The sequence below is a fragment of the Ambystoma mexicanum genome, chromosome 8, assembly GCF_040938575.1.
Source record: "Ambystoma mexicanum isolate Mex_15411 chromosome 8, UKY_AmexF1_1, whole genome shotgun sequence".
Taxonomy (NCBI): Eukaryota; Metazoa; Chordata; class Amphibia; order Caudata; family Ambystomatidae; genus Ambystoma; species Ambystoma mexicanum.
The window spans coordinates 1,728,358,240-1,728,430,328 of record NC_090929.1 but is presented as its reverse complement, the minus strand read 5'-3'; positions in this window follow the sequence as shown (position 1 = coordinate 1,728,430,328).

Genomic DNA, 72,089 nt, shown 5'->3' with positions numbered 1-72,089 from the left:
AGTGGAATGCTCTGTGTTAAGTGCCATAAGAACACGTCACTTGGTCGTGGAATGCCCGGTGTTAGGTGCCATAAGAACACGTCACCTGCCAGTGGATGCCCTGTGTTAGGTGCCAAAAGAACACGTCACTTGCTAGTGGAATGCTCTGTGTTAGGTGCCATGAGGACACGTCACTTGGTAGTGGAATACCCTGTGTTAGGTGCCATCAGAACACGTCACTTGCTAGTGGAATGCTCTGTGTTAGGTGCCATAAGAACACGTCACTTGGTAGTGGAATGCCCTGTGTTAGGTGCCATAACAACACGTCACCTGCCAGTGGAATGCCCTGTGTTAGGTGCCATAAGAGCACGTCGCCTGCCAGTGCAATGCCCTGTGTTAGGTGCCATAAGAACACGTCACTTGGTTGTGGAATGCCCTTTGCTAAGTGCCATAAGAACACGTCACTTGCCAGTGGAATGCCCTATGCTAAGTGCCATAAGAACACGTCACTTGCTAGTGGAATGCTCTGTGTTAAGTGCCATAAGAACATGTCACTTGGTAGTGGAATGCCCTGTGTTAGGTGCCATAAGAACACGTCACCTGCCAGTGGAATGCCCTGTGTTAGGTGCCATAAGAACACGTCACTTGGTAGTGGAATGCCCTGTGTTAAGTGCCATAAGAACACGTCACTTGCTAGTGGAATGCCCTGTGTTAGGTGCCATAAGAACACGTCACTTGCTAGTGGAATGCTCTGTGTTAGGTGCCATAAGAACACGTCACTTGGTGGTGGAATGCCCTATACTAAGTGCCATAAGAACACGTCACTTGCTAGTGGAATGCCCTATGCTAAGTGCCATAAGAACACGTCACTTGCTAGTGGAATGCTCTGTGTTAAGTGCCATAAGAACACGTCACTTGGTAGTGGAATGCCCTGTGTTAGGTGCCATAAGAACACGTCACTTGGTAGTGGAATGCCCTGTGTTAGGTGCCATAAGAACAAGTCACCTGCCAGTGGAATGCCCTGTGTTAGGTGCCATCAGAACACGTCACCTGCCAGTGCAAATCCCTATGCTAAGTGCCATAAGAACAAGTCACTTGCTGGTGGAATGCCCTGTGTTAAGTGCCATAAGAACACGTCACTTGCTAATGGAATGCCCTGTGTTAGGTGCCATAAGAACACGTCACCTGCCAGTGGAATGCCCTGTGTTAGGTGCCATAAGAACACGTCACTTGGTAGTGGAATGCCCTATGCTAAGTGCCATAAGAACACATCACTTGCCAGTGGAATGCCCTATGCTAAGTGCCACAAGAACACGTTGCTTGGTAGTGGAATGCCCTGTGTTAGGTGGCATAAGAACATGTCACTTGGTGGTGGAATGCCCTATGCTAAGTGCCGTAAGAACACATCACTTGCGAGTGGAATGCCCTATGCTAAGTGCCACAAGAACACGTTGCTTGGTAGTGGAATGCCCTGTGTTAGGTGCCATAAGAACACGTCACCTGCCAGTGGAATGCCCTGTGTTAGGTGCCATAAGAACACGTCACTTGGTAGTGGAATGCCCTGTGTTAGGTGCCATAAGAACACGTCACTTGGTAGTGGAATGCCCTATGCTAAGTGCCATAAAAACACGTCACTTGCTAGTGGAATGCTCTGTGTTATGTGCCATAAGAACATGTCACTTGGTAGTGGAATGCCCTGTGTTAGGTGCCATAAGAACACGTCACCTGCCAGTGGAATGCCCTGTGTTAGGTGCCATAAGAACACGTCACTTGGTAGTGGAATGCCCTATGCTAAGTGCCATAAGAACACGCCACTTGCCAGTGGAATGACCTATGCTAAGTCCCACAAGAACACGTCGCTTGGTAGTGGAATGCCCTGTGTTAGGTGCCATAAGAACACGTCACTTGGTAGTGGAATGCCCTGTGTTAGGTGCCATAAGAACACGTCACTTGGTAGTGGAATGCCCTGTGTTAGGTGCCATAAGAACAAGTCACTTGGTAGTGGAATGCCCTATGCTAAGTGCCATAAAACACGTTACTTGCCAGTGGAATGCCCTATGCTAAGTGCCATAAGAACACGTCACTTGCTAGTGGAATGCCCTGTGTTAGGTGCCATAAGAACACGTCACTTGGTAGTGGAATGCCCTGTGTTAGGTGCCATAAGAACACGTCACTTGGTAGTGGAATGCCCTATGCTAAGTGCCACAAGAACACGTTGCTTGGTAGTGGAATGCCCTGTGTTAGGTGCCATTAGAACACGTCACTTGGTAGTGGAATGCCCTATGCTAAGTGCCAAAAGAACACATCACTGGCCAGTGGAATGCCCTATGCTAAGTGCCACAAGCACACATCGCTTGCTAGTGGAATGCCCTGTGTTAGGTGCCATAAGAACACGTCACCTGCCAGTGGAATGCCCTGTATTAGGTGCCATCAGAACACGTCACCTGCCAGTGGACTGCCCTATGCTAAGTGCCATAAGAACACGTTACTTGCCAGTGGAATGCCCTATGCTAAGTGCCATAAGAACACGTCACTTGCTAGTGGAATGCCCTGTGTTAGGTGCCATAAGAACACGTCACTTGGTAGTGGAATGCCCTGTGTTAGGTGCCATAAGAACACGTCACTTGGTAGTGGAATGCCCTATGCTAAGTGCCACAAGAACACGTTGCTTGGTAGTGGAATGCCCTGTGTTAGGTGTCATTAGAACACGTCACTTGGTAGTGGAATGCCCTATGCTAAGTGCCAAAAGAACACATCACTGGCCAGTGGAATGCCCTATGCTAAGTGCCACAAGCACACATCGCTTGGTAGTGGAATGCCCTGTGTTAGGTGCCATAAGAACACGTCACCTGCCAGTGGAATGCCCTGTATTAGGTGCCATCAGAACACGTCACCTGCCAGTGGACTGCCCTATGCTAAGTGCCATAAGAACACGTCACTTGCCAGTGGAATGCCCTGTGTTAGGTGCCATAAGAACACATCACCTGTCAGTGGAATGCCCTGTATTAGGTGCCATAAGAACACGTCACCTGCCAGTGGAATGCCCTATGCTAAGTGCCATAAGAACACGTCACTTGTCACTTGGTAGTGGAATGACCTGTGTTAGGTGCCATAAAAACACGTCACTTGGTAGTGGAATGCCCTGTGTTAGGTGCCATAAGAACACGTCACCTGCCAGTGGAATGCCCTGTATTCGGTGCCATAAGAACACGTCACCTGCCAGTGGAATGCCCTATGCTACGTGCCATAAGAACAAGTCACTTGCTAGTGGAATACTCTGTGTTAAGTGCCATAAGAACACGTCACTTGGTAGTGGAATGACCTGTGTTAGGTGCCATAAAAACACGTCACTTTGTAGTGGAATGCCCTATGCTAAGTGCCATAAGAACACGTTACTTGCCAGTGGAATGCCCTATGCTAAGTGCCATAAGAACACGTCACTTGCTAGTGGAATGCTATGTGTTAGGTGCCATAAGAACACGTCACTTGCTGGTGGAATGCCCTGTGTTAGGTGCCATAAGAACACATCACTTGGTAGTGGAATGCCCTGTGTTAGGTGCCATAAGAACATGTCACTTGGTAGTGGAATGCCCTATGCTAAGTGCCATAAGAACACGTCACTTACCAGTGGAATGCCCTATGCTAAGTGCCATAAGAACACGTCACTTGGTAGTGGAATGCCCTGTGTTAGGTGCCATAAGAACATGTCACTTGGTAGTGGAATGGCCTGTGTTAGGTGCCATAAGAACATGTCACCTGCCAGTGGAATGCCCTGTGTTAGGTGCCATAAGAACACGTCACCTGCCAGTGGAATGCCCTATGCTAAGTGCCATAAGAACAAGTCACTTGCTTGTGGAATGCCCTGTGTTAAGTGCCATAAGAACACGTCACTTGCTAGTGGAATGCCCTGTGTTAGGTGCCATAAGAACACGTCACCTGCCAGTGGAATGCCCTATGCTAAGTGTCATAAAGACACGTCACTTGCTAATGGAATGCTCTGTGTTAAGTGCCATAAGAACACGTCACTTGCTAGTGGAATGCTCTGTGTTAGGTTCCATAAGAACACGTCACCTGCCAGTGGAATGCTCTGTGTTAGGTGCCATAAGAACACGTCACTTGGTAGTGGAATGCCCTATGCTAAGTTCCATAAGACCACGTCACTTGACAGTGGAATGCCCTATGCTAACTGCCATAAGAACATGTCACTTGCTAGTGGAATGCTCTGTGTTAAGTGCCATAAGAACACGTCACTTGGTAGTGGAATGCCCTGTGTTAGGTGACATAAGAACACGTCACCTGCCAGTGGAATGCCCTGTGTTAGGTGCCATAAGAACACGTCACTTGGTAGCGGAATGCCCTGTGTTAAGTGCCATAAGAGCACGTCACTTATTAGTGGAATGCCCTGTGTTAGGTGCCATAAGAACACGTCACTTGGTAGTGGAATGCCCTATGCTAAGTGCCATAAGAACACGTCACTTGCCAGTGGAATGCCCTATTCTAAGTGCCATAAGAACACGTCACTTGCTAGTGGAATGCTCTGTGTTAAGTGCCATAAGAACACGTCACTTGGTCGTGGAATGCCCGGTGTTAGGTGCCATAAGAACACGTCACCTGCCAGTGGAATGCCCTGTGTTAGGTGCCAAAAGAACACGTCACTTGCTAGTGGAATGCTCTGTGTTAGGTGCCATGAGGACACGTCACTTGGTAGTGGAATACCCTGTGTTAGGTGCCATCAGAACACGTCACTTGCTAGTGGAATGCTCTGTGTTAGGTGCCATAAGAACACGTCACTTGGTAGTGGAATGCCCTGTGTTAGTTGCCATAACAACACGTCACCTGCCAGTGGAATGCCCTGTGTTAGGTGCCATAAGAGCACGTCGCCTGCCAGTGCAATGCCCTGTGTTAGGTGCCATAAGAACACGTCACTTGGTAGTGGAATGCCCTTTGCTAAGTGCCATAAGAACACGTCACTTGCCAGTGGAATGCCCTATGCTAAGTGCCATAAGAACACGTCACTTGCTAGTGGAATGCTCTGTGTTAAGTGCCATAAGAACATGTCACTTGGTAGTGGAATGCCCTGTGTTAGGTGCCATAAGAACACGTCACCTGCCAGTGGAATGGCCTGTGTTAGGTGCCATAAGAACACGTCACTTGGTAGTGGAATGCCCTGTGTTAAGTGCCATAAGAACACGTCACTTGCTAGTGGAATGCCCTGTGTTAGGTGCCATAAGAACACATCACTTGCTAGTGGAATGCTCTGTGTTAGGTGCCATAAGAACACGTCACTTGGTAGTGGAATGCCCTATACTAAGTGCCATAAGAACACGTCACTTGCTAGTGGAATGCCCTATGCTAAGTGCCATAAGAACACGTCACTTGCTAGTGGAATGCTCTGTGTTAAGTGCCATAAGAACACGTCACTTGGTAGTGGAATGCCCTGTGTTAGGTGCCATAAGAACACGTCACTTGGTAGTGGAATGCCCTGTGTTAGGTGCCATAAGAACAAGTCACCTGCCAGTGGAATGCCCTGTGTTAGGTGCCATAAGAACAAGTCACCTGCCAGTGGAATGCCCTGTGTTAGGTGCCATCAGAACACGTCACCTGCCAGTGGAAATCCCTATGCTAAGTGCCATAAGAACAAGTCACTTGCTGGTGGAATGCCCTGTGTTAAGTGCCATAAGAACACGTCACTTGCTAGTGGAATGCCCTGTGTTAGGTGCCATAAGAACACGTCACCTGCCAGTGGAATGCCCTATGCTAAGTGCCATAAGAACAAGTCATTTGCTAGTGGAATGCCCTGTGTTAAGTGCCATGAGAACACGTCGCTTGGTAGTGGAATGCCCTGTGTTAGGTGCCATAAGAACACGTCACTTGGTGGTGGAATGCCCTATGCTAAGTGCCGTAAGAACACATCACTTGCGAGTGGAATGCCCTATGCTAAGTGCCACAAGAACACGTTGCTTGGTAGTGGAATGCCCTGTGTTAGGTGCCATAAGAACACGTCACCTGCCAGTGGAATGCCCTGTGTTAGGTGCCATAAGAACACGTCACTTGCTAGTGGAATGCTCTGTGTTAAGTGCCATAAGAACACGTCACTTGGTAGTGGAATGCCCTGTGTTAGGTGCCATAAGAACACGTCACTTGGTAGTGGAATGCCCTATGCTAAGTGCCATAAGAACACGTCACTTGCTAGTGGAATGCTCTGTGTTATGTGCCATAAGAACATGTCACTTGGTAGTGGAATGCCCTGTGTTAGGTGCCATAAGAACACGTAACATGGTAGTGGAATGCCCTGTGTTAGGTGCCATAAGAACACGTCGCTTGGTAGTGGAATGCCCTGTGTTAGGTGCCTTAAGAACACGTCACTTGCCAGTGGAATGCCCTATGCTAAGTGCCGTAAGAACACGTCACTTGGTAGTTGAATGCCCTGTGTTAGGTGCCATAAGAACACGTCACCTGCCAGTGGAATGCCCTGTATTAGGTGTCATAAGAACACGTCACCTGCCAGTGGAATGCCCTATGCTAAGTGCCATAAGAACACGTCGCTTGCCAGTGGAATGCCCTATGCTAAGTGCCACAAGAACACGTCGCTTGGTAGTGGAATGCCCTATGCTAAGTGCCATAAAAACACGTTACTTGCCAGTGGAATGCCCTGTGTTAGGTGCCATAAGAACACGTCGATTGGTAGTGGAATGCCCTGTGTTAGGTGCCATAAGAACCCGTCACATGCCAGTGGAATCGCTTGGTAGTGGAATGCCCTATGCTAAGTGCCATAAGAACACGTCACTTGGTAGTGGAAAGCCCTATGCTAAGTGCCATAGGAACACGTCACTTGCCAGTGGAATGCCCTTTGCTAAGTGCCACAAGAACACGTCGCTTGGTAGTGGAATGCCCTGTGTTAGGAGCCATAAGAACACGTCACCTGCCAGTGGAATGCCCTGTGTTAGGTGCCATAAGAACACGTCACTTGCTAGTGCAATGCTCTGTGTTAAGTGCCATAAGAACACGTCACTTGGTAGTGGAATGCCCTGTGTTAGGTGCCATAAGAACACGTCACCTGCCAGTGGAATGCCCTATGCTAAGTGCCATAAGAACACGTCGCTTGCCAGTGGAATGCCCTATGCTAAGTGCCACAACAACACGTCGCTTGGTAGTGGAATGCCCTGTGTTAGGTGCCATAAGAACACGTCACCTGCCAGTGGAATGCCCTGTGTTAGGTGCCATAAGAACACGTCACTTGGTAGTGGAATGCCCTATGCTAAGTGCCATAAGAACACGCCACTTGCCAGTGGAATGCCCTATGCTAAGTCCCACAAGAACACGTCGCTTGGTAGTGGAATGCCCTGTGTTAGGTGCCATAAGAACACATCACCTGCCAGTGGAATGCCCTGTGTTAGGTGCCATAAGAACACGTCACTTGGTAGCGGAATGCCCTGTGTTAAGTGCCATAAGAACACGTCACTTATTAGTGGAATGCCCTGTGTTAGGTGCCATAAGAACACGTCACTTGGTAGTGGAATGCCCTATGCTAAGTGCCATAAGAACACGTCACTTGCCAGTGGAATGCCCTATTCTAAGTGCCATAAGAACACGTCACTTGCTAGTGGAATGCTCTGTGTTAAGTGCCATAAGAACACGTCACTTGGTCGTGGAATGCCCGGTGTTAGGTGCCATAAGAACACGTCACCTGCCAGTGGAATGCCCTGTGTTAGGTGCCAAAAGAACACGTCACTTGCTAGTGGAATGCTCTGTGTTAGGTGCCATGAGGACACGTCACTTGGTAGTGGAATACGCTGTGTTAGGTGCCATCAGAACACGTCACTTGCTAGTGGAATGCTCTGTGTTAGGTGCCATAAGAACACGTCACTTGGTAGTGGAATGCCCTGTGTTAGGTGCCATAACAACACGTCACCTGCCAGTGGAATGCCCTGTGTTAGGTGCCATAAGAGCACGTCGCCTGCCAGTGCAATGCCCTGTGTTAGGTGCCATAAGAACACGTCACTTGGTAGTGGAATGCCCTGTGTTAGGTGCCATAAGAACACATCACCTGCCAGTGGAATGCCCTATGCTAAGTGCCATAAGAACACGTCGCTTGCCAGTGGAATGCCCTATGCTAAGTGCCACAAGAACACGTCGCTTGGTAGTGGAATGCCCTATGTTAGGTGCCATAAGAACACGTCACCTGCCAGTGGAATGCCCTGTGTTAGGTGCCATAAGAACACGTCACTTGGTAGTGGAATGCCCTATGCTAAGTGCCATAAGAACACGCCACTTGCCAGTGGAATGCCCTATGCTAAGTCCCACAAGAACACGTCGCTTGGTAGTGGAATGCCCTGTGTTAGGTGCCATAAGAACACATCACCTGCCAGTGGAATGCCCGGTGTTAGGTGCCATAGGAACACGTCACTTGCTAGTGGAATGCTCTGTGTTAAGTGCCATAAGAACACGTCACTTGGTAGTGGAATGCCCTGTGTTAGGTGCCATTAGAACACGTCACTTGGTAGTGGAATGCCCTATGCTAAGTGCCATAAGAACACGTCACTTGCTAGTGGAATGCCCTGTGTTAGGTGCCATAAGAACACGTCACTTGGTAGTGGAATGCCCTGTGATAGGTGCCATAAGAACATGTCTCTTGGTAGTGGAATGCCATATGCTAAGTGCCATAAGAACACGTCACTTGCCAGTGGAATGCCCTATGCTAAGTGCCATAAGAACATGTCACTTGGTAGTGGAATGCCCTGTGTTAGGTGCCATAAGAACACGTCACTTGGTAGTGGAATGCCCTGTGTTAGGTGCCATAAGAACACGTCACTTGGTAGTGGAATGCCCTGTGTTAGGTGCCATAAGAACAAGTCACTTGGTAGTGGAATGCCCTATGCTAAGTGCCATAAAAACACGTTACTTGCCAGTGGAATGCCCTATGCTAAGTGCCATAAGAACACGTCACTTGCTAGTGGAATGCTCTGTGTTAGGAGCCATAAGAACACGTCACTTGCTAGTGGAATGCCCTGTGTTAGGTGCCATAAGAACACGTCACTTGGTAGTGGAATGCCCTGCGTTAGGTGCCATAAGAACACGTCACTTGGTAGTGGAATGCCCTATGCTAAGTGCCACAAGAACACGTCGCTTGGTAGTGGAATGCCCTGTGTTAGGTGCCATTAGAACACGTCACTTGGTAGTGGAATGCCCTATGCTAAGTGCCAAAAGAACACATCACTGGCCAGTGGAATGCCCTATGCTAAGTGCCACAAGAACACATCGCTTGGTAGTGGAATGCCCTGTGTTAGGTGCCATAGGAACACGTCACCTGCCAGTGGAATGCCCTGTATTAGGTGCCATAACAACACGTCACCTGCCAGTGGAATGCCCTATGCTAAGTGCCATAAGAACACATCACTTGCCAGTGGAATGCCCTGTGTTAGGTGCCATAAGAACACATCACCTGCCAGTGGAATGCCCTGTGTTAGGTGCCATAAGAACACGTCACCTGCCAGTGGAATGCCCTGTATTAGGTGTCATAAGAACACGTCACCTGCCAGTGGAATGCCCTACGCTAAGTGCCATAAGAACACGTCGCTTGCCAGTGGAATGCCCTATGCTAAGTGCCACAAGAACACGTCGCTTGGTAGTGGAATGCCCTATGCTAAGTGCCATAAAAACACGTTACTTGCCAGTGGAATGCCCTGTGTTAGGTGCCATAAGAACACGTCGATTGGTAGTGGAATGCCCTGTGTTAGGTGCCATAAGAACCCGTCACATGCCAGTGGAATCGCTTGGTAGTGGAATGCCCTATGCTAAGTGCCATAAGAACACGTCACTTGGTAGTGGAAAGCCCTATGCTAAGTGCCATAGGAACACGTCACTTGCCAGTGGAATGCCCTTTGCTAAGTGCCACAAGAACACGTCGCTTGGTAGTGGAATGCCCTGTGTTAGGAGCCATAAGAACACGTCACCTGCCAGTGCAATGCCCTGTGTTAGGTGCCATAAGAACACGTCACTTGCTAGTGCAATGCTCTGTGTTAAGTGCCATAAGAACACGTCACTTGGTAGTGGAATGCCCTGTGTTAGGTGCCATAAGAACACGTCACCTGCCAGTGGAATGCCCTATGCTAAGTGCCATAAGAACACGTCGCTTGCCAGTGGAATGCCCTATGCTAAGTGCCACAACAACACGTCGCTTGGTAGTGGAATGCCCTGTGTTAGGTGCCATAAGAACACGTCACCTGCCAGTGGAATGCCCTGTGTTAGGTGCCATAAGAACACGTCACTTGGTAGTGGAATGCCCTATGCTAAGTGCCATAAGAACACGCCACTTGCCAGTGGAATGCCCTATGCTAAGTCCCACAAGAACACGTCGCTTGGTAGTGGAATGCCCTGTGTTAGGTGCCATAAGAACACATCACCTGCCAGTGGAATGCCCTGTGTTAGGTGCCATAAGAACACGTCACTTGCCAGTGGAATGCCCTATGCTAAGTGCCATAAGAACACGTCACTTGCTAGTGGAATGGTCTGTGTTAAGTGCCATAAGAACATGTCACTTGGTAGTGGAATGCCCTGTGTTAGGTGCCATAAGAACACGTCACCTGCCAGTGGAATGCCCTGTGTTAGGTGCCATAAGAACACGTCACTTGGTAGTGGAATGACCTGTGTTAAGTGCCATAAGAACACGTCACTTGCTAGTGGAATGCCCTGTGTTAGGTGCCATAAGAACACGTCACTTGCTAGTGGAATGCTCTGTGTTAGGTGCCATAAGAACACGTCACTTGGTAGTGGAATGCCCTATACTAAGTGCCATAAGAACACGTCACTTGCTAGTGGAATGCCCTATGCTAAGTGCCATAAGAACACGTCACTTGCTAGTGGAATGCTCTGTGTTAAGTGCCATAAGAACACGTCACTTGGTAGTGGAATGCCCTGTGTTAGGTGCCATAAGAACACGTCACTTGGTAGTGGAATGCCCTGTGTTAGGTGCCATAAGAACAAGTCACCTGCCAGTGGAATGCCCTGTGTTAGGTGCCATCAGAACACGTCACCTGCCAGTGCAAATCCCTATGCTAAGTGCCATAAGAACAAGTCACTTGCTGGTGGAATGCCCTGTGTTAAGTGCCATAAGAACACGTCACTTGCTAATGGAATGCCCTGTGTTAGGTGCCATAAGAACACGTCACCTGCCAGTGGAATGCCCTGTGTTAGGTGCCATAAGAACACGTCACTTGGTAGTGGAATGCCCTATGCTAAGTGCCATAAGAACACATCACTTGCCAGTGGAATGCCCTATGCTAAGTGCCACAAGAACACGTCGCTTGGTAGTGGAATGCCCTGTGTTAGGTGCCATAAGAACACGTCACTTGGTGGTGGAATGCCCTATGCTAAGTGCCGTAAGAACACATCACTTGCGAGTGGAATGCCCTATGCTAAGTGCCACAAGAACACGTTGCTTGGTAGTGGAATGCCCTGTGTTAGGTGCCATAAGAACACGTCACCTGCCAGTGGAATGCCCTGTGTTAGGTGCCATAAGAACACGTCACTTGCTAGTGGAATGCTCTGTGTTAAGTGCCATAAGAACACGTCACTTGGTAGTGGAATGCCCTGTGTTAGGTGCCATAAGAACACGTCACTTGGTAGTGGAATGCCCTATGCTAAGTGCCATAAAAACACGTCACTTGCTAGTGGAATGCTCTGTGTTATGTGCCATAAGAACATGTCACTTGGTAGTGGAATGCCCTGTGTTAGGTGCCATAAGAACACGTCACCTGCCAGTGGAATGCCCTGTGTTAGGTGCCATAAGAACACGTCACTTGGTAGTGGAATGCCCTATGCTAAGTGCCATAAGAACACGCCACTTGCCAGTGGAATGACCTATGCTAAGTCCCACAAGAACACGTCGCTTGATAGTGGAATGCCCTGTGTTAGGTGCCATAAGAACACGTCACTTGGTAGTGGAATGCCCTGTGTTAGGTGCCATAAGAACACGTCACTTGGTAGTGGAATGCCCTGTGTTAGGTGCCATAAGAACAAGTCACTTGGTAGTGGAATGCCCTATGCTAAGTGCCATAAAACACGTTACTTGCCAGTGGAATGCCCTATGCTAAGTGCCATAAGAACACGTCACTTGCTAGTGGAATGCCCTGTGTTAGGTGCCATAAGAACACGTCACTTGGTAGTGGAATGCCCTATGCTAAGTGCCACAAGAACACGTTGCTTGGTAGTGGAATGCCCTGTGTTAGGTGCCATTAGAACACGTCACTTGGTAGTGGAATGCCCTATGCTAAGTGCCAAAAGAACACATCACTGGCCAGTGGAATGCCCTATGCTAAGTGCCACAAGCACACATCGCTTGGTAGTGGAATGCCCTGTGTTAGGTGCCATAAGAACACGTCACCTGCCAGTGGAATGCCCTGTATTAGGTGCCATCAGAACACGTCACCTGCCAGTGGACTGCCCTATGCTAAGTGCCATAAGAACACGTTACTTGCCAGTGGAATGCCCTATGCTAAGTGCCATAAGAACACGTCACTTGCTAGTGGAATGCCCTGTGTTAGGTGCCATAAGAACACGTCACTTGGTAGTGGAATGCCCTGTGTTAGGTGCCATAAGAACACGTCACTTGGTAGTGGAATGCCCTATGCTAAATGCCACAAGAACACGTTGCTTGGTAGTGGAATGCCCTGTGTTAGGTGTCATTAGAACACGTCACTTGGTAGTGGAATGCCCTATGCTAAGTGCCAAAAGAACACATCACTGGCCAGTGGAATGCCCTATGCTAAGTGCCACAAGCACACATCGCTTGGTAGTGGAATGCCCTGTGTTAGGTGCCATAAGAACACGTCACCTGCCAGTGGAATGCCCTGTATTAGGTGCCATCAGAACACGTCACCTGCCAGTGGACTGCCCTATGCTAAGTGCCATAAGAACACGTCACTTGCCAGTGGAATGCCCTGTGTTAGGTGCCATAAGAACACGTCACCTGTCAGTGGAATGCCCTGTATTAGGTGCCATAAGAACACGTCACCTGCCAGTGGAATGCCCTATGCTAAGTGCCATAAGAACACGTCACTTGTCACTTGGTAGTGGAATGACCTGTGTTAGGTGCCATAAAAACACGTCACTTGGTAGTGGAATGCCCTGTGTTAGGTGCCATAAGAACACGTCACCTGCCAGTGGAATGCCCTGTATTCGGTGCCATAAGAACACGTCACCTGCCAGTGGAATGCCCTATGCTACGTGCCATAAGAACACGTCACTTGCTAGTGGAATACTCTGTGTTAAGTGCCATAAGAACACGTCACTTGGTAGTGGAATGACCTGTGTTAGGTGCCATAAAAACACGTCACTTTGTAGTGGAATGCCCTATGCTAAGTGCCATAAGAACACGTTACTTGCCAGTGGAATGCCCTATGCTAAGTGCCATAAGAACACGTCTTTTGCTAGTGGAATGCTATGTGTTAGGTGCCATAAGAACACGTCACTTGCTGGTGGAATGCCCTGTGTTAGGTGCCATAAGAACACATCACTTGGTAGTGGAATGCCCTGTGTTAGGTGCCATAAGAACATGTCACTTGGTAGTGGAATGCCCTATGCTAAGTGCCATAAGAACACGTCACTTACCAGTGGAATGCCCTATGCTAAGTGCCATAAGAACACGTCGCTTGCCAGTGGAATGCCCTATGCTAAGTGCCACAAGAACACGTCGCTTGGTAGTGGAATGCCCTGTGTTAGGTGCCATAAGAACACGTCACCTGCCAGTGGAATGCCCTGTGTTAGGTGCCATAAGAACACGTCACTTGGTAGTGGAATGCCCTATGCTAAGTGCCATAAGAACACGCCACTTGCCAGTGGAATGCCCTATGCTAAGTCCCACAAGAACACGTCGCTTGGTAGTGGAATGCCCTGTGTTAGGTGCCATAAGAACACATCACCTGCCAGTGGAATGCCCTGTGTTAGGTGCCATAAGAACACGTCACTTGGTAGCGGAATGCCCTGTGTTAGGTGCCATAAGAACACGTCACTTGGTAGTGGAATGCCCTATGCTAAGTGCCATAAGAACACGTCACTTGCCAGTGGAATGCCCTATTCTAAGTGCCATAAGAACACGTCACTTGCTAGTGGAATGCTCTGTGTTAAGTGCCATAAGAACACGTCACTTGGTCGTGGAATGCCCGGTGTTAGGTGCCATAAGAACACGTCACCTGCCAGTGGATGCCCTGTGTTAGGTGCCAAAAGAACACGTCACTTGCTAGTGGAATGCTCTGTGTTAGGTGCCATGAGGACACGTCACTTGGTAGTGGAATACCCTGTGTTAGGTGCCATCAGAACACGTCACTTGCTAGTGGAATGCTCTGTGTTAGGTGCCATAAGAACACGTCACTTGGTAGTGGAATGCCCTGTGTTAGGTGCCATAACAACACGTCACCTGCCAGTGGAATGCCCTGTGTTAGGTGCCATAAGAGCACGTCGCCTGCCAGTGCAATGCCCTGTGTTAGGTGCCATAAGAACACGTCACTTGGTTGTGGAATGCCCTTTGCTAAGTGCCATAAGAACACGTCACTTGCCAGTGGAATGCCCTATGCTAAGTGCCATAAGAACACGTCACTTGCTAGTGGAATGCTCTGTGTTAAGTGCCATAAGAACATGTCACTTGGTAGTGGAATGCCCTGTGTTAGGTGCCATAAGAACACGTCACCTGCCAGTGGAATGCCCTGTGTTAGGTGCCATAAGAACACGTCACTTGGTAGTGGAATGCCCTGTGTTAAGTGCCATAAGAACACGTCACTTGCTAGTGGAATGCCCTGTGTTAGGTGCCATAAGAACACGTCACTTGCTAGTGGAATGCTCTGTGTTAGGTGCCATAAGAACACGTCACTTGGTGGTGGAATGCCCTATACTAAGTGCCATAAGAACACGTCACTTGCTAGTGGAATGCCCTATGCTAAGTGCCATAAGAACACGTCACTTGCTAGTGGAATGCTCTGTGTTAAGTGCCATAAGAACACGTCACTTGGTAGTGGAATGCCCTGTGTTAGGTGCCATAAGAACACGTCACTTGGTAGTGGAATGCCCTGTGTTAGGTGCCATAAGAACAAGTCACCTGCCAGTGGAATGCCCTGTGTTAGGTGCCATCAGAACACGTCACCTGCCAGTGCAAATCCCTATGCTAAGTGCCATAAGAACAAGTCACTTGCTGGTGGAATGCCCTGTGTTAAGTGCCATAAGAACACGTCACTTGCTAATGGAATGCCCTGTGTTAGGTGCCATAAGAACACGTCACCTGCCAGTGGAATGCCCTGTGTTAGGTGCCATAAGAACACGTCACTTGGTAGTGGAATGCCCTATGCTAAGTGCCATAAGAACACATCACTTGCCAGTGGAATGCCCTATGCTAAGTGCCACAAGAACACGTTGCTTGGTAGTGGAATGCCCTGTGTTAGGTGGCATAAGAACATGTCACTTGGTGGTGGAATGCCCTATGCTAAGTGCCGTAAGAACACATCACTTGCGAGTGGAATGCCCTATGCTAAGTGCCACAAGAACACGTTGCTTGGTAGTGGAATGCCCTGTGTTAGGTGCCATAAGAACACGTCACCTGCCAGTGGAATGCCCTGTGTTAGGTGCCATAAGAACACGTCACTTGGTAGTGGAATGCCCTGTGTTAGGTGCCATAAGAACACGTCACTTGGTAGTGGAATGCCCTATGCTAAGTGCCATAAAAACACGTCACTTGCTAGTGGAATGCTCTGTGTTATGTGCCATAAGAACATGTCACTTGGTAGTGGAATGCCCTGTGTTAGGTGCCATAAGAACACGTCACCTGCCAGTGGAATGCCCTGTGTTAGGTGCCATAAGAACACGTCACTTGGTAGTGGAATGCCCTATGCTAAGTGCCATAAGAACACGCCACTTGCCAGTGGAATGACCTATGCTAAGTCCCACAAGAACACGTCGCTTGGTAGTGGAATGCCCTGTGTTAGGTGCCATAAGAACACGTCACTTGGTAGTGGAATGCCCTGTGTTAGGTGCCATAAGAACACGTCACTTGGTAGTGGAATGCCCTGTGTTAGGTGCCATAAGAACAAGTCACTTGGTAGTGGAATGCCCTATGCTAAGTGCCATAAAACACGTTACTTGCCAGTGGAATGCCCTATGCTAAGTGCCATAAGAACACGTCACTTGCTAGTGGAATGCCCTGTGTTAGGTGCCATAAGAACACGTCACTTGGTAGTGGAATGCCCTGTGTTAGGTGCCATAAGAACACGTCACTTGGTAGTGGAATGCCCTATGCTAAGTGCCACAAGAACACGTTGCTTGGTAGTGGAATGCCCTGTGTTAGGTGCCATTAGAACACGTCACTTGGTAGTGGAATGCCCTATGCTAAGTGCCAAAAGAACACATCACTGGCCAGTGGAATGCCCTATGCTAAGTGCCACAAGCACACATCGCTTGCTAGTGGAATGCCCTGTGTTAGGTGCCATAAGAACACGTCACCTGCCAGTGGAATGCCCTGTATTAGGTGCCATCAGAACACGTCACCTGCCAGTGGACTGCCCTATGCTAAGTGCCATAAGAACACGTTACTTGCCAGTGGAATGCCCTATGCTAAGTGCCATAAGAACACGTCACTTGCTAGTGGAATGCCCTGTGTTAGGTGCCATAAGAACACGTCACTTGGTAGTGGAATGCCCTGTGTTAGGTGCCATAAGAACACGTCACTTGGTAGTGGAATGCCCTATGCTAAGTGCCACAAGAACACGTTGCTTGGTAGTGGAATGCCCTGTGTTAGGTGTCATTAGAACACGTCACTTGGTAGTGGAATGCCCTATGCTAAGTGCCAAAAGAACACATCACTGGCCAGTGGAATGCCCTATGCTAAGTGCCACAAGCACACATCGCTTGGTAGTGGAATGCCCTGTGTTAGGTGCCATAAGAACACGTCACCTGCCAGTGGAATGCCCTGTATTAGGTGCCATCAGAACACGTCACCTGCCAGTGGACTGCCCTATGCTAAGTGCCATAAGAACACGTCACTTGCCAGTGGAATGCCCTGTGTTAGGTGCCATAAGAACACATCACCTGTCAGTGGAATGCCCTGTATTAGGTGCCATAAGAACACGTCACCTGCCAGTGGAATGCCCTATGCTAAGTGCCATAAGAACACGTCACTTGTCACTTGGTAGTGGAATGACCTGTGTTAGGTGCCATAAAAACACGTCACTTGGTAGTGGAATGCCCTGTGTTAGGTGCCATAAGAACACGTCACCTGCCAGTGGAATGCCCTGTATTCGGTGCCATAAGAACACGTCACCTGCCAGTGGAATGCCCTATGCTACGTGCCATAAGAACAAGTCACTTGCTAGTGGAATACTCTGTGTTAAGTGCCATAAGAACACGTCACTTGGTAGTGGAATGACCTGTGTTAGGTGCCATAAAAACACGTCACTTTGTAGTGGAATGCCCTATGCTAAGTGCCATAAGAACACGTTACTTGCCAGTGGAATGCCCTATGCTAAGTGCCATAAGAACACGTCACTTGCTAGTGGAATGCTATGTGTTAGGTGCCATAAGAACACGTCACTTGCTGGTGGAATGCCCTGTGTTAGGTGCCATAAGAACACATCACTTGGTAGTGGAATGCCCTGTGTTAGGTGCCATAAGAACATGTCACTTGGTAGTGGAATGCCCTATGCTAAGTGCCATAAGAACACGTCACTTACCAGTGGAATGCCCTATGCTAAGTGCCATAAGAACACGTCACTTGGTAGTGGAATGCCCTGTGTTAGGTGCCATAAGAACATGTCACTTGGTAGTGGAATGGCCTGTGTTAGGTGCCATAAGAACATGTCACCTGCCAGTGGAATGCCCTGTGTTAGGTGCCATAAGAACACGTCACCTGCCAGTGGAATGCCCTATGCTAAGTGCCATAAGAACAAGTCACTTGCTTGTGGAATGCCCTGTGTTAAGTGCCATAAGAACACGTCACTTGCTAGTGGAATGCCCTGTGTTAGGTGCCATAAGAACACGTCACCTGCCAGTGGAATGCCCTATGCTAAGTGTCATAAAGACACGTCACTTGCTAATGGAATGCTCTGTGTTAAGTGCCATAAGAACACGTCACTTGCTAGTGGAATGCTCTGTGTTAGGTTCCATAAGAACACGTCACCTGCCAGTGGAATGCTCTGTGTTAGGTGCCATAAGAACACGTCACTTGGTAGTGGAATGCCCTATGCTAAGTTCCATAAGACCACGTCACTTGACAGTGGAATGCCCTATGCTAACTGCCATAAGAACATGTCACTTGCTAGTGGAATGCTCTGTGTTAAGTGCCATAAGAACACGTCACTTGGTAGTGGAATGCCCTGTGTTAGGTGACATAAGAACACGTCACCTGCCAGTGGAATGCCCTGTGTTAGGTGCCATAAGAACACGTCACTTGGTAGCGGAATGCCCTGTGTTAAGTGCCATAAGAGCACGTCACTTATTAGTGGAATGCCCTGTGTTAGGTGCCATAAGAACACGTCACTTGGTAGTGGAATGCCCTATGCTAAGTGCCATAAGAACACGTCACTTGCCAGTGGAATGCCCTATTCTAAGTGCCATAAGAACACGTCACTTGCTAGTGGAATGCTCTGTGTTAAGTGCCATAAGAACACGTCACTTGGTCGTGGAATGCCCGGTGTTAGGTGCCATAAGAACACGTCACCTGCCAGTGGAATGCCCTGTGTTAGGTGCCAAAAGAACACGTCACTTGCTAGTGGAATGCTCTGTGTTAGGTGCCATGAGGACACGTCACTTGGTAGTGGAATACCCTGTGTTAGGTGCCATCAGAACACGTCACTTGCTAGTGGAATGCTCTGTGTTAGGTGCCATAAGAACACGTCACTTGGTAGTGGAATGCCCTGTGTTAGTTGCCATAACAACACGTCACCTGCCAGTGGAATGCCCTGTGTTAGGTGCCATAAGAGCACGTCGCCTGCCAGTGCAATGCCCTGTGTTAGGTGCCATAAGAACACGTCACTTGGTAGTGGAATGCCCTTTGCTAAGTGCCATAAGAACACGTCACTTGCCAGTGGAATGCCCTATGCTAAGTGCCATAAGAACACGTCACTTGCTAGTGGAATGCTCTGTGTTAAGTGCCATAAGAACATGTCACTTGGTAGTGGAATGCCCTGTGTTAGGTGCCATAAGAACACGTCACCTGCCAGTGGAATGGCCTGTGTTAGGTGCCATAAGAACACGTCACTTGGTAGTGGAATGCCCTGTGTTAAGTGCCATAAGAACACGTCACTTGCTAGTGGAATGCCCTGTGTTAGGTGCCATAAGAACACATCACTTGCTAGTGGAATGCTCTGTGTTAGGTGCCATAAGAACACGTCACTTGGTAGTGGAATGCCCTATACTAAGTGCCATAAGAACACGTCACTTGCTAGTGGAATGCCCTATGCTAAGTGCCATAAGAACACGTCACTTGCTAGTGGAATGCTCTGTGTTAAGTGCCATAAGAACACGTCACTTGGTAGTGGAATGCCCTGTGTTAGGTGCCATAAGAACACGTCACTTGGTAGTGGAATGCCCTGTGTTAGGTGCCATAAGAACAAGTCACCTGCCAGTGGAATGCCCTGTGTTAGGTGCCATAAGAACAAGTCACCTGCCAGTGGAATGCCCTGTGTTAGGTGCCATCAGAACACGTCACCTGCCAGTGGAAATCCCTATGCTAAGTGCCATAAGAACAAGTCACTTGCTGGTGGAATGCCCTGTGTTAAGTGCCATAAGAACACGTCACTTGCTAGTGGAATGCCCTGTGTTAGGTGCCATAAGAACACGTCACCTGCCAGTGGAATGCCCTATGCTAAGTGCCATAAGAACAAGTCATTTGCTAGTGGAATGCCCTGTGTTAAGTGCCATGAGAACACGTCGCTTGGTAGTGGAATGCCCTGTGTTAGGTGCCATAAGAACACGTCACTTGGTGGTGGAATGCCCTATGCTAAGTGCCGTAAGAACACATCACTTGCGAGTGGAATGCCCTATGCTAAGTGCCACAAGAACACGTTGCTTGGTAGTGGAATGCCCTGTGTTAGGTGCCATAAGAACACGTCACCTGCCAGTGGAATGCCCTGTGTTAGGTGCCATAAGAACACGTCACTTGCTAGTGGAATGCTCTGTGTTAAGTGCCATAAGAACACGTCACTTGGTAGTGGAATGCCCTGTGTTAGGTGCCATAAGAACACGTCACTTGGTAGTGGAATGCCCTATGCTAAGTGCCATAAGAACACGTCACTTGCTAGTGGAATGCTCTGTGTTATGTGCCATAAGAACATGTCACTTGGTAGTGGAATGCCCTGTGTTAGGTGCCATAAGAACACGTAACATGGTAGTGGAATGCCCTGTGTTAGGTGCCATAAGAACACGTCGCTTGGTAGTGGAATGCCCTGTGTTAGGTGCCTTAAGAACACGTCACTTGCCAGTGGAATGCCCTATGCTAAGTGCCGTAAGAACACGTCACTTGGTAGTTGAATGCCCTGTGTTAGGTGCCATAAGAACACGTCACCTGCCAGTGGAATGCCCTGTATTAGGTGTCATAAGAACACGTCACCTGCCAGTGGAATGCCCTATGCTAAGTGCCATAAGAACACGTCGCTTGCCAGTGGAATGCCCTATGCTAAGTGCCACAAGAACACGTCGCTTGGTAGTGGAATGCCCTATGCTAAGTGCCATAAAAACACGTTACTTGCCAGTGGAATGCCCTGTGTTAGGTGCCATAAGAACACGTCGATTGGTAGTGGAATGCCCTGTGTTAGGTGCCATAAGAACCCGTCACATGCCAGTGGAATCGCTTGGTAGTGGAATGCCCTATGCTAAGTGCCATAAGAACACGTCACTTGGTAGTGGAAAGCCCTATGCTAAGTGCCATAGGAACACGTCACTTGCCAGTGGAATGCCCTTTGCTAAGTGCCACAAGAACACGTCGCTTGGTAGTGGAATGCCCTGTGTTAGGAGCCATAAGAACACGTCACCTGCCAGTGGAATGCCCTGTGTTAGGTGCCATAAGAACACGTCACTTGCTAGTGCAATGCTCTGTGTTAAGTGCCATAAGAACACGTCACTTGGTAGTGGAATGCCCTGTGTTAGGTGCCATAAGAACACGTCACCTGCCAGTGGAATGCCCTATGCTAAGTGCCATAAGAACACGTCGCTTGCCAGTGGAATGCCCTATGCTAAGTGCCACAACAACACGTCGCTTGGTAGTGGAATGCCCTGTGTTAGGTGCCATAAGAACACGTCACCTGCCAGTGGAATGCCCTGTGTTAGGTGCCATAAGAACACGTCACTTGGTAGTGGAATGCCCTATGCTAAGTGCCATAAGAACACGCCACTTGCCAGTGGAATGCCCTATGCTAAGTCCCACAAGAACACGTCGCTTGGTAGTGGAATGCCCTGTGTTAGGTGCCATAAGAACACATCACCTGCCAGTGGAATGCCCTGTGTTAGGTGCCATAAGAACACGTCACTTGGTAGCGGAATGCCCTGTGTTAAGTGCCATAAGAACACGTCACTTATTAGTGGAATGCCCTGTGTTAGGTGCCATAAGAACACGTCACTTGGTAGTGGAATGCCCTATGCTAAGTGCCATAAGAACACGTCACTTGCCAGTGGAATGCCCTATTCTAAGTGCCATAAGAACACGTCACTTGCTAGTGGAATGCTCTGTGTTAAGTGCCATAAGAACACGTCACTTGGTCGTGGAATGCCCGGTGTTAGGTGCCATAAGAACACGTCACCTGCCAGTGGAATGCCCTGTGTTAGGTGCCAAAAGAACACGTCACTTGCTAGTGGAATGCTCTGTGTTAGGTGCCATGAGGACACGTCACTTGGTAGTGGAATACGCTGTGTTAGGTGCCATCAGAACACGTCACTTGCTAGTGGAATGCTCTGTGTTAGGTGCCATAAGAACACGTCACTTGGTAGTGGAATGCCCTGTGTTAGGTGCCATAACAACACGTCACCTGCCAGTGGAATGCCCTGTGTTAGGTGCCATAAGAGCACGTCGCCTGCCAGTGCAATGCCCTGTGTTAGGTGCCATAAGAACACGTCACTTGGTAGTGGAATGCCCTGTGTTAGGTGCCATAAGAACACATCACCTGCCAGTGGAATGCCCTATGCTAAGTGCCATAAGAACACGTCGCTTGCCAGTGGAATGCCCTATGCTAAGTGCCACAAGAACACGTCGCTTGGTAGTGGAATGCCCTATGTTAGGTGCCATAAGAACACGTCACCTGCCAGTGGAATGCCCTGTGTTAGGTGCCATAAGAACACGTCACTTGGTAGTGGAATGCCCTATGCTAAGTGCCATAAGAACACGCCACTTGCCAGTGGAATGCCCTATGCTAAGTCCCACAAGAACACGTCGCTTGGTAGTGGAATGCCCTGTGTTAGGTGCCATAAGAACACATCACCTGCCAGTGGAATGCCCGGTGTTAGGTGCCATAGGAACACGTCACTTGCTAGTGGAATGCTCTGTGTTAAGTGCCATAAGAACACGTCACTTGGTAGTGGAATGCCCTGTGTTAGGTGCCATTAGAACACGTCACTTGGTAGTGGAATGCCCTATGCTAAGTGCCATAAGAACACGTCACTTGCTAGTGGAATGCCCTGTGTTAGGTGCCATAAGAACACGTCACTTGGTAGTGGAATGCCCTGTGATAGGTGCCATAAGAACATGTCTCTTGGTAGTGGAATGCCATATGCTAAGTGCCATAAGAACACGTCACTTGCCAGTGGAATGCCCTATGCTAAGTGCCATAAGAACATGTCACTTGGTAGTGGAATGCCCTGTGTTAGGTGCCATAAGAACACGTCACTTGGTAGTGGAATGCCCTGTGTTAGGTGCCATAAGAACACGTCACTTGGTAGTGGAATGCCCTGTGTTAGGTGCCATAAGAACAAGTCACTTGGTAGTGGAATGCCCTATGCTAAGTGCCATAAAAACACGTTACTTGCCAGTGGAATGCCCTATGCTAAGTGCCATAAGAACACGTCACTTGCTAGTGGAATGCTCTGTGTTAGGAGCCATAAGAACACGTCACTTGCTAGTGGAATGCCCTGTGTTAGGTGCCATAAGAACACGTCACTTGGTAGTGGAATGCCCTGCGTTAGGTGCCATAAGAACACGTCACTTGGTAGTGGAATGCCCTATGCTAAGTGCCACAAGAACACGTCGCTTGGTAGTGGAATGCCCTGTGTTAGGTGCCATTAGAACACGTCACTTGGTAGTGGAATGCCCTATGCTAAGTGCCAAAAGAACACATCACTGGCCAGTGGAATGCCCTATGCTAAGTGCCACAAGAACACATCGCTTGGTAGTGGAATGCCCTGTGTTAGGTGCCATAGGAACACGTCACCTGCCAGTGGAATGCCCTGTATTAGGTGCCATAACAACACGTCACCTGCCAGTGGAATGCCCTATGCTAAGTGCCATAAGAACACATCACTTGCCAGTGGAATGCCCTGTGTTAGGTGCCATAAGAACACATCACCTGCCAGTGGAATGCCCTGTGTTAGGTGCCATAAGAACACGTCACCTGCCAGTGGAATGCCCTGTATTAGGTGTCATAAGAACACGTCACCTGCCAGTGGAATGCCCTACGCTAAGTGCCATAAGAACACGTCGCTTGCCAGTGGAATGCCCTATGCTAAGTGCCACAAGAACACGTCGCTTGGTAGTGGAATGCCCTATGCTAAGTGCCATAAAAACACGTTACTTGCCAGTGGAATGCCCTGTGTTAGGTGCCATAAGAACACGTCGATTGGTAGTGGAATGCCCTGTGTTAGGTGCCATAAGAACCCGTCACATGCCAGTGGAATCGCTTGGTAGTGGAATGCCCTATGCTAAGTGCCATAAGAACACGTCACTTGGTAGTGGAAAGCCCTATGCTAAGTGCCATAGGAACACGTCACTTGCCAGTGGAATGCCCTTTGCTAAGTGCCACAAGAACACGTCGCTTGGTAGTGGAATGCCCTGTGTTAGGAGCCATAAGAACACGTCACCTGCCAGTGCAATGCCCTGTGTTAGGTGCCATAAGAACACGTCACTTGCTAGTGCAATGCTCTGTGTTAAGTGCCATAAGAACACGTCACTTGGTAGTGGAATGCCCTGTGTTAGGTGCCATAAGAACACGTCACCTGCCAGTGGAATGCCCTATGCTAAGTGCCATAAGAACACGTCGCTTGCCAGTGGAATGCCCTATGCTAAGTGCCACAACAACACGTCGCTTGGTAGTGGAATGCCCTGTGTTAGGTGCCATAAGAACACGTCACCTGCCAGTGGAATGCCCTGTGTTAGGTGCCATAAGAACACGTCACTTGGTAGTGGAATGCCCTATGCTAAGTGCCATAAGAACACGCCACTTGCCAGTGGAATGCCCTATGCTAAGTCCCACAAGAACACGTCGCTTGGTAGTGGAATGCCCTGTGTTAGGTGCCATAAGAACACATCACCTGCCAGTGGAATGCCCTGTGTTAGGTGCCATAAGAACACGTCACTTGGTAGCGGAATGCCCTGTGTTAAGTGCCATAAGAACACGTCACTTATTAGTTGAATGCCCTGTGTTAGGTGCCATAAGAACACGTCACTTGGTAGTGGAATGCCCTATGCTAAGTGCCATAAGAACACGTCACTTGCCAGTGGAATGCCCTATTCTAAGTGCCATAAGAACACGTCACTTGCTAGTGGAATGCTCTGTGTTAAGTGCCATAAGAACACGTCACTTGGTCGTGGAATGCCCGGTGTTAGGTGCCATAAGAACACGTCACCTGCCAGTGGAATGCCCTGTGTTAGGTGCCAAAAGAACACGTCACTTGCTAGTGGAATGCTCTGTGTTAGGTGCCATGAGGACATGTCACTTGGTAGTGGAATACCCTGTGTTAGGTGCCATCAGAACACGTCACTTGCTAGTGGAATGCTCTGTGTTAGGTGCCATAAGAACACGTCACTTGGTAGTGGAATGCCCTGTGTTAGGTGCCATAACAACACGTCACCTGCCAGTGGAATGCCCTGTGTTAGGTGCCATAAGAGCACGTCGCCTGCCAGTGCAATGCCCTGTGTTAGGTGCCATAAGAACACGTCACTTGGTAGTGGAATGCCCTTTGCTAAGTGCCATAAGAACACGTCACTTGCCAGTGGAATGCCCTATGCTAAGTGCCATAAGAACACGTCACTTGCTAGTGGAATGCTCTGAGTTAAGTGCCATAAGAACATGTCACTTGGTAGTGGAATGCCCTGTGTTAGGTGCCATAAGAACACGTCACCTGCCAGTGGAATGCCCTGTGTTAGGTGCCATAAGAACACGTCACTTGGTAGTGGAATGCCCTGTTTTAAGTGCCATAAGAACACGTCACTTGCTAGTGGAATGCCCTGTGTTAGGTGCCATAAGAACACGTCACTTGCTAGTGGAATGCTCTGTGTTAGGTGCCATAAGAACACGTCACTTGGTAGTGGAATGCCCTATACTAAGTTCCATAAGAACACGTCACTTGCTAGTGGAATGCCCTATGCTAAGTGCCATAAGAACACGTCACTTGCTAGTGGAATGCTCTGTGTTAAGTGCCATAAGAACACGTCACTTGGTAGTGGAATGCCCTGTGTTAGGTGCCATAAGAACACGTCACTTGGTAGTGGAATGCCCTGTGTTAGGTGCCATAAGAACAAGTCACCTGCCAGTGGAATGCCCTGTGTTAGGTGCCATCAGAACACGTCACCTGCCAGTGGAAATCCCTATGCTGAGTGCCATAAGAACAAGTCACTTGCTGGTGGAATGCCCTGTGTTAAGTGCCATAAGAACACGTCACTTGCTAGTGGAATGCCCTGTGTTAGGTGCCATAAGAACACGTCACCTGCCAGTGGAATGCCCTATGCTAAGTGCCATAAGAACAAGTCATTTGCTAGTGGAATGCCCTGTGTTAAGTGCCATGAGAACACGTCACTTGGTAGTGGAATGCCCTGTGTTAGGTGCCATAAGAAAACGTCACTTGGTAGTGGAATGCCCTGTGTTAGGTGCCATAAGAACACGTCACTTGGTAGTGGAATGCCCTATGCTAAGTGCCATAAGAACACATCACTTGCCAGTGGAATGCCCTATGCTAAGTGCCACAAGAACACGTCGCTTGGTAGTGGAATGCCCTGTGTTAGGTGCCATAAGAACACGTCACTTGGTGGTGGAATGCCCTATGCTAAGTGCCGTAAGAACACATCACTTGCGAGTGGAATGCCCTATGCTAAGTGCCACAAGAACACGTTGCTTGGTAGTGGAATGCCCTATGTTAGGTGCCATAAGAACACGTAACCTGCCAGTGGAATGCCCTGTGTTAGGTGCCATAAGAACACGTCACTTGCTAGTGGAATGCTCTGTGTTAAGTGCCATAAGAACACGTCACTTGGTAGTGGAATGCCCTGTGTTAGGTGCCATAAGAACGCGTCTCTTGGTAGTGGAATGCCCTATGCTAAGTGCCATAAAAACACGTCACTTGCTAGTGGAATGCTCTGTGTTATGTGCCATAAGAACATGTCACTTGGTAGTGGAATGCCCTGTGTTAGGTGCCATAAGAACACGTCACCTGCCAGTGGAATGCCCTGTGTTAGGTGCCATAAGAACACGTCACTTGGTAGTGGAATGCCCTATGCTAAGTGCCATAAGAACACGCCACTTGCCAGTGGAATGCCCTATGCTAAGTCCCACAAGAACACGTCGCTTGGTAGTGGAATGCCCTGTGTTAGGTGCCATAAGAAAACGTCACTTGGTAGTGGAATGCCCTGTGTTAGGTGCCATAAGAACACGTCACTTGGTAGTGGAATGCCCTATGCTAAGTGCCATAAGAACACGTCACTTGGTAGTGGAATGCCCTGTGTTAGGTGCCATAAGAAAACGTCACTTGGTAGTGGAATGCCCTGTGTTAGGTGCCATAAGAACACGTCACTTGGTAGTGGAATGCCCTATGCTAAGTGCCATAAGAACACATCACTTGCCAGTGGAATGCCCTATGCTAAGTGCCACAAGAACACGTCACTTGGTAGTGGAATGCCCTGTGTTAGGTGCCATAAGAACACGTCACTTGGTGGTGGAATGCCCTATGCTAAGTGCCGTAAGAACACATCACTTGCGAGTGGAATGCCCTATGCTAAGTGCCACAAGAACACGTTGCTTGGTAGTGGAATGCCCTGTGTTAGGTCCCATAAGAACACGTCACCTGCCAGTGGAATGCCCTGTGTTAGGTGCCATAAGAACACGTCACTTGCTAGTGGAATGCTCTGTGTTAAGTGCCATAAGAACACGTCACTTGGTAGTGGAATGCCCTGTGTTAGGTGCCATAAGAACACGTCACTTGGTAGTGGAATGCCCTATGCTAAGTGCCATAAGAACACGTCACTTGCTAGTGGAATGCTCTGTGTTATGTGCCATAAGAACATGTCACTTGGTAGTGGAATGCCCTGTGTTAGGTGCCATAAGAACACGTCACATGGTAGTGGAATGCCCTGTGTTAGGTGCCATAAGAACACGTCGCTTGGTAGTGGAATGCCCTGTGTTAGGTGCCGTAAGAACACGTCACTTGCCAGTGGAATGCCCTATGCTAAGTGCCGTAAGAACACGTCACTTGGTAGAGGAATGCCCTGTGTTAGGTGCCATAAGAACACGTCACCTGCCAGTGGAATGCCCTGTATTAGGTGTCATAAGAACACGTCACCTGCCAGTGGAATGGCCTATGCTAAGTGCCATAAGAACACGTCGCTTGCCAGTGGAATGCCCTATGCTAAGTGCCACAAGAACACGTCGCTTGGTAGTGGAATGCCCTATGCTAAGTGCTATAAAAACACGTTACTTGCCAGTGGAATGCCCTGTGTTAGGTGCCATAAGAACACGTCGATTGGTAGTGGAATGCCCTATGCTAAGTGCCATAAGAACACGTCACTTGGTAGTGGAAAGCCCTATGCTAAGTGCCATAGGAACACGTCACTTGCCAGTGGAATGCCCTATGCTAAGTGCCACAAGAACACGTCGCTTGGTAGTGGAATGCCCTGTGTTAGGAGCCATAAGAACACGTCACCTGCCAGTGGAATGCCCTGTGTTAGGTGCCATAAGAACACGTCACTTGGTAGCGGAATGCCCTGTGTTAAGTGCCATAAGAACACGTCACTTATTAGTTGAATGCCCTGTGTTAGGTGCCATAAGAACACGTCACTTGGTAGTGGAATGCCCTATGCTAAGTGCCATAAGAACACGTCACTTGCCAGTGGAATGCCCTATTCTAAGTGCCATAAGAACACGTCACTTGCTAGTGGAATGCTCTGTGTTAAGTGCCATAAGAACACGTCACTTGGTCGTGGAATGCCCGGTGTTAGGTGCCATAAGAACACGTCACCTGCCAGTGGAATGCCCTGTGTTAGGTGCCAAAAGAACACGTCACTTGCTAGTGGAATGCTCTGTGTTAGGTGCCATGAGGACATGTCACTTGGTAGTGGAATACCCTGTGTTAGGTGCCATCAGAACACGTCACTTGCTAGTGGAATGCTCTGTGTTAGGTGCCATAAGAACACGTCACTTGGTAGTGGAATGCCCTGTGTTAGGTGCCATAACAACACGTCACCTGCCAGTGGAATGCCCTGTGTTAGGTGCCATAAGAGCACGTCGCCTGCCAGTGCAATGCCCTGTGTTAGGTGCCATAAGAACACGTCACTTGGTAGTGGAATGCCCTTTGCTAAGTGCCATAAGAACACGTCACTTGCCAGTGGAATGCCCTATGCTAAGTGCCATAAGAACACGTCACTTGCTAGTGGAATGCTCTGAGTTAAGTGCCATAAGAACATGTCACTTGGTAGTGGAATGCCCTGTGTTAGGTGCCATAAGAACACGTCACCTGCCAGTGGAATGCCCTGTGTTAGGTGCCATAAGAACACGTCACTTGGTAGTGGAATGCCCTGTTTTAAGTGCCATAAGAACACGTCACTTGCTAGTGGAATGCCCTGTGTTAGGTGCCATAAGAACACGTCACTTGCTAGTGGAATGCTCTGTGTTAGGTGCCATAAGAACACGTCACTTGGTAGTGGAATGCCCTATACTAAGTTCCATAAGAACACGTCACTTGCTAGTGGAATGCCCTATGCTAAGTGCCATAAGAACACGTCACTTGCTAGTGGAATGCTCTGTGTTAAGTGCCATAAGAACACGTCACTTGGTAGTGGAATGCCCTGTGTTAGGTGCCATAAGAACACGTCACTTGGTAGTGGAATGCCCTGTGTTAGGTGCCATAAGAACAAGTCACCTGCCAGTGGAATGCCCTGTGTTAGGTGCCATCAGAACACGTCACCTGCCAGTGGAAATCCCTATGCTGAGTGCCATAAGAACAAGTCACTTGCTGGTGGAATGCCCTGTGTTAAGTGCCATAAGAACACGTCACTTGCTAGTGGAATGCCCTGTGTTAGGTGCCATAAGAACACGTCACCTGCCAGTGGAATGCCCTATGCTAAGTGCCATAAGAACAAGTCATTTGCTAGTGGAATGCCCTGTGTTAAGTGCCATGAGAACACGTCACTTGGTAGTGGAATGCCCTGTGTTAGGTGCCATAAGAAAACGTCACTTGGTAGTGGAATGCCCTGTGTTAGGTGCCATAAGAACACGTCACTTGGTAGTGGAATGCCCTATGCTAAGTGCCATAAGAACACATCACTTGCCAGTGGAATGCCCTATGCTAAGTGCCACAAGAACACGTCGCTTGGTAGTGGAATGCCCTGTGTTAGGTGCCATAAGAACACGTCACTTGGTGGTGGAATGCCCTATGCTAAGTGCCGTAAGAACACATCACTTGCGAGTGGAATGCCCTATGCTAAGTGCCACAAGAACACGTTGCTTGGTAGTGGAATGCCCTATGTTAGGTGCCATAAGAACACGTAACCTGCCAGTGGAATGCCCTGTGTTAGGTGCCATAAGAACACGTCACTTGCTAGTGGAATGCTCTGTGTTAAGTGCCATAAGAACACGTCACTTGGTAGTGGAATGCCCTGTGTTAGGTGCCATAAGAACGCGTCTCTTGGTAGTGGAATGCCCTATGCTAAGTGCCATAAAAACACGTCACTTGCTAGTGGAATGCTCTGTGTTATGTGCCATAAGAACATGTCACTTGGTAGTGGAATGCCCTGTGTTAGGTGCCATAAGAACACGTCACCTGCCAGTGGAATGCCCTGTGTTAGGTGCCATAAGAACACGTCACTTGGTAGTGGAATGCCCTATGCTAAGTGCCATAAGAACACGCCACTTGCCAGTGGAATGCCCTATGCTAAGTCCCACAAGAACACGTCGCTTGGTAGTGGAATGCCCTGTGTTAGGTGCCATAAGAAAACGTCACTTGGTAGTGGAATGCCCTGTGTTAGGTGCCATAAGAACACGTCACTTGGTAGTGGAATGCCCTATGCTAAGTGCCATAAGAACACGTCACTTGGTAGTGGAATGCCCTGTGTTAGGTGCCATAAGAAAACGTCACTTGGTAGTGGAATGCCCTGTGTTAGGTGCCATAAGAACACGTCACTTGGTAGTGGAATGCCCTATGCTAAGTGCCATAAGAACACATCACTTGCCAGTGGAATGCCCTATGCTAAGTGCCACAAGAACACGTCACTTGGTAGTGGAATGCCCTGTGTTAGGTGCCATAAGAACACGTCACTTGGTGGTGGAATGCCCTATGCTAAGTGCCGTAAGAACACATCACTTGCGAGTGGAATGCCCTATGCTAAGTGCCACAAGAACACGTTGCTTGGTAGTGGAATGCCCTGTGTTAGGTCCCATAAGAACACGTCACCTGCCAGTGGAATGCCCTGTGTTAGGTGCCATAAGAACACGTCACTTGCTAGTGGAATGCTCTGTGTTAAGTGCCATAAGAACACGTCACTTGGTAGTGGAATGCCCTGTGTTAGGTGCCATAAGAACACGTCACTTGGTAGTGGAATGCCCTATGCTAAGTGCCATAAGAACACGTCACTTGCTAGTGGAATGCTCTGTGTTATGTGCCATAAGAACATGTCACTTGGTAGTGGAATGCCCTATGCTAAGTGCCATAAGAACACGTCGCTTGCCAGTGGAATGCCCTATGCTAAGTTCCACAAGAACACGTCGCTTGGTAGTGGAATGCCCTGTGTTAGGTGCCATAAGAACACGTCGCTTGGTAGTGGAATGCCCTGTGTTAGGTGCCGTAAGAACACGTCACTTGCCAGTGGAATGCCCTATGCTAAGTGCCGTAAGAACACGTCACTTGGTAGAGGAATGCCCTGTGTTAGGTGCCATAAGAACACGTCACCTGCCAGTGGAATGCCCTGTATTAGGTGTCATAAGAACACGTCACCTGCCAGTGGAATGGCCTATGCTAAGTGCCATAAGAACACGTCGCTTGCCAGTGGAATGCCCTATGCTAAGTGCCACAAGAACACGTCGCTTGGTAGTGGAATGCCCTATGCTAAGTGCTATAAAAACACGTTACTTGCCAGTGGAATGCCCTGTGTTAGGTGCCATAAGAACACGTCGATTGGTAGTGGAATGCCCTATGCTAAGTGCCATAAGAACACGTCACTTGGTAGTGGAAAGCCCTATGCTAAGTGCCATAGGAACACGTCACTTGCCAGTGGAATGCCCTATGCTAAGTGCCACAAGAACACGTCGCTTGGTAGTGGAATGCCCTGTGTTAGGAGCCATAAGAACACGTCACCTGCCAGTGGAATGCCCTGTGTTAGGTGCCATAAGAACACGTCACTTGCTAGTGCAATGCTCTGTGTTAAGTGCCATAAGAACACGTCACTTGGTAGTGGAATGCCCTGTGTTAGGTGCCATAAGAACACATCACCTGCCAGTGGAATGCCCTATGCTAAGTGCCATAAGAACACGTCGCTTGCCAGTGGAATGCCCTATGCTAAGTGCCACAAGAACACGTCGCTTGGTAGTGGAATGCCCTATGTTAGGTGCCATAAGAACACGTCACCTGCCAGTGGAATGCCCTGTGTTAGGTGCCATAAGAACACGTCACTTGGTAGTGGAATGCCCTATGCTAAGTGCCATAAGAACACGCCACTTGCCAGTGGAATGCCCTATGCTAAGTCCCACAAGAACACGTCGCTTGGTAGTGGAATGCCCTGTGTTAGGTGCCATAAGAACACATCACCTGCCAGTGGAATGCCCTGTGTTAGGTGCCATAGGAACACGTCACTTGCTAGTGGAATGCTCTGTGTTAAGTGCCATAAGAACACGTCACTTGGTAGTGGAATGCCCTGTGTTAGGTGCCATTAGAACACGTCACTTGGTAGTGGAATGCCCTATGCTAAGTGCCATAAGAACACGTCACTTGCTAGTGGAATGCCCTGTGTTAGGTGCCATAAGAACACGTCACTTTGTAGTGGAATGCCCTGTGTTAGGTGCCATAAGAACATGTCTCTTGGTAGTGGAATGCCATATGCTAAGTGCCATAAGAACACGTCACTTGCCAGTGGAATGCCCTATGCTAAGTGCCATAAGAACATGTCACTTGGTAGTGGAATGCCCTGTGTTAGGTGCCATAAGAACACATCACTTGGTAGTGGAATGCCCTGTGTTAGGTGCCATAAGAACACGTCACTTGGTAGTGGAATGCCCTGTGTTAGGTGCCATAAGAACAAGTCACTTGGTAGTGGAATGCCCTATGCTAAGTGCCATAAAAACACGTTACTTGCCAGTGGAATGCCCTATGCTAAGTGCCATAAGAACACGTCACTTGCTAGTGGAATGCTCTGTGTTAGGTGCCATAAGAACACGTCACTTGCTAGTGGAATGCCCTGTGTTAGGTGCCATAAGAACACGTCACTTGGTAGTGGAATGCCCTGCGTTAGGTGCCATAAGAACACGTCACTTGGTAGTGGAATGCCCTATGCTAAGTGCCACAAGAACACGTCACTTGGTAGTGGAATGCCCTGTGTTAGGTGCCATTAGAACACGTCACTTGGTAGTGGAATGCCCTATGCTAAGTGCCAAAAGAACACATCACTGGCCAGTGGAATGCCCTATGCTAAGTGCCACAAGAACACATCGCTTGGTAGTGGAATGCCCTGTGTTAGGTGCCATAGGAACACGTCACCTGCCAGTGGAATGCCCTGTATTAGGTGCCATAAGAACACGTCACCTGCCAGTGGAATGCCCTATGCTAAGTGCCATAAGAACACATCACTTGCCAGTGGAATGCCCTGCGTTAGGTGCCATAAGAACATGTCACCTGCCAGTGGAATGCCCTGTATTAGGTGCCATAAGAACACGTCACCTACCAGTGGAATGCCCTATGCTAAGTGCCATAAGAACACGTCACTTGTCACTTGGTAGTGGAATGACCTGTGTTAGGTGCCATAAAAACACGTCACTTGGTAGTGGAATGCCCTGTGTTAGGTGCCATAAGAACACGTCACCTGCCAGTGGAATGCCCTGTATTAGGTGCCATAAGAACACGTCACCTGCCAGTGGAATGCCCTATGCTAAGTGCCATAAGAACACGCCACTTGCTAGTGGAATGCTCTGTGTTAAGTGCCATAAGAACACGTCACTTGGTAGTGGAATGCCCTGTGTTAGGTGCCATAAGAACACGTCACTTGGTAGTGGAATGCCCTATGCTAAGTGCAACAAGAACACGTCGCTTGGTAGTGGAATGCCCTGTGTTAGGTGCCATAAGAACACGTCACTTGGTGGTGGAATGCCCTATGCTAAGTGCCGTAAGAACACATCACTTGCGAGTGGAATGCCCTATGCTAAGTGCCACAAGAACACGTTGCTTGGTAGTGGAATGCCCTGTGTTAGGTGCCATAAGAACACGTCACCTGCCAGTGGAATGCCCTGTGTTAGGTGCCATAAGAACACGTCACTTGCTTGTGGAATGCTCTGTGTTAAGTGCCATAAGAACACGTCACTTGGTAGTGGAATGCCCTGTGTTAGGTGCCATAAGAACACGTCACTTGGTAGTGGAATGCCCTATGCTAAGTGCCATAAGAACACGTCACTTGCTAGTGGAATGCTCTGTGTTATGTGCCATAAGAACATGTCACTTGGTAGTGGAATGCCCTGTGTTAGGTGCCATAAGAACACGTCACCTGCCAGTGGAATGCCCTGTATTAGGTGCCATAAGAACACGTCACCTGCCAGTGGAATGCCCTATGCTAAGTGCCATAAGAACACGCCACTTGCTAGTGGAATGCTCTGTGTTAAGTGCCATAAGAACACGTCACTTGGTAGTGGAATGCCCTGTGTTAGGTGCCATAAGAACACGTCACTTGGTAGTGGAATGCCCTATGCTAAGTGCCACAAGAACACGTCGCTTGGTAGTGGAATGCCCTGTGTTAGGTGCCATAAGAACACGTCACTTGGTGGTGGAATGCCCTATGCTAAGTGCCGTAAGAACACATCACTTGCGAGTGGAATGCCCTATGCTAAGTGCCACAAGAACACGTTGCTTGGTAGTGGAATGCCCTGTGTTAGGTGCCATAAGAACACGTCACCTGCCAGTGGAATGCCCTGTGTTAGGTGCCATAAGAACACGTCACTTGCTAGTGGAATGCTCTGTGTTAAGTGCCATAAGAACACGTCACTTGGTAGTGGAATGCCCTGTGTTAGGTGCCATAAGAACACGTCACTTGGTAGTGGAATGCCCTATGCTAAGTGCCATAAGAACACGTCACTTGCTAGTGGAATGCTCTGTGTTATGTGCCATAAGAACATGTCACTTGGTAGTGGAATGCCCTGTGTTAGGTGCCATAAGAACACGTCACATGGTAGTGGAATGCCCTGTGTTAGGTGCCATAAGAACACGTCGCTTGGTAGTGGAATGCCCTGTGTTAGGTGCCATAGGAACACGTCACTTGCTAGTGGAATGCTCTGTGTTAAGTGCCATAAGAACACGTCACTTGGTAGTGGAATGCCCTGTGTTAGGTGCCATTAGAACACGTCACTTGGTAGTGGAATGCCCTATGCTAAGTGCCATAAGAACACGTCACTTGGTAGTGGAATGCCCTATACTAAGTGCCATAAGAACACGTCACTTGCCAGTGGAATGCCCTATGCTAAGTGCCATAAGAACACGTCACTTGCTAGTGGAATGCTCTGTGTTAAGTCCCACAAGAACACGTCGCTTGGTAGTGGAATGCCCTGTGTTAGGTGCCATAAGAACACATCACCTGCCAGTGGAATGCCCTGTGTTAGGTGCCATAGGAACACGTCACTTGCTAGTGGAATGCTCTGTGTTAAGTGCCATAAGAACACGTCACTTGGTAGTGGAATGCCCTGTGTTAGGTGCCATTAGAACACGTCACTTGGTAGTGGAATGCCCTATGCTAAGTGCCATAAGAACACGTCACTTGCTAGTGGAATGCCCTGTGTTAGGTGCCATAAGAACACGTCACTTTGTAGTGGAATGCCCTGTGTTAGGTGCCATAAGAACATGTCTCTTGGTAGTGGAATGCCATATGCTAAGTGCCATAAGAACACGTCACTTGCCAGTGGAATGCCCTATGCTAAGTGCCATAAGAACATGTCACTTGGTAGTGGAATGCCCTGTGTTAGGTGCCATAAGAACACATCACTTGGTAGTGGAATGCCCTGTGTTAGGTGCCATAAGAACACGTCACTTGGTAGTGGAATGCCCTGTGTTAGGTGCCATAAGAACAAGTCACTTGGTAGTGGAATGCCCTATGCTAAGTGCCATAAAAACACGTTACTTGCCAGTGGAATGCCCTATGCTAAGTGCCATAAGAACACGTCACTTGCTAGTGGAATGCTCTGTGTTAGGTGCCATAAGAACACGTCACTTGCTAGTGGAATGCCCTGTGTTAGGTGCCATAAGAACACGTCACTTGGTAGTGGAATGCCCTGCGTTAGGTGCCATAAGAACACGTCACTTGGTAGTGGAATGCCCTATGCTAAGTGCCACAAGAACACGTCACTTGGTAGTGGAATGCCCTGTGTTAGGTGCCATTAGAACACGTCACTTGGTAGTGGAATGCCCTATGCTAAGTGCCAAAAGAACACATCACTGGCCAGTGGAATGCCCTATGCTAAGTGCCACAAGAACACATCGCTTGGTAGTGGAATGCCCTGTGTTAGGTGCCATAGGAACACGTCACCTGCCAGTGGAATGCCCTGTATTAGGTGCCATAAGAACACGTCACCTGCCAGTGGAATGCCCTATGCTAAGTGCCATAAGAACACATCACTTGCCAGTGGAATGCCCTGCGTTAGGTGCCATAAGAACAAGTCACCTGCCAGTGGAATGCCCTGTATTAGGTGCCATAAGAACACGTCACCTACCAGTGGAATGCCCTATGCTAAGTGCCATAAGAACACGTCACTTGTCACTTGGTAGTGGAATGACCTGTGTTAGGTGCCATAAAAACACGTCACTTGGTAGTGGAATGCCCTGTGTTAGGTGCCATAAGAACACGTCACCTGCCAGTGGAATGCCCTGTATTAGGTGCCATAAGAACACGTCACCTGCCAGTGGAATGCCCTATGCTAAGTGCCATAAGAACACGCCACTTGCTAGTGGAATGCTCTGTGTTAAGTGCCATAAGAACACGTCACTTGGTAGTGGAATGCCCTGTGTTAGGTGCCATAAGAACACGTCACTTGGTAGTGGAATGCCCTATGCTAAGTGCCACAAGAACACGTCGCTTGGTAGTGGAATGCCCTGTGTTAGGTGCCATAAGAACACGTCACTTGGTGGTGGAATGCCCTATGCTAAGTGCCGTAAGAACACATCACTTGCGAGTGGAATGCCCTATGCTAAGTGCCACAAGAACACGTTGCTTGGTAGTGGAATGCCCTGTGTTAGGTGCCATAAGAACACGTCACCTGCCAGTGGAATGCCCTGTGTTAGGTGCCATAAGAACACGTCACTTGCTTGTGGAATGCTCTGTGTTAAGTGCCATAAGAACACGTCACTTGGTAGTGGAATGCCCTGTGTTAGGTGCCATAAGAACACGTCACTTGGTAGTGGAATGCCCTATGCTAAGTGCCATAAGAACACGTCACTTGCTAGTGGAATGCTCTGTGTTATGTGCCATAAGAACATGTCACTTGGTAGTGGAATGCCCTGTGTTAGGTGCCATAAGAACACGTCACCTGCCAGTGGAATGCCCTGTATTAGGTGCCATAAGAACACGTCACCTGCCAGTGGAATGCCCTATGCTAAGTGCCATAAGAACATGCCACTTGCTAGTGGAATGCTCTGTGTTAAGTGCCATAAGAACACGTCACTTGGTAGTGGAATGCCCTGTGTTAGGTGCCATAAGAACACGTCACTTGGTAGTGGAATGCCCTATGCTAAGTGCCACAAGAACACGTCGCTTGGTAGTGGAATGCCCTGTGTTAGGTGCCATAAGAACACGTCACTTGGTGGTGGAATGCCCTATGCTAAGTGCCGTAAGAACACATCACTTGCGAGTGGAATGCCCTATGCTAAGTGCCACAAGAACACGTTGCTTGGTAGTGGAATGCCCTGTGTTAGGTGCCATAAGAACACGTCACCTGCCAGTGGAATGCCCTGTGTTAGGTGCCATAAGAACACGTCACTTGCTAGTGGAATGCTCTGTGTTAAGTGCCATAAGAACACGTCACTTGGTAGTGGAATGCCCTGTGTTAGGTGCCATAAGAACACGTCACTTGGTAGTGGAATGCCCTATGCTAAGTGCCATAAGAACACGTCACTTGCTAGTGGAATGCTCTGTGTTATGTGCCATAAGAACATGTCACTTGGTAGTGGAATGCCCTGTGTTAGGTGCCATAAGAACACGTCACATGGTAGTGGAATGCCCTGTGTTAGGTGCCATAAGAACACGTCGCTTGGTAGTGGAATGCCCTGTGTTAGGTGCCATAGGAACACGTCACTTGCTAGTGGAATGCTCTGTGTTAAGTGCCATAAGAACACGTCACTTGGTAGTGGAATGCCCTGTGTTAGGTGCCATTAGAACACGTCACTTGGTAGTGGAATGCCCTATGCTAAGTGCCATAAGAACACGTCACTTGCTAGTGGAATGCCCTGTGTTAGGTGCCATAAGAACACGTCACCTGCCAGTGGAATGCCCTGTGTTAGGTGCCATAAGAACACGTCACTTGCTAGTGCAATGCTCTGTGTTAAGTGCCATAAGAACACGTCACTTGGTAGTGGAATGCCCTGTGTTAGGTGACATAAGAACACGTCACCTGCCAGTGGAATGCCCTATGCTAAGTGCCATAAGAACACGTCGCTTGCCAGTGGAATGCCCTATGCTAAGTGCCACAAGAACACGTCGCTTGGTAGTGGAATGCCCTGTGTTAGGTGCCATAAGAACTCGTCACCTGCCAGTGGAATGCCCTGTGTTAGGTGCCATAAGAACACGTCACTTTTTAGTGGAATGCCCTATGCTAAGTGCCATAAGAACACGCCACTTGCCAGTGGAATGCCCTATGCTAAGTCCCACAAGAACACGTCGCTTGGTAGTGGAATGCCCTGTGTTAGGTGCCATAAGAACACATCACCTGCCAGTGGAATGCCCTGTGTTAGGTGCCATAGGAACACGTCACTTGCTAGTGGAATGCTCTGTGTTAAGTGCCATAAGAACATGTCACTTGGTAGTGGAATGCCCTGTGTTAGGTGCCATTAGAACACGTCACTTGGTAGTGGAATGCCCTATGCTAAGTGCCATAAGAACACGTTACTTGCCAGTGGAATGCCCTATGCTAAGTGCCATAAGAACACGTCACTTGCTAGTGGAATGCTCTGTGTTAGGTGCCATAAGAACACGTCACTTGCTAGTGGAATGCCCAGTGTTAGGTGCCATAAGAACACGTCACTTGGTAGTGGAATGCCCTGTGTTAGGTGCCATAAGAAAACGTCACTTTGTAGTGGAATGCCCTGTGTTAGGTGCCATAAGAACACGTCACTTGGTAGTGGAATGCCCTATGCTAAGTGCCATAAGAACACATCACTTGCCAGTGGAATGCCCTATGCTAAGTGCCACAAGAACACGTCGCTTGGTAGTGGAATGCCCTGTGTTAGGTGCCATAAGAACACGTCACTTGGTGGTGGAATGCCCTATGCTAAGTGCCGTAAGAACACATCACTTGCGAGTGGAATGCCCTATGCTAAGTGCCACAAGAACACGTTGCTTGGTAGTGGAATGCCCTGTGTTAGGTGCCATAAGAACACGTCACCTGCCAGTGGAATGCCCTGTGTTAGGTGCCATAAGAACACGTCACTTGCTAGTGGAATGCTCTGTGTTAAGTGCCATAAGAACACGTCACTTGGTAGTGGAATGCCCTGTGTTAGGTGCCATAAGAACACGTCACTTGGTAGTGGAATGCCCTATGCTAAGTGCCATAAGAACACGTCACTTGCTAGTGGAATGCTCTGTGTTATGTGCCATAAGAACATGTCACTTGGTAGTGGAATGCCCTGTGTTAGGTGCCATAAGAACATGTCACATGGTATTGGAATGCCCTGTGTTAGGTGCCATAAGAACACGTCGCTTGGTAGTGGAATGCCCTGTGTTAGGTGCCGTAAGAACACGTCACTTGCCAGTGGAATGCCCTATGCTAAGTGCCGTAAGAACACGTCACTTGGTAGAGGAATGCCCTGTGTTAGGTGCCATAAGAACACGTCACCTGCCAGTGGAATGCCCTGTATTAGGTGTCATAAGAACACGTCACCTGCCAGTGGAATGCCCTATGCTAAGTGCCATAAGAACACGTCGCTTGCCAGTGGAATGCCCTATGCTAAGTGCCACAAGAACACGTCGCTTGGTAGTGGAATGCCCTATGCTAAGTGCCATAAAAACACGTTACTTGCCAGTGGAATGCCCTGTGTTAGGTGCCATAAGAACACGTCGATTGGTAGTGGAATGCCCTGTGTTAGGTGCCATAAGAACTCGTCACATGCCAGTGGAATCGCTTGGTAGTGGAATGCCCTATGCTAAGTGCCATAAGAACACGTCACTTGGTAGTGGAAAGCCCTATGCTAAGTGCCATAGGAACACGTCACTTGCCAGTGGAATGCCCTATGCTAAGTGCCACAAGAACACGTCGCTTGGTAGTGGAATGCCCTGTGTTAGGAGCCATAAGAACACGTCACCTGCCAGTGGAATGCCCTGTGTTAGGTGCCATAAGAACACGTCACTTGCTAGTGCAATGCTCTGTGTTAAGTGCCATAAGAACACGTCACTTGGTAGTGGAATGCCCTGTGTTAGGTGCCATAAGAACACATCACCTGCCAGTGGAATGCCCTATGCTAAGTGCCATAAGAACACGTCGCTTGCCAGTGGAATGCCCTATGCTAAGTTCCACAAGAACACGTCGCTTGGTAGTGGAATGCCCTGTGTTAGGTGCCATAAGAACACGTCACCTGCCAGTGGAATGCCCTGTGTTAGGTGCCATAAGAACACGTCACTTGGTAGTGGAATGCCCTATGCTAAGTGCCATAAGAACACGCCACTTGCCAGTGGAATGCCCTATGCTAAGTCCCACAAGAACACGTCGCTTGGTAGTGGAATGCCCTGTGTTAGGTGCCATAAGAACACATCACCTGCCAGTGGAATGCCCTGTGTTAGGTGCCATAGGAACACGTCACTTGCTAGTGGAATGCTCTGTGTTAAGTGCCATAAGAACACGTCACTTGGTAGTGGAATGCCCTGTGTTAGGTCCCATTAGAACACGTCACTTGGTAGTGGAATGCCCTATGCTAAGTGCCATAAGAACACGTCACTTGCTAGTGGAATGCCCTGTGTTAGGTGCCATAAGAACACGTCACTTGGTAATGGAATGCCCTGTGTTAGGTGCCATAAGAACATGTCTCTTGGTAGTGGAATGCCATATGCTAAGTGCCATAAGAACACGTCACTTGCCAGTGGAATGCCCTATGCTAAGTGCCATAAGAACATGTCACTTGGTAGTGGAATGCCCTGTGTTAGGTGCCATAAGAACACGTCACTTGGTAGTGGAATGCCCTGTGTTAGGTGCCATAAGAACACGTCACTTGGTAGTGGAATGCCCTGTGTTAGGTGCCATAAGAACAAGTCACTTGGTAGTGGAATGCCCTATGCTAAGTGCCATAAAAACACGTTACTTGCCAGTGGAATGCCCTATGCTAAGTGCCATAAGAACACGTCACTTGCTAGTGGAATGCTCTGTGTTAGATGCCATAAGAACACGTCACTTGCTAGTGGAATGCCCTGTGTTAGGTGCCATAAGAACACGTCACTTGGTAGTGGAATGCCCTGCGTTAGGTGCCATAAGAACACGTCACTTGGTAGTGGAATGCCCTTTGCTAAGTGCCACAAGAACACGTCGCTTGGTAGTGGAATGCCCTGTGTTAGGTGCCATTAGAACACGTCACTTGGTAGTGGAATGCCCTATGCTAAGTGCCAAAAGAACACATCACTGGCCAGTGGAATGCCCTATGCTAAGTGCCACAAAAACACATCGCTTGGTAGTGGAATGCCCTGTGTTAGGTGCCATAGGAACACATCACCTGCCAGTGGAATGCCCTGTATTAGGTGCCATAAGAACACGTCACCTGCCAGTGGAATGCCCTATGCTAAGTGCCATAAGAACACATCACTTGCCAGTGGAATGCCCTGTGTTAGGTGCCATAAGAACACGTCACCTGCCAGTGGAATGCCCTGTATTAGGTGCCATAAGAACACGTCACCTACCAGTGGAATGCCCTATGCTAAGTGCCATAAGAACACGTCACTTGTCACTTGGTAGTGGAATGACCTGTGTTAGGTGCCATAAAAACACGTCACTTGGTAGTGGAATGCCCTGTGTTAGGTGCCATAAGAACACGTCACCTGCCAGTGGAATGCCCTGTATTAGGTGCCATAAGAACACGTCACCTGCCAGTGGAATGCCCTATGCTAAGTGCCATAAGAACACGCCACTTGCTAGTGGAATGCTCTGTGTTAAGTGCCATAAGAACACGTCACTTGGTAGTGGAATGCCCTGTGTTAGGTGCCATAAGAACACGTCACTTGGTAGTGGAATGCCCTATGCTAAGTGCCACAAGAACACGTCGCTTGGTAGTGGAATGCCCTGTGTTAGGTGCCATAAGAACACGTCACTTGGTGGTGGAATGCCCTATGCTAAGTGCCGTAAGAACACATCACTTGCGAGTGGAATGCCCTATGCTAAGTGCCACAAGAACACGTTGCTTGGTAGTGGAATGCCCTGTGTTAGGTGCCATAAGAACACGTCACCTGCCAGTGGAATGCCCTGTGTTAGGTGCCATAAGAACACGTCACTTGCTAGTGGAATGCTCTGTGTTAAGTGCCATAAGAACACGTCACTTGGTAGTGGAATGCCCTGTGTTAGGTGCCATAAGAACACGTCACTTGGTAGTGGAATGCCCTATGCTAAGTGCCATAAGAACACGTCACTTGCTAGTGGAATGCTCTGTGTTATGTGCCATAAGAACATGTCACTTGGTAGTGGAATGCCCTGTGTTAGGTGCCATAAGAACACGTCACATGGTAGTGGAATGCCCTGTGTTAGGTGCCATAAGAACACGTCGCTTGGTAGTGGAATGCCCTGTGTTAGGTGCCATAGGAACACGTCACTTGCTAGTGGAATGCTCTGTGTTAAGTGCCATAAGAACACGTCACTTGGTAGTGGAATGCCCTGTGTTAGGTGCCATTAGAACATGTCACTTGGTAGTGGAATGCCCTATGCTAAGTGCCATAAGAACACGTCACTTGATAGTGGAATGCCCTGTGTTAGGTGCCATAAGAACACATCACCTGCCAGTGGAATGCCCTGTGTTAGGTGCCATAAGAACACGTCACTTGCTAGTGCAATGCTCTGTGTTAAGTGCCATAAGAACACGTCACTTGGTAGTGGAATGCCCTGTGTTAGGTGACATAAGAACACGTCACCTGCCAGTGGAATGCCCTATGCTAAGTGCCATAAGAACACGTCGCTTGCCAGTGGAATGCCCTATGCTAAGTGCCACAAGAACACGTCGCTTGGTAGTGGAATGCCCTGTGTTAGGTGCCATAAGAACACGTCACTTGGTAGTGGAATGCCCTGTGTTAGGTGCCATTAGAACATGTCACTTGGTAGTGGAATGCCCTATGCTAAGTGCCATAAGAACACGTCACTTGATAGTGGAATGCCCTGTGTTAGGTGCCATAAGAACACGTCACCTGCCAGTGGAATGCCCTGTGTTAGGTGCCATAAGAACACGTCACTTGCTAGTGCAATGCTCTGTGTTAAGTGCCATAAGAACACGTCACTTGGTAGTGGAATGCCCTGTGTTAGGTGACATAAGAACACGTCACCTGCCAGTGGAATGCCCTATGCTAAGTGCCATAAGAACACGTCGCTTGCCAGTGGAATGCCCTATGCTAAGTGCCACAAGAACACGTCGCTTGGTAGTGGAATGCCCTGTGTTAGGTGCCATAAGAACTCGTCACCTGCCAGTGGAATGCCCTGTGTTAGGTGCCATAAGAACACGTCACTTTTTAGTGGAATGCCCTACGCTAAGTGCCATAAGAACACGCCACTTGCCAGTGGAATGCCCTATGCTAAGTCCCACAAGAACACGTCGCTTGGTAGTGGAATGCCCTGTGTTAGGTGCCATAAGAACACATCACCTGCCAGTGGAATGCCCTGTGTTAGGTGCCATAGGAACACGTCACTTGCTAGTGGAATGCTCTGTGTTAAGTGCCATAAGAACACGTCACTTGGTAGTGGAATGCCCTGTGTTAGGTGCCATTAGAACACGTCACTTGGTAGTGGAATGCCCTATGCTAAGTGCCATAAGAACACGTTACTTGCCAGTGGAATGCCCTATGCTAAGTGCCATAAGAACACGTCACTTGCTAGTGGAATGCTCTGTGTTAGGTGCCATAAGAACACGTCACTTGCTAGTGGAATGCCCTGTGTTAGGTGCCATAAGAACACGTCACTTGGTAGTGGAATGCCCTGTGTTAGGTGCCATAAGAACATGTCTCTTGGTAGTGGAATGCCATATGCTAAGTGCCATAAGAACACGTCACTTGCCAGTGGAATGCCCTATGCTAAGTGCCATAAGAACATGTCACTTGGTAGTGGAATGCCCTGTGTTAGGTGCCATAAGAACACGTCACTTGGTAGTGGAATGCCCTGTGTTAGGTGCCATAAGAACACGTCACTTGGTAGTGGAATGCCCTGTGTTAGGTGCCATAAGAACAAGTCACTTGGTAGTGGAATGCCCTATGCTAAGTGCCATGAAAACACGTTACTTGCCAGTGGAATGCCCTATGCTAAGTGCCGTAAGAACACGTCACTTGCTAGTGGAATGCTCTGTGTTAGGTGCCATAAGAACACGTCACTTGCTAGTGGAATGCCCTGTGTTAGGTGCCATAAGAACACGTCACTTGGTAGTGGAATGCCCTGCGTTAGGTGCCATAAGAACACGTCACTTGGTAGTGGAATGCCCTATGCTAAGTGCCACAAGAACACGTCGCTTGGTAGTGGAATGCCCTGTGTTAGGTGCCATTAGAACACGTCACTTGGTAGTGGAATGCCCTATGCTAAGTGCCAAAAGAACACATCACTGGCCAGTGGAATGCCCTATGCTAAGTGCCACAAGAACACATCGCTTGGTAGTGGAATGCCCTGTGTTAGGTGCCATAGGAACACGTCACCTGCCAGTGGAATGCCCTGTATTAGGTGCCATAAGAACACGTCACCTGCCAGTGGAATGCCCTATGCTAAGTGCCATAAGAACACATCACTTGCCAGTGGAATGCCCTGTGTTAAGTGCCATAAGAACACGTCACCTGCCAGTGGAATGCCCTGTATTAGGTGCCATAAGAACACGTCACCTGCCAGTGGAATGCCCTATGCTAAGTGCCATAAGAACACGTCACTTGTCACTTGGTAGTGGAATGACCTGTGTTAGGTGCCATGAAAACACGTCACTTGGTAGTGGAATGCCCTGTGTTAGGTGCCATAAGAACACGTCACCTGCCAGTGGAATGCCCTGTATTAGGTGCCATAAGAACACGTCACCTGCCAGTGGAATTCCCTATGCTAAGTGCCATAAGAACACGTCACTTGCTAGTGGAATGCTCTGTGTTAAGTGCCATAAGAACACGTCACTTGGTAGTGGAATGACCTGTGTTAGGTGCCATAAAAACACGTCACTTGGTAGTGGAATGCCCTATGCTAAGTGCCAAAAGAACACGTTACTTGCCAGTTGAATGCCCTATGCTAAGTGCCATAAGAACACGTCACTTGCTAGTGGAATGCTATGTGTTAGGTGCCATAAGAACATGTCACTTGCTGGTGGAATGCCCTGTGTTAGGTGCCATAAGAACACATCACTTGGTAGTGGAATGCCCTGTGTTAGGTGCCACAAGAACATGTCACTTGGTAGTGGAATGCCCTATGCTAAGTGCCATAAGAACACGTCACTTGCCAGTGGAATGCCCTATGCTAAGTGCCATAAGAACACGTCACTTGGTAGTGGAATGCCCTGTGTTAGGTGCCATAAGAACATGTCACTTGGTAGTGGAATGGCCTGTGTTAGGTGCCATAAGAACACGTCACCTGCCAGTGGAATGCCCTGTGTTAGGTGCCATAAGAACACGTCACCTGCCAGTGGAATGCCCTATGCTAAGTGCCATAAGAACACGTCACTTGCTAGTGGAATGCTCTGTGTTAAGTGCCATAAGAACACGTCACTTGCTAGTGGAATGCTCTGTGTTAGGTTCCATAAGAACACGTCACCTGCCAGTGGAATGCTCTGCGTTAGGTGCCATAAGAACACGTCACTTGGTAGTGGAATGCCCTATGCTAAGTTCCATAAGACCACGTCACTTGACAGTGGAATGCCCTATGCTAACTTCCATAAGAACACGTCACTTGCTAGTGGAATGCTCTGTGTTAAGTGCCATAAGAACACGTCACTTGGTAGTGGAATGCCCTGTGTTAGGTGCCATAAGAAAACGTCACCTGCCAGTGGAATGCCCTGTGTTAGGTGCCATAAGAACACGTCACTTGGTAGCGGAATGCCCTGTGTTAAGTGCCATAAGAACACGTCACTTATTAGTGGAATGCCCTGTGTTAGGTGCCATAAGAACACGTCACTTGGTAGTGGAATGCCCTATGCTAAGTGCCATAAGAACACGTCACTTGCCAGTGGAATGCCCTATTCTAAGTGCCATAAGAACACGTCACTTGCTAGTGGAATGCTCTGTGTTAAGTGCCATAAGAACACGTCACTTGGTCGTGGAATGCCCGGTGTTAGGTGCCATAAGAACACGTCACCTGCCAGTGGAATGCCCTGTGTTAGGTGCCAAAAGAACACGTCACTTGCTAGTGGAATGCTCTGTGTTAGGTGCCATGAGGACACGTCACTTGGTAGTGGAATACCCTGTGTTAGGTGCCATCAGAACACGTCACTTGCTAGTGGAATGCTCTGTGTTAGGTGCCATAAGAACACGTCACTTGGTAGTGGAATGCCCTGTGTTAGGTGCCATAAGAACACGTCACCTGCCAGTGGAATGCCCTGTGTTAGGTGCCATAAGAGCACGTCGCCTGCCAGTGGAATGCCCTGTGTTAGGTGCCATAAGAACACGTCACTTGGTAGTGGAATGCCCTTTGCTAAGTGCCATAAGAACACGTCACTTGCCAGTGGAATGCCCTATGCTAAGTGCCATAAGAACACGTCACTTGCTAGTGGAATGCTCTGTGTTAAGTGCCATAAGAACATGTCACTTGGTAGTGGAATGCCCTGTGTTAGGTGCCATAAGAACACGTCACCTGCCAGTGGAATGCCCTGTGTTAGGTGCCATAAGAACACGTCACTTGGTAGTGGAATGCCCTGTGTTAAGTGCCATAAGAACACGTCACTTGCTAGTGGAATGCCCTGTGTTAGGTGCCATAAGAACACGTCACTTGCTAGTGGAATGCTCTGTGTTAGGTGCCATAAGAACACGTCACTTGGTAGTGGAATGCCCTATACTAAGTGCCATAAGAACACGTCACTTGCCAGTGGAATGCCCTATGCTAAGTGCCATAAGAACACATCACTTTCCAGTGGAATGCCCTATGCTAAGTGCCATAAGAACACGTCACTTGCTAGTGGAATGCTCTGTGTTAAGTGCCATAAGAACACGTCACTTGGTAGTGGAATGCCCTGTGTTAGGTGCCATAAGAACACGTCACTTGGGAGTGGAATGCCCTGTGTTAGGTGCCATAAGAACACATCACTTGGTAGTGGAATGCCCTATGCTAAGTGCCATAAGAACACATCACTTGCCAGTGGAATGCTCTGTGTCAAGTACCATAAGAACACGTTACTTGCTAGTGGAATGCCCTATGTCAAGTGCCACAAGAACACGTCACTTGCTAGTGGAATGCCCTATGTTAAGTGCCACAAGAACACGTCACTTGCTAGTGGAATGCTCTGTGTTAAGTGCCACAAGAACACGTCGCTTGGTAGTGGAATGCCCTGTGTTAGGTGCCATAAGAACACGTCACTTGCTAGTGGAATGCCCTGTGGTAAGTGCCATAAGAACATGTCACTTGCTAGTGGAATGCCCTGTGTTAGGTGCCATAAGAACACGTCACTTGCTAGTGGAATGCCCTGTGTTAAGTGCCATAAGAACAAGTCACTTGGTAGTGGAATGCCCTGTGTTAAGTGCCATAAGAACACTTCACTTGCCAGTGGAATGCTCTGTGTTAAGTGCCACAAGAACACGTCACCTGCTAGAGGAATGCTCTGTGTTAAGTGCCATAAGAACACGTCACCTGCCAGTGGAATGCCCTATGTTAAGTGCCATAAGAACACGTCACTTGCCAGTGGAATGCCCTATTCTAAGTGCCATAAGAACATATCACTTGCTAGTGGAATGCTCTGTGTTAAGTGCCATAAGAACACGTCACTTGGTCTTGGAATGCCCGGTGTTAGGTGCCATAAGAACACGTCACCTGCCAGTGGAATGCCCTGTGTTAGGTGCCAAAAGAACACGTCACTTGCTAGTGGAATGCTCTGTGTTGGGTGCCATGAGGACACGTCACTTGGTAGTGGAATACCCTGTGTTAGGTGCCATCAGAACACGTCACTTGCTAGTGGAATGCTCTGTGTTAGGTGCCATAAGAACACGTCACTTGGTAGTGGAATGCCCTGTGTTAGGTGCCATAACAACACGTCACCTGCCAGTGGAATGCCCTGTGTTAGGTGCCATAAGAGCACGTCGCCTGCCAGTGGAATGCCCTGTGTTAGGTGCCATAAGAACACGTCACTTGGTAGTGGAATGCCCTTTGCTAAGTGCCATAAGAACACGTCACTTGCCTGTGGCATGCCCTATGCTAAGTGCCATAAGAACACGTCACTTGCTAGTGGAATGCTCTGTGTTAAGTGCCATAAGAACATGTCACTTGGTAGTGGAATGCCCTGTGTTAGGTGCCATAAGAACACGTCACCTGCCAGTGGAATGCCCTGTGTTAGGTGCCATAAGAACACGTCACTTGGTAGTGGAATGCCCTGTGCTAAGTGCCATAAGAACACGTCACTTGCCAGTGGAATGCCCTATGCTAAGTGCCATAAGAACACGTCACTTGGTAGTGGAATGCCCTGTGTTAGGTGCCATAAGAACATGACACTTGGTAGTGGAATGGCCTGTGTTAGGTGCCATAAGAACACGTCACCTGCCAGTGGAATGCCCTGTGTTAGGTGCCATAAGAACACGTCACCTGCCAGTGGAATGCCCTATGCTAAGTGCCATAAGAACAAGTCACTTGCTTGTGGAATGCCCTGTGTTAAGTGCCATAAGAACACGTCACTTGCTAGTGGAATGCCCTGTGTTAGGTGCCATAAGAACACGTCACCTGCCAGTGGAATGCCCTATGCTAAGTGCCATAAGAACACGTCACTTGCTAGTGGAATGCTCTGTGTTAAGTGCCATAAGAACACGTCACTTGCTAGTAGAATGCTCTGTGTTAGGTTCCATAAGAACACGTCACATGCCAGTGGAATGCTCTGCGTTAGGTGCCATAAGAACACGTCACTTGGTAGTGGAATGCCCTATGCTAAGTTCCATAAGACCACGTCACTTGACAGTGGAATGCCCTATGCTAACTGCCATAAGAACACGTCACTTGCTAGTGGAATGCTCTGTGTTAAGTGCCATAAGAACACGTCACTTGGTAGTGGAATGCCCTGTGTTAGGTGCCATAAGAACACGTCACCTGCCAGTGGAATGCCCTGTGTTAGGTGCCATAAGAACACCTCACTTGGTAGCGGAATGCCCTGTGTTAAGTGCCATAAGAACACGTCACTTATTAGTGGAATGCCCTGTGTTAGGTGCCATAAGAACACGTCACTTGGTAGTGGAATGCCCTATGCTAAGTGCCATAAGAACACGTCACTTGCCAGTGGAATGCCCTATTCTAAGTGCCATAAGAACACGTCACTTGCTAGTGGAATGCTCTGTGTTAAGTGCCATAAGAACACGTCACTTGGTCGTGGAATGCCCGGTGTTAGGTGCCATAAGAACACGTCACCTGCCAGTGGAATGCCCTGTGTTAGGTGCCAAAAGACCACGTCACTTGCTAGTGGAATGCTCTGTGTTAGGTGCCATGAGGACACGTCACTTGGTAGTGGAATACCCTGTGTTAGGTGCCATCAGAACATGTCACTTGCTAGTGGAATGCTCTGTGTTAGGTGCCATAAGAACACGTCACTTGGTAGTGGAATGCCCTGTGTTAGGTGCCATAAGAACACGTCACCTGCCAGTGGAATGCCCTGTGTTAGGTGCCATAAGAGCACGTCGCCTGCCAGTGGAATGCCCTGTGTTAGGTGCCATAAGAACACGTCACTTAGTAGTGGAATGCCCTTTGCTAAGTGCCATAAGAACACGTCACTTGCCAGTGGAATGCCCTATGCTAAGTGCCATAAGAACACGTCACTTGCTAGTGGAATGCTCTGTGTTAAGTGCCATAAGAACATGTCACTTGGTAGTGGAATGCCCTGTGTTAGGTGCCATAAGAACACGTCACCTGCCAGTGGAATGCCCTGTGTTAGGTGCCATAAGAACACGTCACTTGGTAGTGGAATGCCCTGTGTTAGGTGCCATAAGAACACGTCACTTGCTAGTGGAATGCTCTGTGTTAGGTGCCATGAGGACACGTCACTTGGTAGTGGAATACCCTGTGTTAGGTGCCATCAGAACATGTCACTTGCTAGTGGAATGCTCTGTGTTAGGTGCCATAAGAACACGTCACTTGGTAGTGGAATGCCCTGTGTTAGGTGCCATGAGAACACGTCACCTGCCAGTGGAATGCCCTGTGTTAGGTGCCATAAGAGCACGTCGCCTGCCAGTGGAATGCCCTGTGTTAGGTGCCATAAGAACACGTCACTTGGTAGTGGAATGCCCTTTGCTAAGTGCCATAAGAACACGTCACTTGCCAGTGGAATGCCCTATGCTAAGTGCCATAAGAACACGTCACTTGCTAGTGGAATGCTCTGTGTTAAGTGCCATAAGAACATGTCACTTGGTAGTGGAATGCCCTGTGTTAGGTGCCATAAGAACACGTCACCTGCCAGTGGAATGCCCTGTGTTAGGTGCCATAAGAACACGTCACTTGGTAGTGGAATGCCCTGTGTTAGGTGCCATAAGAACACGTCACTTGGTAGTGGAATGCCCTTTGCTAAGTGCCATAAGAACACGTCACTTGCCAGTGGAATGCCCTATGCTAAGTGCCATAAGAACACGTCACTTGCTAGTGGAATGCTCTGTTTTAGGTGCCATAAGAACACGTCACTTGGTAGTGGAATGCCCTGTGTTAGGTGCCATAACAACACGTCACCTGCCAGTGGAATGCCCTGTGTTAGGTGCCATAAGAGCACGTCGCCTGCCAGTGGAATGCCCTGTGTTAGGTGCCATAAGAACACGTCACTTGGTAGTGGAATGCCCTTTGCTAAGTGCCATAAGAACACGTCACTTGCCAGTGGAATGCCCTATGCTAAGTGCCATAAGAACACGTCACTTGCTAGTGGAATGCTCTGTGTTAAGTGCCATAAGAACATGTCACTTGGTAGTGGAATGCCCTGTGTTAGGTGCCATAAGAACACGTCACCTGCCAGTGGAATGCCCTGTGTTAGGTGCCATAAGAACACGTCACTTGGTAGTGGAATGCCCTGTGTTAAGTGCCATAAGAACACGTCACTTGCTAGTGGAATGCCCTGTGTTAGGTGCCATAAGAACACGTCACTTGCTAGTGGAATGCTCTGTGTTAGGTGCCATAAGAACAGGTCACTTGGTAGTGGAATGCCCTATACTAAGTGCCATAAGAACACGTCACTTGCTAGTGGAATGCCCTATGCTAAGTGCCATAAGAACACGTCACTTGCTAGTGGAATGCTCTGTGTTAAGTGCCATAAGAACACGTCACTTGGTAGTGGAATGCCCTGTGTTAGGTGCCATAAGAACACGTCACTTGGTAGTGGAATGCCCTGTGTTAGGTGCCATAAGAACAAGTCACCTGCCAGTGGAATGCCGTGTGTTAGGTGCCATCAGAACACGTCACCTGCCAGTGGAATGCCCTATGCTAAGTGCCATAAGAACAAGTCACTTGCTGGTGGAATGCCCTGTGTTAAGTGCCATAAGAACACGTCACTTGCTAGTGGAATGCCCTGTGTTAGGTGCCATAAGAACACGTCACCTGCCAGTGGAATGCCCTATGCTAAGTGCCATAAGAACAAGTCACTTGCTAGTGGAATGCCCTGTGTTAAGTGCCATGAGAACACGTCACTTGGTAGTGGAATGCCCTGTGTTAGGTGCCATAAGAAAATGTCACTTGGTAGTGGAATGCCCTGTGTTAGGTGCCATAAGAACACGTCACTTGGTAGTGGAATGCCCTATGCTAAGTGCCATAAGAACACATCACTTGCCAGTGGAATGCCCTATGCTAAGTGCCACAAGAACACGTCGCTTGGTAGTGGAATGCCCTGTGTTAGGTGCCATAAGAACACGTCACTTGGTGGTGGAATGCCCTATGCTAAGTGCCGTAAGAACATTTCACTTGCGAGTGGAATGCCCTATGCTAAGTGCCACAAGAACACGTCACTTGGTAGTGGAATGCCCTGTGTTAGGTCCCATAAGAACACGTCACCTGCCAGTGGAATGCCCTGTGTTAGGTGCCATAAGAACACGTCACTTGCTAGTGGAATGCTCTGTGTTAAGTGCCATAAGAACACGTCACTTGGTAGTGGAATGCCCTGTGTTAGGTGCCATAAGAACACGTCACTTGGTAGTGGAATGCCCTATGCTAAGTGCCATAAGAACACGTCACTGGCTAGTGGAATGCTCTGTGTTATGTGCCATAAGAACATGTCACTTGGTAGTGGAATGCCCTGTGTTAGGTGCCATAAGAACACGTCACATGGTAGTGGAATGCCCTGTGTTAGGTGCCATAAGAACACGTCGCTTGGTAGTGGAATGCCCTGTGTTAGGTGCCGTAAGAACACGTCACTTGCCAGTGGAATGCCCTATGCTAAGTGCCGTAAGAACACGTCACTTGGTAGTGGAATGCCCTGTGTTAGGTGCCATAAGAACACGTCACCTGCCAGTGGAATGCCCTGTATTAGGTGTCATAAGAACACGTCACCTGCCAGTGGAATGCCCTATGCTAAGTGCCATAAGAACACGTCGCTTGCCAGTGGAATGCCCTATGCTAAGTGCCACAAGAACACGTCGCTTGGTAGTGGAATGCCCTATGCTAAGTGCCATAAAAACACGTTACTTGCCAGTGGAATGCCCTCTGTTAGGTTTCATAAGAACACGTCGCTTGGTAGTGGAATGCCCTGTGTTAGGTGCCATAAGAACTCGTCACATGCCAGTGGAATCGCTTGGTAGTGGAATGCCCTATGCTAAGTGCCACAAGAACACGTCGCTTGGTAGTGGAATGCCCTGTATTAGGAGCCATAATAACACGTCACTTGCTAGTGCAATGCTCTGTGTTAAGTGCCATAAGAACACGTCACTTGGTAGTGGAATGCCCTGTGTTAGGTGCCATAAGAACACGTCACCTGCCAGTGGAATGCCCTATGCTAAGTGCCATAAGAACACGTCGCTTGCCAGTGGAATGCCCTATGCTAAGTGCCACAAGAACACATCGCTTGGTAGTGGAATGCCCTGTGTTAGGTGCCATAAGAACACGTCACTTGGTAGTGGAATGCCCTGTGTTAGGTGCCATAACAACACGTCACCTGCCAGTGGAATGCCCTGTGTTAGGTGCCATAAGAACACGTCACTTGGTAGTGGAATGCCCTATGCTAAGTGCCATAAGAACACGCCACTTGCCAGTGGAATGCCCTATGCTAAGTGCCACAAGAACACGTCGCTTGGTAGTGGAATGCCCTGTGTTAGGTGCCATAAGAACACATCACCTGCCAGTGGAATGCCCTGTGTTAGGTGCCATAGGAACACGTCACTTGCTAGTGGAATGCTCTCTGTTAAGTGCCATAAGAACACGTCACTTAGTAGTGGAATGCCCTGTGTTAGGTGCCATTAGAACACGTTACTTGCCAGTGGAATGCCCTATGCTAAGTGCCATAAGAACACGTCACTTGCTAGTGGAATGCACTGTGTTAGGTGCCATAAGAACACGTCACTTGCTAGTGGAATGCCCTGTGTTAGGTGCCATAAGAACACGTCACTTGGTAGTGGAATGCCCTGTGTTAGGTGCCATAAGAACATGTCTCTTGGTAGTGGAATGCCATATGCTAAGTGCCATAAGAACACGTCACTTGCCAGTGGAATGCCCTATGCTAAGTGCCATAAGAACATGTCACTTGGTAGTGGAATGCCCTGTGTTAGGTGCCATAAGAACACGTCACTTGGTAGTGGAATGCCCTGTTGTATTAGGTGCCATAAGAACATGTCACTTGGTAGTGGAATTCCCTGTGTTAGGTGCCATAAGAACAAGTCACTTGGTAGTGGAATGCCCTATGCTAAGTGCCATAAAAACACGTTACTTGCCAGTGGAATGCCCTATGCTAAGTGCCATAAGAACACGTCACTTGCTAGTGGAATGCTCTGTGTTAGGTGCCATAAGAACATGTCACTTGCTAGTGGAATGCCCTGTGTTAGGTGCCATAAGAACACGTCACTTGTTAGTGGAATGCCCTGTGTTAGGTGCCATAAGAACACGTCACTTGGTAGTGGAATGCCCTATGATAAGTGCCACAAGAACACGTCGCTTGGTAGTGGAATGCCCTGTGTTAGGTGCCATTAGAACACGTCACTTGGTAGTGGAATGCCCTATGCTAAGTGCCAAAAGAACACATCACTGGCCAGTGGAATGCCCTATGCTAAGTGCCACAAGAACACATCGCTTGGTAGTGGAATGCCCTGTGTTAGGTGCCATAGGAACACGTCACCTGCCAGTGGAATGCCCTGTATTAGGTGCCATAAGAACACGTCACCTGCCAGTGGAATGCCCTATGCTAAGTGCCATAAGAACACGTCACTTGCCAGTGGAATGCCCTGTGCTAGGTGCCATAAGAACACGTCACCTGCCAGTGGAATGCCCTGTATTAGGTGCCATAAGAACACATCACCTGCCAGTGGAATGCCCTGTATTAGGTGCCATAAGAACACGTCACCTGCCAGTGGAATGCCCTATGCTAAGTGCCATAAGAACACGTCACTTGCTAGTGGAATGCTCTGTGTTAAGTGCCATAAGAACACGTCACTTGGTAGTGGAATGACCTGTGTTAGGTGCCATAAAAACACGTCACTTGGTAGTGGAATGCCCTATGCTAAGTGCCATAAGAACACGTTACTTGCCAGTGGAATGCCCTATGCTAAGTGCCATAAGAACACGTCACTTGCTAGTGGAATGGTATGTGTTAGGTGCCATAAGAACACGTCACTTGCTGGTGGAATGCCCTGTGTTAGGTGCCATAAGAACACATCACTTGGTAGTGGAATGCCCTGTGTTAGGTGCCATAAGAACATGTCACTTGGTAGTGGAATGCCCTATGCTAAGTGCCATAAGAACACGTCACTTGCCAGTGGAATGCCCTATGCTAAGTGCCATAAGAACACGTCACTTGGTAGTGGAATGCCCTGTGTTAGGTGCCATAAGAACATGTCACTTGGTAGTGGAATGGCCTGTGTTAGGTGCCACAAGAACACGTCACCTGCCAGTGGAATGCCCTGTGTTAGGTGCCATAAGAACACGTCACCTGCCAGTGGAATGCCCTATGCTAAGTGCCATAAGAACAAGTCACTTGCTTGTGGAATGCCCTGTGTTAAGTGCCATAAGAACACGTCACTTGCTAGTGGAATGCCCTGTGTTAGGTGCCATAAGAACATGTCACCTGCCAGTGGAATGCCCTATGCTAAGTGCCATAAGAACACGTCACTTGGTAGTGGAATGCTCTGTGTTAAGTGCCATAAGAACACGTCACTTGCTAGTGGAATGCTCTGTGTTAGGTTCCATAAGAACACGTCACCTGCCAGTGGAATGCTCTGCGTTAGGTGCCATAAGAACACGTCACTTGGTAGTGGAATGCCCTATGCTAAGTTCCATAAGACCACATCACTTGACAGTGGAATGCCCTATGCTAACTGCCATAAGAACACGTCACTTGCTAGTGGAATGCTCTGTGTTAAGTGCCATAAGAACACGTCACTTGGTAGTGGAATGCCCTGTGTTAGGTGCCATAAGAACACGTCACCTGCCAGTGGAATGCCCTGTGTTAGGTGCCATAAGAACACGTCACTTGGTAGCGGAATGCCCTGTGTTAAGTGCCATAAGAACACGTCACTTATTAGTGGAATGCCCTGTGTTAGGTGCTATAAGAACACGTCACTTGGTAGTGGAATGCCCTATGCTAAGTGCCATAAGAACACGTCACTTGCCAGTGGAATGCCCTATTCTAAGTGCCATAAAAACACATCACTTGCTAGTGGAATGCTCTGTGTTAAGTGCCATAAGAACACGTCACTTGGTCGTGGAATGCCCGGTGTTAGGTGCCATAAGAACACGTCACCTGCCAGTGGAATGCCCTGTGTTAGGTGCCAAAAGAACACGTCACTTGCTAGTGGAATGCTCTGTGTTAGGTGCCATGAGGGCATGTCACTTGGTAGTGGAATACCCTGTGTTAGGTGCCATCAGAACACGTCACTTGCTAGTGGAATGCTCTGTGTTAGGTGCCATAAGAACACATCACTTGGTAGTGGAATGCCCTGTGTTAGGTGCCTTAAGAACACGTCACCTGCCAGTGGAATGCCCTGTGTTAGGTGCCATAAGAGCACGTCGCCTGCCAGTGGAATGCCCTGTGTTAGGTGCCATAAGAACACGTCACTTGGTAGTGGAATGCCCTTTGCTAAGTGCCATAAGAACACGTCACTTGCCAGTGGAATGCCCTATGCTAAGTGCCATAAGAACACGTCACTTGCTAGTGGAATGCTCTGTGTTAAGTGCCATAAGAACATGTCACTTGGTAGTGGAATGCCCTGTGTTAGGTGCCATAAGAACACGTCACCTGCCAGTGAAATGCCCTGTGTTAGGTGCCATAAGAACACGTCACTTGGTAGTGGAATGCCCTGTGTTAAGTGCCATAAGAACACGTCACTTGCTAGTGGAATGCCCTGTGTTAGGTGCCATAAGAACACGTCACTTGCTAGTGGAATGCTCTGTGTTAGGTGCCATAAGAACACGTCACTTGGTAGTGGAATGCCCTATACAAAGTGCCATAAGAACACGTCACTTGCCAGTGGAATGCCCTATGCTCAGTGCCATAAGAACACGTCACTTGCTAGTGGAATGCTCTGTGTTAAGTGCCATAAGAACACGTCACTTGCTAGTGGAATGCTCTGTGTTAAGTGCCATAAGAACATGTCACTTGGTAGTGGAATGCCCTGTGTTAGGTGCCATAAGAACACATCACCTGCCAGTGGAATGCCCTGTGTTAGGTGCCATAAGAACAAGTCACTTGGTAGTGGAATGCCCTGTGTTAAGTGCCATAAGAACACGTCACTTGCTAGTGGAATGCCCTGTGTTAGGTGCCATAAGAACACGTCACTTGCTAGTGGAATGCTCTGTGTTAGGTGCCATAAGAACACGTCACTTGGTAGTGGAATGCCCTATACTAAGTGCCATAAGAACACGTCACTTGCCAGTGGAATGCCCTATGCTAAGTGCCATAAGAACAAGTCACTTGCTAGTGGAATGCCCTGTGTTAAGTGCCATGAGAACACGTCACTTGGTAGTGGAATGCCCTGTGTTAGGTGCCATAAGAAAATGTCACTTGGTAGTGGAATGCCCTGTGTTAGGTGCCATAAGAACACGTCACTTGGTAGTGGAATGCCCTATGCTAAGTGCCATAAGAACACATCACTTGCCAGTGGAATGCCCTATGCTAAGTGCCACAAGAACACGTCGCTTGGTAGTGGAATGCCCTGTGTTAGGTGCCATAAGAACACGTCACTTGGTGGTGGAATGCCCTATGCTAAGTGCCGTAAGAACATTTCACTTGCTAGTGGAATGCTCTGTGTTAAGTGCCATAAGAACACGTCACTTGGTAGTGGAATGCCCTGTGTTAGGTGCCATAAGAACACGTCACTTGGTAGTGGAATGCCCTATGCTAAGTGCCATAAGAACACGTCACTGGCTAGTGGAATGCTCTGTGTTATGTGCCATAAGAACATGTCACTTGGTAGTGGAATGCCCTGTGTTAGGTGCCATAAGAACACGTCACATGGTAGTGGAATGCCCTGTGTTAGGTGCCATAAGAACACGTCACTTGGTAGTGGAATGCCCTGTGTTAGGTGCCGTAAGAACACGTCACTTGCCAGTGGAATGCCCTATGCTAAGTGCCGTAAGAACACGTCACTTGGTAGTGGAATGCCCTGTGTTAGGTGCCATAAGAACACGTCACCTGCCAGTGGAATGCCCTGTGTTAGGTGCCATAAGAACACGTCACCTGCCAGTGGAATGCCCTGTATTAGGTGTCATAAGAACACGTCACCTGCCAGTGGAATGCCCTATGCTAAGTGCCATAAGAACACGTCGCTTGCCAGTGGAATGCCCTATGCTAAGTGCCATAAGAACACGTCGCTTGCCAGTGGAATGCCCTATGCTAAGTGCCACAAGAACACGTCGCTTGGTAGTGGAATGCCCTGTGTTAGGTGCCATAAGAACTCGTCACATGCCAGTGGAATCGCTTGGTAGTGGAATGCCCTATGCTAAGTGCCACAAGAACACGTCGCTTGGTAGTGGAATGCCCTGTATTAGGAGCCATAAGAACACGTCACCTGCCAGTGGAATGCCCTGTGTTAGGTGCCATAAGAACACGTCACTTGCTAGTGCAATGCTCTGTGTTAAGTGCCATAAGAACACGTCACTTGGTAGTGGAATGCCCTGTGTTAGGTGCCATAAGAACACGTCACCTGCCAGTGGAATGCCCTATGCTAAGTGCCATAAGAACACGTCGCTTGCCAGTGGAATGCCCTATGCTAAGTGCCACAAGAACACATCGCGTGGTAGTGGAATGCCCTGTGTTAGGTGCCATAAGAACACGTCACTTGCTAGTGGAATGCTATGTGTTAGGTGCCATAAGAACATGTCACTTGCTGGTGGAATGCCCTGTGTTAGGTGCCATAAGAACACATCACTTGGTAGTGGAATGCCCTGTGTTAGGTGCCACAAGAACATGTCACTTGGTAGTGGAATGCCCTATGCTAAGTGCCATAAGAACACGTCACTTGCCAGTGGAATGCCCTATGCTAAGTGCCATAAGAACACGTCACTTGGTAGTGGAATGCCCTGTGTTAGGTGCCATAAGAACATGTCACTTGGTAGTGGAATGGCCTGTGTTAGGTGCCATAAGAACACGTCACCTGCCAGTGGAATGCCCTGTGTTAGGTGCCATAAGAACACGTCACCTGCCAGTGGAATGCCCTATGCTAAGTGCCATAAGAACACGTCACTTGCTAGTGGAATGCTCTGTGTTAAGTGCCATAAGAACACGTCACTTGCTAGTGGAATGCTCTGTGTTAGGTTCCATAAGAACACGTCACCTGCCAGTGGAATGCTCTGCGTTAGGTGCCATAAGAACACGTCACTTGGTAGTGGAATGCCCTATGCTAAGTTCCATAAGACCACGTCACTTGACAGTGGAATGCCCTATGCTAACTTCCATAAGAACACGTCACTTGCTAGTGGAATGCTCTGTGTTAAGTGCCATAAGAACACGTCACTTGGTAGTGGAATGCCCTGTGTTAGGTGCCATAAGAAAACGTCACCTGCCAGTGGAATGCCCTGTGTTAGGTGCCATAAGAACACGTCACTTGGTAGCGGAATGCCCTGTGTTAAGTGCCATAAGAACACGTCACTTATTAGTGGAATGCCCTGTGTTAGGTGCCATAAGAACACGTCACTTGGTAGTGGAATGCCCTATGCTAAGTGCCATAAGAACACGTCACTTGCCAGTGGAATGCCCTATTCTAAGTGCCATAAGAACACGTCACTTGCTAGTGGAATGCTCTGTGTTAAGTGCCATAAGAACACGTCACTTGGTCGTGGAATGCCCGGTGTTAGGTGCCATAAGAACACGTCACCTGCCAGTGGAATGCCCTGTGTTAGGTGCCAAAAGAAGACGTCACTTGCTAGTGGAATGCTCTGTGTTAGGTGCCATGAGGACACGTCACTTGGTAGTGGAATACCCTGTGTTAGGTGCCATCAGAACACGTCACTTGCTAGTGGAATGCTCTGTGTTAGGTGCCATAAGAACACGTCACTTGGTAGTGGAATGCCCTGTGTTAGGTGCCATAAGAACACGTCACCTGCCAGTGGAATGCCCTGTGTTAGGTGCCATAAGAGCACGTCGCCTGCCAGTGGAATGCCCTGTGTTAGGTGCCATAAGAACACGTCACTTGGTAGTGGAATGCCCTTTGCTAAGTGCCATAAGAACACGTCACTTGCCAGTGGAATGCCCTATGCTAAGTGCCATAAGAACACGTCACTTGCTAGTGGAATGCTCTGTGTTAAGTGCCATAAGAACATGTCACTTGGTAGTGGAATGCCCTGTGTTAGGTGCCATAAGAACACGTCACCTGCCAGTGGAATGCCCTGTGTTAGGTGCCATAAGAACACGTCACTTGGTAGTGGAATGCCCTGTGTTAAGTGCCATAAGAACACGTCACTTGCTAGTGGAATGCCCTGTGTTAGGTGCCATAAGAACACGTCACTTGCTAGTGGAATGCTCTGTGTTAGGTGCCATAAGAACACGTCACTTGGTAGTGGAATGCCCGATACTAAGTGCCATAAGAACACGTCACTTGCCAGTGGAATGCCCTATGCTAAGTGCCATAAGAACACGTCACTTTCCAGTGGAATGCCCTATGCTAAGTGCCATAAGAACACGTCACTTGCTAGTGGAATGCTCTGTGTTAAGTGCCATAAGAACACGTCACTTGGTAGTGGAATGCCCTGTGTTAGGTGCCATAAGAACACGTCACTTGGGAGTGGAATGCCCTGTGTTAGGTGCCATAAGAACACATCACTTGGTAGTGGAATGCCCTATGCTAAGTGCCATAAGAACACATCACTTGCCAGTGGAATGCTCTGTGTCAAGTACCATAAGAACACGTTACTTGCTAGTGGAATGCCCTATGTCAAGTGCCACAAGAACACGTCACTTGCTAGTGGAATGCCCTATGTTAAGTGCCACAAGAACACGTCACTTGCTAGTGGAATGCTCTGTGTTAAGTGCCACAAGAACACGTCGCTTGGTAGTGGAATGCCCTGTGTTAGGTGCCATAAGAACACGTCACTTGCTAGTGGAATGCCCTGTGGTAAGTGCCATAAGAACATGTCACTTGCTAGTGGAATGCCCTGTGTTAGGTGCCATAAGAACACGTCACTTGCTAGTGGAATGCCCTGTGTTAAGTGCCATAAGAACAAGTCACTTGGTAGTGGAATGCCCTGTGTTAAGTGCCATAAGAACACGTCACTTGCCAGTGGAATGCTCTGTGTTAAGTGCCACAAGAACACGTCACCTGCTAGAGGAATGCTCTGTGTTAAGTGCCATAAGAACACGTCACCTGCCAGTGGAATGCCCTATGTTAAGTGCCATAAGAACACGTCACTTGCCAGTGGAATGCCCTATTCTAAGTGCCATAAGAACATATCACTTGCTAGTGGAATGCTCTGTGTTAAGTGCCATAAGAACACGTCACTTGGTCTTGGAATGCCCGGTGTTAGGTGCCATAAGAACACGTCACCTGCCAGTGGAATGCCCTGTGTTAGGTGCCAAAAGAACACGTCACTTGCTAGTGGAATGCTCTGTGTTGGGTGCCATGAGGACACGTCACTTGGTAGTGGAATACCCTGTGTTAGGTGCCATCAGAACACGTCACTTGCTAGTGGAATGCTCTGTGTTAGGTGCCATAAGAACACGTCACTTGGTAGTGGAATGCCCTGTGTTAGGTGCCATAACAACACGTCACCTGCCAGTGGAATGCCCTGTGTTAGGTGCCATAAGAGCACGTCGCCTGCCAGTGGAATGCCCTGTGTTAGGTGCCATAAGAACACGTCACTTGGTAGTGGAATGCCCTTTGCTAAGTGCCATAAGAACACGTCACTTGCCAGTGGAATGCCCTATGCTAAGTGCCATAAGAACACGTCACTTGCTAGTGGAATGCTCTGTGTTAAGTGCCATAAGAACATGTCACTTGGTAGTGGAATGCCCTGTGTTAGGTGCCATAAGAACACGTCACCTGCCAGTGGAATGCCCTGTGTTAGGTGCCATAAGAACACGTCACTTGGTAGTGGAATGCCCTGTGCTAAGTGCCATAAGAACACGTCACTTGCCAGTGGAATGCCCTATGCTAAGTGCCATAAGAACACGTCACTTGGTAGTGGAATGCCCTGTGTTAGGTGCCATAAGAACATGACACTTGGTAGTGGAATGGCCTGTGTTAGGTGCCATAAGAACACGTCACCTGCCAGTGGAATGCCCTGTGTTAGGTGCCATAAGAACACGTCACCTGCCAGTGGAATGCCCTATGCTAAGTGCCATAAGAACAAGTCACTTGCTTGTGGAATGCCCTGTGTTAAGTGCCATAAGAACACGTCACTTGCTAGTGGAATGCCCTGTGTTAGGTGCCATAAGAACACGTCACCTGCCAGTGGAATGCCCTATGCTAAGTGCCATAAGAACACGTCACTTGCTAGTGGAATGCTCTGTGTTAAGTGCCATAAGAACACGTCACTTGCTAGTAGAATGCTCTGTGTTAGGTTCCATAAGAACACGTCACATGCCAGTGGAATGCTCTGCGTTAGGTGCCATAAGAACACGTCACTTGGTAGTGGAATGCCCTATGCTAAGTTCCATAAGACCACGTCACTTGACAGTGGAATGCCCTATGCTAACTGCCATAAGAACACGTCACTTGCTAGTGGAATGCTCTGTGTTAAGTGCCATAAGAACACGTCACTTGGTAGTGGAATGCCCTGTGTTAGGTGCCATAAGAACACGTCACCTGCCAGTGGAATGCCCTGTGTTAGGTGCCATAAGAACACCTCACTTGGTAGCGGAATGCCCTGTGTTAAGTGCCATAAGAACACGTCACTTATTAGTGGAATGCCCTGTGTTAGGTGCCATAAGAACACGTCACTTGGTAGTGGAATGCCCTATGCTAAGTGCCATAAGAACACGTCACTTGCCAGTGGAATGCCCTATTCTAAGTGCCATAAGAACACGTCACTTGCTAGTGGAATGCTCTGTGTTAAGTGCCATAAGAACACGTCACTTGGTCGTGGAATGCCCGGTGTTAGGTGCCATAAGAACACGTCACCTGCCAGTGGAATGCCCTGTGTTAGGTGCCAAAAGACCACGTCACTTGCTAGTGGAATGCTCTGTGTTAGGTGCCATGAGGACACGTCACTTGGTAGTGGAATACCCTGTGTTAGGTGCCATCAGAACATGTCACTTGCTAGTGGAATGCTCTGTGTTAGGTGCCATAAGAACACGTCACTTGGTAGTGGAATGCCCTGTGTTAGGTGCCATAAGAACACGTCACCTGCCAGTGGAATGCCCTGTGTTAGGTGCCATAAGAGCACGTCGCCTGCCAGTGGAATGCCCTGTGTTAGGTGCCATAAGAACACGTCACTTGGTAGTGGAATGCCCTTTGCTAAGTGCCATAAGAACACGTCACTTGCCAGTGGAATGCCCTATGCTAAGTGCCATAAGAACACGTCACTTGCTAGTGGAATGCTCTGTGTTAAGTGCCATAAGAACATGTCACTTGGTAGTGGAATGCCCTGTGTTAGGTGCCATAAGAACACGTCACCTGCCAGTGGAATGCCCTGTGTTAGGTGCCATAAGAACACGTCACTTGGTAGTGGAATGCCCTGTGTTAGGTGCCATAAGAACACGTCACTTGCTAGTGGAATGCTCTGTGTTAGGTGCCATGAGGACACGTCACTTGGTAGTGGAATACCCTGTGTTAGGTGCCATCAGAACATGTCACTTGCTAGTGGAATGCTCTGTGTTAGGTGCCATAAGAACACGTCACTTGGTAGTGGAATGCCCTGTGTTAGGTGCCATGAGAACACGTCACCTGCCAGTGGAATGCCCTGTGTTAGGTGCCATAAGAGCACGTCGCCTGCCAGTGGAATGCCCTGTGTTAGGTGCCATAAGAACACGTCACTTGGTAGTGGAATGCCCTTTGCTAAGTGCCATAAGAACACGTCACTTGCCAGTGGAATGCCCTATGCTAAGTGCCATAAGAACACGTCACTTGCTAGTGGAATGCTCTGTGTTAGGTGCCATAAGAACATGTCACTTGGTAGTGGAATGCCCTGTGTTAGGTGCCATAAGAACACGTCACCTGCCAGTGGAATGCCCTGTGTTAGGTGCCATAAGAACACGTCACTTGGTAGTGGAATGCCCTGTGTTAGGTGCCATAAGAACACGTCACTTGGTAGTGGAATGCCCTTTGCTAAGTGCCATAAGAACACGTCACTTGCCAGTGGAATGCCCTATGCTAAGTGCCATAAGAACACGTCACTTGCTAGTGGAATGCTCTGTTTTAGGTGCCATAAGAACACGTCACTTGGTAGTGGAATGCCCTGTGTTAGGTGCCATAACAACACGTCACCTGCCAGTGGAATGCCCTGTGTTAGGTGCCATAAGAGCACGTCGCCTGCCAGTGGAATGCCCTGTGTTAGGTGCCATAAGAACACGTCACTTGGTAGTGGAATGCCCTTTGCTAAGTGCCATAAGAACACGTCACTTGCCAGTGGAATGCCCTATGCTAAGTGCCATAAGAACACGTCACTTGCTAGTGGAATGCTCTGTGTTAAGTGCCATAAGAACATGTCACTTGGTAGTGGAATGCCCTGTGTTAGGTGCCATAAGAACACGTCACCTGCCAGTGGAATGCCCTGTGTTAGGTGCCATAAGAACACGTCACTTGGTAGTGGAATGCCCTGTGTTAAGTGCCATAAGAACACGTCACTTGCTAGTGGAATGCCCTGTGTTAGGTGCCATAAGAACACGTCACTTGCTAGTGGAATGCTCTGTGTTAGGTGCCATAAGAACAGGTCACTTGGTAGTGGAATGCCCTATACTAAGTGCCATAAGAACACGTCACTTGCTAGTGGAATGCCCTATGCTAAGTGCCATAAGAACACGTCACTTGCTAGTGGAATGCTCTGTGTTAAGTGCCATAAGAACACGTCACTTGGTAGTGGAATGCCCTGTGTTAGGTGCCATAAGAACACGTCACTTGGTAGTGGAATGCCCTGTGTTAGGTGCCATAAGAACAAGTCACCTGCCAGTGGAATGCCGTGTGTTAGGTGCCATCAGAACACGTCACCTGCCAGTGGAATGCCCTATGCTAAGTGCCATAAGAACAAGTCACTTGCTGGTGGAATGCCCTGTGTTAAGTGCCATAAGAACACGTCACTTGCTAGTGGAATGCCCTGTGTTAGGTGCCATAAGAACACGTCACCTGCCAGTGGAATGCCCTATGCTAAGTGCCATAAGAACAAGTCACTTGCTAGTGGAATGCCCTGTGTTAAGTGCCATGAGAACACGTCACTTGGTAGTGGAATGCCCTGTGTTAGGTGCCATAAGAAAATGTCACTTGGTAGTGGAATGCCCTGTGTTAGGTGCCATAAGAACACGTCACTTGGTAGTGGAATGCCCTATGCTAAGTGCCATAAGAACACATCACTTGCCAGTGGAATGCCCTATGCTAAGTGCCACAAGAACACGTCGCTTGGTAGTGTAATGCCCTGTGTTAGGTGCCATAAGAACACGTCACTTGGTGGTGGAATGCCCTATGCTAAGTGCCGTAAGAACATTTCACTTGCGAGTGGAATGCCCTATGCTAAGTGCCACAAGAACACGTCACTTGGTAGTGGAATGCCCTGTGTTAGGTGCCATAAGAACACGTCACCTGCCAGTGGAATGCCCTGTGTTAGGTGCCATAAGAACACGTCACTTGCTAGTGGAATGCTCTGTGTTAAGTGCCATAAGAACACGTCACTTGGTAGTGGAATGCCCTGTGTTAGGTGCCATAAGAACACGTCACTTGGTAGTGGAATGCCCTATGCTAAGTGCCATAAGAACACGTCACTGGCTAGTGGAATGCTCTGTGTTATGTGCCATAAGAACATGTCACTTGGTAGTGGAATGCCCTGTGTTAGGTGCCATAAGAACACGTCACATGGTAGTGGAATGCCCTGTGTTAGGTGCCATAAGAACACGTCGCTTGGTAGTGGAATGCCCTGTGTTAGGTGCCGTAAGAACACGTCACTTGCCAGTGGAATGCCCTATGCTAAGTGCCGTAAGAACACGTCACTTGGTAGTGGAATGCCCTGTGTTAGGTGCCATAAGAACACGTCACCTGCCAGTGGAATGCCCTGTATTAGGTGTCATAAGAACACGTCACCTGCCAGTGGAATGCCCTATGCTAAGTGCCATAAGAACACGTCGCTTGCCAGTGGAATGCCCTATGCTAAGTGCCACAAGAACACGTCGCTTGGTAGTGGAATGCCCTATGCTAAGTGCCATAAAAACACGTTACTTGCCAGTGGAATGCCCTCTGTTAGGTTTCATAAGAACACGTCGCTTGGTAGTGGAATGCCCTGTGTTAGGTGCCATAAGAACTCGTCACATGCCAGTGGAATCGCTTGGTAGTGGAATGCCCTATGCTAAGTCCCACAAGAACACGTCGCTTGGTAGTGGAATGCCCTGTATTAGGAGCCATAAGAACACGTCACCTGCCAGTGGAATGCCCTGTGTTAGGTGCCATAAGAACACGTCACTTGCTAGTGCAATGCTCTGTGTTAAGTGCCATAAGAACACGTCACTTGGTAGTGGAATGCCCTGTGTTAGGTGCCATAAGAACACGTCACCTGCCAGTGGAATGCCCTATGCTAAGTGCCATAAGAACACGTCGCTTGCCAGTGGAATGCCCTATGCTAAGTGCCACAAGAACACATCGCTTGGTAGTGGAATGCCCTGTGTTAGGTGCCATAAGAACACGTCACCTGCCAGTGGAATGCCCTGTGTTAGGTGCCATAAGAACACGTCACTTGGTAGTGGAATGCCCTATGCTAAGTGCCATAAGAACACGCCACTTGCCAGTGGAATGCCCTATGCTAAGTGCCACAAGAACACGTCGCTTGGTAGTGGAATGCCCTGTGTTAGGTGCCATAAGAACACATCACCTGCCAGTGGAATGCCCTGTGTTAGGTGCCATAGGAACACGTCACTTGCTAGTGGAATGCTCTCTGTTAAGTGCCATAAGAACACTTCACTTGGTAGTGGAATGCCCTGTGTTAGGTGCCATTAGAACACGTCACTTGGTAGTGGAATGCCCTATGCTAAGTGCCATAAGAACACGTTACTTGCCAGTGGAATGCCCTATGCTAAGTGCCATAAGAACACGTCACTTGCTAGTGGAATGCTCTGTGTTAGGTGCCATAAGAACACGTCACTTGCTAGTGGAATGCCCTGTGTTAGGTGCCATAAGAACACGTCACTTGGTAGTGGAATGCCCTGTGTTAGGTGCCATAAGAACATGTCTCTTGGTAGTGGAATGCCATATGCTAAGTGCCATAAGAACACGTCACTTGCCAGTGGAATGCCCTATGCTAAGTGCCATAAGAACATGTCACTTGGTAGTGGAATGCCCTGTGTTAGGTGCCATAAGAACACGTCACTTGGTAGTGGAATGCCCTGTTGTATTAGGTGCCATAAGAACATGTCACTTGGTAGTGGAATTCCCTGTGTTAGGTGCCATAAGAACAAGTCACTTGGTAGTGGAATGCCCTATGCTAAGTGCCATAAAAACACGTTACTTGCCAGTGGAATGCCCTATGCTAAGTGCCATAAGAACACGTCACTTGCTAGTGGAATGCTCTGTGTTAGGTGCCATAAGAACATGTCACTTGCTAGTGGAATGCCCTGTGTTAGGTGCCATAAGAACACGTCACTTGTTAGTGGAATGCCCTGTGTTAGGTGCCATAAGAACACGTCACTTGGTAGTGGAATGCCCTATGATAAGTGCCACAAGAACACGTCGCTTGGTAGTGGAATGCCCTGTGTTAGGTGCCATTAGAACACGTCACTTGGTAGTGGAATGCCCTATGCTAAGTGCCAAAAGAACACATCACTGGCCAGTGGAATGCCCTATGCTAAGTGCCACAAGAACACATCGCTTGGTAGTGGAATGCCCTGTGTTAGGTGCCATAGGAACACGTCACCTGCCAGTGGAATGCCCTGTATTAGGTGCCATAAGAACACGTCACCTGCCAGTGGAATGCCCTATGCTAAGTGCCATAAGAACACGTCACTTGCCAGTGGAATGCCCTGTGCTAGGTGCCATAAGAACACGTCACCTGCCAGTGGAATGCCCTGTATTAGGTGCCATAAGAACACATCACCTGCCAGTGGAATGCCCTGTATTAGGTGCCATAAGAACACGTCACCTGCCAGTGGAATGCCCTATGCTAAGTGCCATAAGAACACGTCACTTGCTAGTGGAATGCTCTGTGTTAAGTGCCATAAGAACACGTCACTTGGTAGTGGAATGACCTGTGTTAGGTGCCATAAAAACACGTCACTTGGTAGTGGAATGCCCTATGCTAAGTGCCATAAGAACACGTTACTTGCCAGTGGAATGCCCTATGCTAAGTGCCATAAGAACACGTCACTTGCTAGTGGAATGGTATGTGTTAGGTGCCATAAGAACACGTCACTTGCTGGTGGAATGCCCTGTGTTAGGTGCCATAAGAACACATCACTTGGTAGTGGAATGCCCTGTGTTAGGTGCCATAAGAACATGTCACTTGGTAGTGGAATGCCCTATGCTAAGTGCCATAAGAACACGTCACTTGCCAGTGGAATGCCCTATGCTAAGTGCCATAAGAACACGTCACTTGGTAGTGGAATGCCCTGTGTTAGGTGCCATAAGAACATGTCACTTGGTAGTGGAATGGCCTGTGTTAGGTGCCACAAGAACACGTCACCTGCCAGTGGAATGCCCTGTGTTAGGTGCCATAAGAACACGTCACCTGCCAGTGGAATGCCCTATGCTAAGTGCCATAAGAACAAGTCACTTGCTTGTGGAATGCCCTGTGTTAAGTGCCATAAGAACACGTCACTTGCTAGTGGAATGCCCTGTGTTAGGTGCCATAAGAACACGTCACCTGCCAGTGGAATGCCCTATGCTAAGTGCCATAAGAACACGTCACTTGGTAGTGGAATGCTCTGTGTTAAGTGCCATAAGAACACGTCACTTGCTAGTGGAATGCTCTGTGTTAGGTTCCATAAGAACACGTCACCTGCCAGTGGAATGCTCTGCGTTAGGTGCCATAAGAACACGTCACTTGGTAGTGGAATGCCCTATGCTAAGTTCCATAAGACCACATCACTTGACAGTGGAATGCCCTATGCTAACTGCCATAAGAACACGTCACTTGCTAGTGGAATGCTCTGTGTTAAGTGCCATAAGAACACGTCACTTGGTAGTGGAATGCCCTGTGTTAGGTGCCATAAGAACACGTCACCTGCCAGTGGAATGCCCTGTGTTAGGTGCCATAAGAACACGTCACTTGGTAGCGGAATGCCCTGTGTTAAGTGCCATAAGAACACGTCACTTATTAGTGGAATGCCCTGTGTTAGGTGCTATAAGAACACGTCACTTGGTAGTGGAATGCCCTATGCTAAGTGCCATAAGAACACGTCACTTGCCAGTGGAATGCCCTATTCTAAGTGCCATAAAAACACGTCACTTGCTAGTGGAATGCTCTGTGTTAAGTGCCATAAGAACACGTCACTTGGTCGTGGAATGCCCGGTGTTAGGTGCCATAAGAACACGTCACCTGCCAGTGGAATGCCCTGTGTTAGGTGCCAAAAGAACACGTCACTTGCTAGTGGAATGCTCTGTGTTAGGTGCCATGAGGACATGTCACTTGGTAGTGGAATACCCTGTGTTAGGTGCCATCAGAACACGTCACTTGCTAGTGGAATGCTCTGTGTTAGGTGCCATAAGAACACATCACTTGGTAGTGGAATGCCCTGTGTTAGGTGTATTTAAGAACACGTCACCTGCCAGTGGAATGCCCTGTGTTAGGTGCCATAAGAACACGTCACTTGGTAGTGGAATGCCCTTTGCTAAGTGCCATAAGAACACGTCACTTGCCAGTGGAATGCCCTATGCTAAGTGCCATAAGAACACGTCACTTGCTAGTGGAATGCTCTGTGTTAAGTGCCATAAGAACATGTCACTTGGTAGTGGAATGCCCTGTGTTAGGTGCCATAAGAACACGTCACCTGCCAGTGGAATGCCCTGTGTTAGGTGCCATAAGAACACGTCACTTGGTAGTGGAATGCCCTGTGTTAAGTGCCATAAGAACACGTCACTTGCTAGTGGAATGCCCTGTGTTAGGTGCCATAAGAACACGTCACTTGCTAGTGGAATGCTCTGTGTTAGGTGCCATAAGAACACGTCACTTGGTAGTGGAATGCCCTATACAAAGTGCCATAAGAACACGTCACTTGCCAGTGGAATGCCCTATGCTCAGTGCCATAAGAACACGTCACTTGCTAGTGGAATGCTCTGTGTTAAGTGCCATAAGAACACGTCACTTGCTAGTGGAATGCTCTGTGTTAAGTGCCATAAGAACATGTCACTTGGTAGTGGAATGCCCTGTGTTAGGTGCCATAAGAACACGTCACCTGCCAGTGGAATGCCCTGTGTTAGGTGCCATAAGAACAAGTCACTTGGTAGTGGAATGCCCTGTGTTAAGTGCCATAAGAACACGTCACTTGCTAGTGGAATGCCCTGTGTTAGGTGCCATAAGAACACGTCACTTGCTAGTGGAATGCTCTGTGTTAGGTGCCATAAGAACACGTCACTTGGTAGTGGAATGCCCTATACTAAGTGCCATAAGAACACGTCACTTGCCAGTGGAATGCCCTATGCTAAGTGCCATAAGAACAAGTCACTTGCTAGTGGAATGCCCTGTGTTAAGTGCCATGAGAACACGTCACTTGGTAGTGGAATGCCCTGTGTTAGGTGCCATAAGAAAATGTCACTTGGTAGTGGAATGCCCTGTGTTAGGTGCCATAAGAACACGTCACTTGGTAGTGGAATGCCCTATGCTAAGTGCCATAAGAACACATCACTTGCCAGTGGAATGCCCTATGCTAAGTGCCACAAGAACACGTCGCTTGGTAGTGGAATGCCCTGTGTTAGGTGCCATAAGAACACGTCACTTGGTGGTGGAATGCCCTATGCTAAGTGCCGTAAGAACATTTCACTTGCTAGTGGAATGCTCTGTGTTAAGTGCCATAAGAACACGTCACTTGGTAGTGGAATGCCCTGTGTTAGGTGCCATAAGAACACGTCACTTGGTAGTGGAATGCCCTATGCTAAGTGCCATAAGAACACGTCACTGGCTAGTGGAATGCTCTGTGTTATGTGCCATAAGAACATGTCACTTGGTAGTGGAATGCCCTGTGTTAGGTGCCATAAGAACACGTCACATGGTAGTGGAATGCCCTGTGTTAGGTGCCATAAGAACACGTCACTTGGTAGTGGAATGCCCTGTGTTAGGTGCCGTAAGAACACGTCACTTGCCAGTGGAATGCCCTATGCTAAGTGCCGTAAGAACACGTCACTTGGTAGTGGAATGCCCTGTGTTAGGTGCCATAAGAACACGTCACCTGCCAGTGGAATGCCCTGTGTTAGGTGCCATAAGAACACGTCACCTGCCAGTGGAATGCCCTGTATTAGGTGTCATAAGAACACGTCACCTGCCAGTGGAATGCCCTATGCTAAGTGCCATAAGAACACGTCGCTTGCCAGTGGAATGCCCTATGCTAAGTGCCATAAGAACACGTCGCTTGCCAGTGGAATGCCCTATGCTAAGTGCCACAAGAACACGTCGCTTGGTAGTGGAATGCCCTGTGTTAGGTGCCATAAGAACTCGTCACATGCCAGTGGAATCGCTTGGTAGTGGAATGCCCTATGCTAAGTGCCACAAGAACACGTCGCTTGGTAGTGGAATGCCCTGTATTAGGAGCCATAAGAACACGTCACCTGCCAGTGGAATGCCCTGTGTTAGGTGCCATAAGAACACGTCACTTGCTAGTGCAATGCTCTGTGTTAAGTGCCATAAGAACAAGTCACTTGGTAGTGGAATGCCCTGTGTTAGGTGCCATAAGAACACGTCACCTGCCAGTGGAATGCCCTATGCTAAGTGCCATAAGAACACGTCGCTTGCCAGTGGAATGCCCTATGCTAAGTGCCACAAGAACACATCGCTTGGTAGTGGAATGCCCTGTGTTAGGTGCCATAAGAACACGTCACCTGCCAGTGGAATGCCCTGTGTTAGGTGCCATAAGAACACGTCACTTGGTAGTGGAATGCCCTATGCTAAGTGCCATAAGAACACGCCACTTGCCAGTGGAATGCCCTATGCTAAGTGCCACAAGAACACGTCGCTTGGTAGTGGAATGCCCTGTGTTAGGTGGCATAAGAACACATCACCTGCCAGTGGAATGCCCTGTGTTAGGTGCCATAG